This window comes from Adiantum capillus-veneris, chromosome 5 (genome assembly GCF_014529385.1).
Source record: "Adiantum capillus-veneris isolate H3 chromosome 5, ASM1452938v2, whole genome shotgun sequence".
Classification (NCBI taxonomy): Eukaryota; Viridiplantae; Streptophyta; class Polypodiopsida; order Polypodiales; family Pteridaceae; genus Adiantum; species Adiantum capillus-veneris.
Genome location: NC_140935.1, coordinates 114126463 through 114198551, shown reverse-complemented (window position 1 = coordinate 114198551; position 72089 = coordinate 114126463). Strand labels below are relative to the sequence as shown.

General features: G+C 42.2%; 1 protein-coding gene across 3 annotated transcripts; it reads left to right on the top strand.

Annotated features, from left to right (window-relative positions):
- The first annotated feature begins 39477 nt into the window (after positions 1–39477).
- Positions 39478–55573, top strand: LOC147457945 (uncharacterized protein At4g18257-like). Of its 3 annotated transcripts, XM_086512711.1 has the most exons (6): positions 39478–39826; positions 39945–40268; positions 54613–54668; positions 54778–54806; positions 54932–54986; positions 55200–55573. In XM_086512711.1, exons 1-6 carry the CDS (start codon positions 39561–39563, stop codon positions 55223–55225), a joined length of 756 nt encoding a protein of 251 aa, XP_086368837.1. In that variant the 5' UTR covers positions 39478–39560; the 3' UTR covers positions 55226–55573. The 3 variants fall into 3 exon arrangements, 1 of the variants encoding a protein (XP_086368837.1); XR_015188163.1 differs by having other exon boundaries at positions 39485–39826; positions 54613–54806; XR_015188164.1 differs by having other exon boundaries at positions 39485–39826; positions 54613–54806; positions 55161–55573.
- The last annotated feature ends 16516 nt before the right edge of the window (positions 55574–72089 follow it).

Genomic DNA, 72089 nt, shown 5'->3' with positions numbered 1-72089 from the left:
TTTATTGTTCAAAGAATTAGTTTTAAGCTTTTCAAATGCCTGTGCATCTTTATGTTGATTTTCAACTTGCACTGCTTTTACTGATGCTTCTAATGGTAATGCATGAACATCCAATTGCACCAAAAGTGATGAGTTAGATGCACTTACATTGGGATTCGCATTTCCAGCTTGCTCTATGCTTTGCTTTGCAATGGCCATGTCCCCGTTGGCTGGGTTTCTTGGACAATCCTCCGGAAAATGTCCACCTTTTCTTCCACAATTTGAGCAATACACCATGACTGGTGGTATTTCAATTGATTCTGTCATCTCAAGCTTTTGTTGAGAAGTTTCGGCTTCTGTGCTTGCCAAGTTGTCAGCATCTTTCTTCAGAACACTTAGCATCAAACTGTAGACTGCTCCATCTTGACATTTGTATTGCCTTTGACTTGGTTCTCTGATTAGACTTGCTCCTAATGGTTGATCTGTTGGATCTTCCATTTCTGGCTCTCAACTGTAGATTCGACCATTATAATCCATGTAAAATGATCCTGATTGCATATCCATCAACTGGATGGTTTGTTGGCTTGGTCCAATTTTTGCATAAACATTTGGATCTATTTTTTGCACTTCTATCTACAATTCATCTTTGAGCTTGCAATACCTGGCTCCACTAAAATCTGTGAACATCTGCGAGCTCTATGTATCTGGCTTTACTTTGATCAATATGATCTTGGCTACTATGTTGCATTTGCTGCTCATCAGGTACCTATGACCTTCTCAATTTGTATACAAAACCTTATCTCCATTGTAGCCATAGAGCTATAAAATTTGCTATGTTGTACTTGTGTTTGTGTTGCAACCGCTACTAGCTAGCTTCGCCGTACTTGAACTCCCGACTCGGTTTGAGTCCATGTCGGTCGGTTCTGTAAAAACTATCTCTTAGCAGATCCTGGTGTTGATTAGAAGAATTTGTCATACTCAAGTTTGATAAAACTGCTTTTGCCAAAGCACTTTTGGTAGTTTATTGCTCTTTGAACTCACAAGAGTTGATTAACTCTAGCTCGAATATGTCAGACTTGACTGTAGTCCTTTAAAACGATGAAAATTTGGGCCTTGAATAGCGTAACCTGCAATCCAATGTGATTTGTGCTCTTGTTCCGTCCGACTGGAAGCTCAATTTGCAATGCAGTTACTTGCACTAGCTCGTTTCTCGTCGATATGATCAATTCTATCTCCTTGAATGAATCACGGCAACTCTTTCAAAAATTAGCTAAAACAATGATATTTTTGGCCAAAATAATTTAGTCCCAATTCCCAAGGATTTTCCCTGATTCTAAGTTAAATTTTAGGTTTTAGCAAGACTTACGACTCAAATTTTTGCCAACTTTTACCAAAGTCTGTTAATCTCAGCCTTGATTTGATGCCCTAACGACCAAATTTTAGCAAAATTTCAATTTCAAATTGAGTTTCATGTGAACTTATCCTAGCCGATCGGCTCTCGACGCAAACCCAATTTCTTGATTACACTCGGTTCGTTTTCTGTTCTTTTCTTTTTTACAATTTCGGACATTTGCGGGTCACGGCTCGCTTTGGTCTTTTTTCTTGCTTTTTTTTTTTAAGGCGGCTCTGCTCGACTTACTCGCTTTTGCAGTGTGTGACTCTCTCAACCATGTTTTTTTCCTATTTTGCCTTTTTTTCTTTTTCAACTTCTCCCCAATATTTTTATTATTTTCTTGTGAAATTTTTACAATTTTTAATTTCTATATATATTTTTATGAATTTTACAATTTTTTGTGATTTTTTTATTTTTTATGATTTTTTTGTGAGTTTTTATGAATTTGGTACATCTTTTGTGATTCATCTATGTAATTTTCGATTTTTTAATGAATTTTTGTAACATTTTCTTTTTAATTTTATTTATTTATTGTGCTTTTTTAAAGTTCTTTGTATTTTTTTATGAATTTTGGTTGAATTTCTATTTTTTATAGTTTTTAAAACATTTCTTCTTATTTTTTGTGTGATTTTTTTAAATTAGATATATGAATTTTAAAACCCCTTTTTTTAATGGATTCTTTTTCTTTATTATTTTATTTTATTTGTTTTTTGAAAATTTATTCTAATTTTTATGAAGTTTTGGATTTTAAGGATTTTCTTTTATTTTCAAAACTTTTTTTGAAATTTTTATTGTTTTTTGTGTTTTTTTTTAATCCAAATTTTTGTGATTTTTTAATTGATTTTTTTCTTTTTCTTATTTAAATTTTTCTCTTTTAAAAAAATTGAAATTAAATGAAATTAAAGAATAAAAATAAAAAAGAGAAAACAAAATAAATAAAATTTAAAGTTATAAGGTATATATATATATATACCCTTATTTGCTTACTTGGCTGTGGCGAGACGAGGGCGGATTGGCACGCAGCAAGAATGAATAAGAGAGAGAGAGAGAGAGAGAGAGAGAGAGAGAGAGAGAGAGAGAGAGAGAGAGAGAGAGAGAGAGAGAGAGAGAGAGAGAGAGAGAGAGCGGGTTCACCGGCCACGCAATATATGCAGAGAGGGAGAGAGAGAGAGAGACTTGAGAGCCGGCTCAGAGCCCACGTGCGCAGAGAGTGGGACAGGCTCGACATAGAAGTGGTTATGTTGGAGTGTGTCTATAGTGTTATGCACACACACACACACACACACACACACACACACACACACACACACACACACACACACACACACAGATGGCAGCGCGCAGAGTTAAGGCCTAGAGGGCGCGTGTGTATGGGTGTGTGGGTACTGTAGGGTCCAGCTGGAGCCTGCAGGTGGTGGGCGCTCAAAGGTGGGAGCAGAGGGAGAGGAAAACGCCACGCACTACAGTCGGTTGCCAGCGAATGAGACACACACACACACACACACACACACACACACACAGGGGGGGGGGAGAAGACTACGCCTGCACTGAAAGGCCTTTTTTTTTAGTGGGTGTGTGTATGTTTATTAAACGGCTAAAAGGCACACACACACACACACACACACACACACACACACACACACACACACACACACACACACACACAGAGAGTAAGGAAGAAAGAGACTATCTTCGGCGCTCAGAAGCAACAAAGAGAGACAAAGTGAGAGAGAGGGATTATATCTTATGTGTTTGGAGCTTTGGACCAAGAGGAGAGAGAGAGTGAGTGGGGTGGGGATGGGTGGAATTGGAGCTGATCTCTTTAGATAGCTGATTCAAGTGTTAGAATTTAAAGCTACTGGTAGGTCGTCAGTTCAGTTAGTGAAACTGGAATACAGAACTGAGACTGGAGTGAAATAATTAATCGAACTGAAATAGTATACTGAGATAAGAGACATATTGAACTACTGGAGAAGTATTTGCAGATTCAGATTAATAGTTCAAGGACAACTAGTATAGTGTGTAATGGATTTAAGCTCAAATGATTACAGTAGTAATGATTACAGAGTGAAGCTAGAGGCGAAGAGCTCGTAACTCAAGAATGCTTGGAGAGCTAAAGCCGAAAGACAAACAGCTAAGCCAAGAACTAAGAAGTAAGAAGCAAGAAGCCCAATTACAATGTAATAGGTCCTATTTATAGCTCCCAGGAGTTACTATAGTAACTGCCTGTGATAATCACTGATGTGTGACTGATCCACTATTCGGCCTTCCAAGGGACAGTTCCCGCGTTGGGACTGTCTTCGCCTTCTACATCCTTCCCTCCTTTCTTGAATTTTGGTATAACTCCAAAAATTCTGAAAAAAAATCCACCGCCTGATTCTGAGTTGGTGTTGAGGAACCCATCTGGGTTTCTAGTTTTGGTCCAAACCCTAAACCATAAACCCATCTGTCTGTTTGCTGAGTTGGTCGATGTTCCTCATGAGTAGGCTGATGTTCCTCATGATAATACTCTTTCGGAGTTGCTAGCTCTTTTGGTATTACTAGCTTTATACAATACTTCATGCTTGTTGAGTGCTTGACACCCCTATAGTTGTAATTCCAAGGGTGCCCAACCAAAGGAATTCCAATGCCTCACTGGGAAAATCCACCGTCTGATTCTAAGATGGAACTACCCAGTATCCTTCCACTGAACCCGCTTCCTCTTGTCCTTCTTCTGTGATGGTGCCTCAGAAGTCCCAGTGCCAACATTGTCCTTCTGGATAATTCTGTAAATGGCCTCCTGCTCAAGCTAATCCTGCCTTTCAGTGGACATCTCTAATTCATAAGGCGTGAGAGGATTGTAGGTTTTGGTGTCGGGATCATACAACATGCATCTGCCCTTTGTCAGATGGGTCCTAGCCAACTTATGACAATGCAAGGCTGTGTGGATCCATCCCTGCGGAAGAGGCTGATTTGTTTTAATCCTAGCTTCAAAGAGAATCTCAACCATTTCTTTGTATTGTGGCCCCAATCCTGGTTTAGCCGTGATATCCTTTTCAGGGATCTAAGAGGACTCCACAGTCAGTTGAAGCAACTGATTTGTGATCTTTGTGAGACCTCTTAGTTGGATCTTCCATTGTCCCATACAGAGTTTGATCCTCTGCATTTCTCCTTGCGGTTACATCACATCATTCAGTTGGAGAGCATCATTGATCAGTGTTTGCCAGGTTTTCCATCCTATAGTGGCTCGCTCATACCAATCCTGAAGGTCATTAGTGATATTAAAGTATGTGAGCCGATCCACCGATTCTTGATGCTGAGGATACATTCTTGGGAAAAATCTGGGCAGTTCAGCTTCCTTAGCAGGCAATGCATACAGGAGAACTGGTGAATTAGGCACAAATTTCAGGAAATTAATGTTAAGTATGGAGCCTGATTTACCCCTTGTAATTTTTTGTGTTAAAAATGCACATTTGTAAGGCCCCCATTATGAGGAGAAGCCATCGTGCGTGATGAAAAATAACTCGCCGGAAAATAAAATCACTCGCCAGAAACCAAAATCTTAACGCCCAGTCTCGAGCCTAAGCTCGAGACTGGCTTCGTCGGAATATTATGGCCAGACGGCGGCCAGAAAGTGATCGGAAAACGACCGATCGGTTGGCCAGTTGGCCGGTGGCCGGTGGTCGGAAGTCAATGGCCGGTGACCAGTGGCCGAATTCAAAAGCGGACTTGTCTTCTCAAGGGCGGCCACACATGGGCGGATTGGAGGGTCCGATTTGGACTTATGTACACAAGGGCGGCTACACATGGCTGCCTCTTAAGAGAGAGGGTAGCCCTTTTGGCCTATAAAAAGAGTCCATTTCTACACACATTTCATAGTGTGAAGTTGATGCAACAAGGTGGGTGTGAGGTGGTGATGTTAAGTATGGAGCCTGATTTACCCTTGTAATTTTCTGTCGTAAAAGCGCACATTTGTAAGGCCCCCATTATGAGGAGAAGCCATCGTGTGTGAAGGAAGCCGGAATATTCTTTTTCGTCGGAATATTATGGCCGGACGGCGGCCGGAAAGTGGTCGGAAAACAACCGGTCGGTTGGCCGGTGGCCGGTAGTCAATGGCCGATGGCCGGTGGTCGGAAGTCAATGGCCGGTGGTCGGTGGTCGGAAGTCAATGGCCAGTGGCCGGTGGCCGAATTCAAAAGCAGACTTGTCTTCTCAAGGGCGGCCACACATGGGCGGATTGGAGGGTCCGATTTGGACTTATTCGCACAAGGGCGGCTACACATGGCTGTCTCTCATAAGAGAGGGCAGCCCTTTTGGCCTATAAAAGGAGGCCATTTCTACACACATTTCATAGTGTGAAGTTGATGCAACAAGGTGAGTGTGAGGTGGTGAGAGTGAAGCAAGGCGGGAGCTCCATTAAGGGTATAATCCCTTTGTAAACTACTTCTTGTTTTGAAGTACTAAATCCATTGAGTGACTGCTTTCCTGTGGACGTAGCCCACATTGGGTGAACCACGTATATCGTGTGTACTCTCTCTCGCTCTCTCTCTACTAATCTCGTGTATATAAATCTGTCTCTCTCCATTAAGTAATCTACTCAATTATCTATTTAGCTACGTCTTATTTCCTAACAACTGGTATCAGAGCAAGGTTTGCTCGTAGCTAAATTATCGCAAGGAAATGATTCCTTGAATTGAGTGGGAGTTATGGCGGAGGAAGGGAAGCTCAAGATTGAGAATTTCAACGGCAAAAACTACCAACATTGGAAGATGCAGATTGAAGACTATCTCTACCAGAAGGACCTCTATTTGCCACTAGGCGGTCTTGCGAAGAAGCCCGCAACAATGGCAGATGAAGCATGGATTGTCCTTGATCGAAAGGCACTGGGAACAATCCGGTTAAGCTTGGCGTCAACGGTGGCCTTCAATGTTTCGGAGATAAAGACCACGGAGGACTTGATGAAGTCACTTGACGACTTCTACGAGAAACCATCGGCATCCAATAAGGTATTTCTTATGAAGCACTTGTTCAATTTAAAGATGGCAGAGAATGGTTCAGTTGCAGAACACCTAAATGACTTTAACACAAACATAAGTCAACTTCGATCAGTGAAAATCGATTTGGATGATGAAGTGCGAGCTCTCCTTATACTATCATCTCTACTGGATAGTTGGGACAGCCTTGTGATGGCTGTAAGTAATTCTATCTCTGGCACAAATACTCTTAAGTTTGATGATGTTGTGGGTGTTCTCCTAAGCGAGCAAATGCGAAGGAGAAGCACAGGAGAATCATCAAGTGCTGCACTATCAGTGGAAACAAGAGGAAGGCTTAAGGAGAGGTTCAAAAACCAAAAGGGTCGTGATCGCTCAAGGCAGAGCAAGTCACGCACAAAGTCAGTTCTTGAATGTTGGAACTGCGGCAAGAAGGGCCACGTCAAGAAGGATTGCTGGTCCAAGAAGAAGAAGGAGACAGAGTCTCAAGACAACAAGCCAACATCGGAGGCCAATGTGGCAGGTAAAGTAGAGCAAGATGCTCTAATTCTCTCATTAGACAATGTGTCTAATTCCTGGATAGTAGATTCCGGGGCTTCATTCCATGCGACACCACACAAGCAACATTTCCAAGACTACACCAAAGGTAATTTTGGGTATGTATACTTGGGAGATAATGAAGCTTGTGAGATTGTCGGCAAAGGTACAGTTTCTGTCAAAACTGCTAATGGAAATGAATGGAAGCTTAAAGATGTTAGGCATGTTCCTTCTCTTCGCAAAAAATTGATCTCTACAGGACAATTGGACGATGAAGGTCACAACATTGCATTCAGAAACAAACGGTGGAAGATCTCAAAGGGATCTTTGGTGGTTGCCAAGGGTGAAAAAGTCGGTACACTTTACTTGTGTACTGTTAGCACGCAACCTTCAGCTTGTGCAGCAACTACAGAAGTTGACAGTGCGGTGTGGCACTACCGACTTGGGCATATGAGTGCCAAAGGAATGCAAATCCTTCAAACAAAGAAGCTTCTACCAGGTTTGAAAGAAGTGGACTTAGAGTTCTGTGAAGATTGTGTTTATGGTAAACAAAAGAGGGTAAAATTTCAAAAATCAGGAAATGAAAGAAAAAATAAAAAACTTGAGTTGGTTCATTCTGATGTTTGGGGTCCTGCAAGTACACCATCACTTGGTGGCTCATTGTACTATGTAACATTCATAGACGATGCGACTAGAAAAACATGGGTTTATGTCATGAAGAATAAATCCGATGTATTTTCCATATTTCAAAGGTGGAAAGCCTTTGTGGAGAATGAAACAGGTACCAAGGTTAAATGCCTCAGATCCGACAATGGAGGCGAATATTGCAGCCAAGCTTTTGTGCTAGCAATGGCATTCGGAGGCAAAGGACAACCCCAAGGACACCTCAACAAAATGGGATTTTGGAAAGGATGAACAGGACAATCATGGAACGAGCACGAAGCATCCGGCTACATGCAGGCCTACCGCTTGAGCTTTGGGCGGAAGCTGTAAGTACGTCTGTGTACTTAATCAATCGGTCACCCTCAACGGCATTGGATAGGGGAGTTCCAGAAGAGGCATGGACAGGTAAACCGGTGAATTATGCATTTCTCAAAGTGTTTGGGTGTGAGGCTTTCATGCACATAGATAGAAGCCTAAGATCAAAGTTAGATGCAAAGTCCAAAAAGTGTTTCTTCATTGGCTATGGAGAAGGAGACTTTGGGTATCGCCTATGGAATCCTGAAGATGGTAAAATCTTAAGGAGTAGGGATGTAATTTTTAACGAACAAAATATGTACAAAGATTACTTGGAAAGAAAACAAATAAAAGAAACAGGTGATGAGTACATGGAGCTTGAGGACGGTGAAGACTCAAGGACTGCAAACGGTGACAATGTGCAACAACGTCAACCAAATGAGGAGCCTCAACCTATTTCCCGAAGATCTACAAGAGCAAGTAGACCTCCAGAAAGGTTTGTTCCTTCCTTCAACCATCTCTTGATCTTAGATTCTGGAGAGCCGGAATCATATGAAGAAGCTATGCAACATGAATCCAAAGAAGAATGGACGAAGAGCATGCAAGTGGAGATGGACTCACTACATCGCAACCAAACATGGGAGTTGGTTGAGTTGCCTAAAGGTAAGCGGGCACTTCAAAACAAATGGGTGTACAAGCTAAAGGAAGAAGAAGGTGGGAAGAAAAGGTACAAGTCTAGGCTTGTGGTAAAAGGTTTTTCTCAAAAGAAAGGTATTGACTTGAATGAAATATTTTCTCCTGTTATAAAAATGAACTCAATTAAGCTTGTCTTAAGCCTTGTGGCCGCTCATGATCTAAATCTCGAGCAAATGGATGTAAATACGGCATTCCCTCACGGTGACTTAGAGGAGGAAATCTACATGCTTCAACCAAAGGGGTATGAAGTAAAAGGCAAGGAGAAAATGGTTTGCAGATTAAAGAAGAGCTTGTATGGTTTAAAGCAAACATCAAGAAAATGGTACTTGAAGTTTGATCGATGGATGTTGGATCACTGATTCACAAGATGCAACTCGGATCACTGCGTCTACACGAAGAATTTGGGAGATGGGAAATTCATCATCCTAATGTTGTATGTTGATGACATGTTGATTGCAAGTGCTAACATGCAAGACATCAAAGACCTAAAAGAGGAGTTGTCCAAATCTTTTTCAATGAAAGATTTAGGTGCTGCAAAGAGGATACTTGGTATGAAAATATCAAGGGACAAGACGAAGAAGACAATAAAGCTATCTCAAGAAGATTACATCAAGAAGGTACTAGAAAGGTTTGCAATGCAAAATGCAAAACCAGTTTCTACACCTTTGGCTGGTCATTTTAAACTAACGAAGGGTATGTGTCCAAAGACACAAGAGGAGATAGCCTATATGTCTAAAGTTCCATATGCTGCAGCGGTAGGTTCTCTAATGTATGCTATGGTCTGGACAAGGCCAGACATTGCACATGCAGTGGGAGTTGTGAGTAGGTTCATGGACCCCAGGTAAAGAGCATTGGCAAGCTGTAAAGTGGATACTTAGGTATCTAAAAAGGACAACAACAAATGCTTTGTATTTTGGAGGAACTGATATTTTTCTAGAAGGGTATGCTGATGCAGATATGGCAGGTGACAAAGATACTCGAAGGAGCACTACTGGCTATGTGTTCACGGTTGGAGGCACAGCAGTAAGCTGGGCTTCAAAGCTGCAGAAAGTGGTTTCACTTTCTACCACGGAAGCAGAGTATGTAGCAATGACGGAGGCAAGCAAAGAAATTCTGTGGCTTCACAGATTCTTAGAAGAGCTTGGATTCAAACAAGACAATTGTCTCTTGTACAGTGATAGCCAAAGCGCTATCCATCTTGCGAAGAACTCAGCCTTTCATTCAAGGACAAAGCACATTGAGGTGAGATATCACTTCATACGCACTCTTTTGGAAGAGGGATAACTAAAGCTAGGAAAGGTGCATACAAGTGAAAATCCTGCAGACATGTTTACAAAGGTGGTCAACAAGGAGAAGTTGAGCTTTTGTTCATCTTCAATCGGCATTCAAGGATAAGAAGCCATAATGGAAAGCAGTCACAGGTTTGGTTTGGAGATCACTCTCCAAGTGGGAGATTGTTAAGTATGGAGCCAGATTTCTCCTTGTAATTTTCTGTGGTAAAAGCGCACATTTGTAAGTCCCCCATTTTGAGGAGAAGCCATCGTGCGTGAAGGAAAATCCCTCACCGAAAACCAAAATTTTCACATACAAGAATCAGAGGCAACTTTAAAGGCCTCGGGGATGGAGGCCCCCGAGACTTTTTTTCGCCGGAATATTATGGCCGGACGGCGGCCAGAAAGTGGTCGAAAACAACCGGTCGGTTGTCCGGTGGCCGGTAGTCAATGGCCGATGGCCGGTGGTCGGAAGTCAATGGCCGGTGGTCGGTGGTCGGAAGTCAATGGCCAGTGGCCGGTGGCCGAATTCAAAAGCAGACTTGTCTTCTCAAGGGCGGCCACACATGGGCGGATTGGAGGGTCCGATTTGGACTTATTCGCACAAGGGCGGCTACACATGGCTGTCTCTCATAAGAGAGGGCAGCCCTTTTGGCCTATAAAAGGAGGCCATTTCTACACACATTTCATATTGTGAAGTTGATGCAACAAGGTGAGTGTGAGGTGGTGAGAGTGAAGCAAGGCGGGAGCTCCATTAAGGGTATAATCCCTTTGTAAACTACTTCTTGTTTTGAAGTACTAAAGCCATTGAGTGGCTGCTTTCCCGTGGACGTAGCCCACATTGGGTGAACCACGTATATCGTGTGTACTCTCTCTCTCTCTCTACTCTATAATCTCGTGTACATAAATCTGTCTCTCTCCATTAAGTAATCTACTCAATTATCTATTTAGCTATGTCTTATTTCCTAACAGGTTTATCCAACCCAGTTCTTCACCATGGGCTTGTCCTACCCTATTAGTGAAGAAAAAAGACGGCAGTATGCGTGTGTGCATAGACTATCGTGACTTAAATGCGGTTACTGTTAAGAACAAGTACCCATTGCCACGAGTGGATGAGTTGTTCCACAAACTCACTCATGCTCGTATTTTTACGAAAATAGACTTGCGGTGAGGTTATCACCAAGTCCGTATTTGACTTGCTGATATACCCAAAACTGCATTCCGAACAAGGTTTGGACACTACGAGTTTTTGGTTATGTCCTTTGGGTTAACCAATGCGGCCGCAACATTCATGACACTTATGGATAGTGTCTTGAAGCCGTATTTGGGAAAATTTGTCATCGTTTTTCTCAATGACATTCTAGTCTACATGCTTCTGAAGAAGAAGACTTACAACATCTGAGGCAAGTGTTCGAATTGTTACAAACAAATCAATTATATGCCAAGGAATCTAAGTGTGATTTTCTAAAAGAAGAAATTCACTATCTTGGGCATGTTATTTCAGCTAATGGGCTACATATGGATCAATCCAAAGTGGATACAATCGGGGAGTGGTCTTTTGCTAAAAATCTGGAATAGTTACATATTTTTTTAGGATTTGCAAGTTGTGGAGATCAAGGCAAAAAGACCACTTACTATATTGGAATATTCTTTTTCGCCGGAATATTATGGCCGAACGGCGGCCGGAAAGTGGTCGGAAAACAACCGGTCGGTTGGCTGGTGGCCGGTAGTCAATGGCCGGTGGCCGGAAGTCAATGGCCGATGGCCGGTGGCCGGTGGCCGAATTCAAAAGCAGACTTGTCTTCTCAAGGGCGGCCACACATGAGCGGATTGGAGGGTCCGATTTGGACTTATTCGCACAAGGGCGGCTACACATGGCTGTCTCTCATAAGAGAGGGCAGCCCTTTTGGCCTATAAAAGGAGGCCATTTCTACACACATTTCATAGTGTGAAGTTGATGCAACAAGGTGAGTGTGAGGTGGTGAGAGTGAAGCAAGGCGGGAGCTCCATTAAGGGTATAATCCCTTTGTAAACTACTTCTTGTTTTGAACTACTAAAGCCATTGAGTGGCTGCTTTCCCGTGGACGTAGCCCACATTGGGTGAACCACGTATATCGTGTGTACTCTCTCTCTCTCTCTACTCTATAATCTCGTGTATATAAATCTATCTCTCTCCATTAAGTAATCTACTCAATTATCTATTTAGCTACGTCTTATTTCCTAACAGGTGAGAGTGAAGCAAGGTGCGAGCTCCAAAAGGGTTTAATCCCTTTGTAACCTACTTCTTGTTTTGAAGTACTAAAGCCATTGAGTGGCTGCTTTCCCGTGGATGTAACCCACATTGGGTGAACCACGTATATTGTGTGTACTCTCTCTCTCGCTCTCGCTCTCTACTCTATAATCTCTTGTGTGTGTAAATTATCTCTCTCCATTAAATAATCTACTCAATTATCTACTTAGCTACGTCATATTTCCTAACAAATGGTATCAGAGCAGGGTTTGCTTGTAGCTAAAGTATCTCAAGGAAGGGATTCCTTGAATTGAGTGGGAGTTATGGCGGAGGAAGGGAAGCTCAAGATTGAGAAGTTCAATGGCAAAAGCTACTAGCATTGGAAGATGCAGATTGAAGACTATCTCTACCAGAAGGACCTCTATTTGCCACTAGGCGGTCTTGCGAAGAAGCCCGCAACAATGGCAGATGAAGCATGGATTGTCCTTGATCGAAAGGTTCTGGGAACAATTTGATTAAGCTTGGCGTCAATGGTGGCCTTCAATGTTTCGGAGATAAAGACCATGGAGGACTTGATAAAGTCACTTGACGACTTCTACGAGAAACCATCGGCATCCAATAAGGTATTTCTTATGAAGCGCTTGTTCAATCTAAAGATGGTAGAGAATGGGTCAGTTGCAGAACACCTAAATGAATTTAACACAAACATAAGTCAACTTCAATCGTTGAAAATCAAATTTCGATGACAAAGTGCGAGCTCTTCTTATACTATCATCTCTACTGGATAGTTGGGACAGCCTTGTGATGGCTGTAAGTAATTCTATTTCTGGCACAAATACTAGTTTGATGATGGTGTGGGTGTTCTCCTAAGCAAGGAAATACGAAGGAACACACACAGAGAAACACACACAGCTTGGAGAAGACGAAGGAAGCTCAAGGCACACAATAGAGAGTGTATTACTTAGTGTGCAATGGAAAGATAGATAGCCCTAGAGTGATGGGCGTATATACAATGCACGGGGGAAAAAAACCTCCTAAAGAGGGAAAAAATGCCCCGACGGTCCTAGTGTGTTCACACACATCACTACCACATGTATATGGTAACAAATCCCCCCTGGAGTGATGCGGTGAACGAGAGCTGGCACATGAGTAAAGGGAAGTGCCATGCCCTGAGGACAGGATCAGTCCACAAAGGGGAGTAAGCCCAAAGCTTTGCGGAAAACTTCAAGCTTCTCACGAGACAATGCCTTTGTGAAAATATCTGCAAGGTTGTCCTGTGTTGGCACATAAGCCAAGCTGATCTCTCCTGCTGAGAGTCTCTCCCTGACATAGTGGTAATGCACCTCAATGTGCTTTGTGCGAGCATGAAAAACTGGGTTCCTCGCAACTTCCAATGCGCTCTGACTGTCACTGTAGATAGTGTTGGCAATGTCATGTCCAACACCCAAATCAGCCATAAGGCGTCTGAGCCATACACACTCAACCTTAGCTGTGAAGACTGCCCTGTACTCAGCCTCACAACTCGAAGTGGCCACAGTAGGTTGCTTCTTGCTCAACCATGATATACATGAACTGCCAAGCATGAAATAAAAACCACTTGTGGACACTCACGTGTCAAAACAACCAGCCCAATCTGAGTCCGAAAAAGCATGTAAGTCTGGCGGCAATGATCCCCCCTTGGGATAAAACAAGCCAAGATGTAAAGTGCCACTAAGGTAGCAGAAAATCCTCTTGACAGCCTGCCAATGCTTAGATCCTGGGCTATGCATAAATCTTTTGACCTGTGAGACTGCAAACTGAATATCCGGCCTCGTGTTGCATACATAAATGAGGCAGCCAACAACACTTTGGTAAAGAGTGACATCAGCAGGATCACCAGCATCATGTAGACTCAACTTCAAACCTGTTTCCATGGGAGTGGCAATAGGTTTGCAATCCTCAAGTCCAAACTTACATATCAATGTCTCTATGTAACTTTCCTGACACAAGGCAATACCACCATCACACTGCTTAAACTGTATACCCAAATAATGATGCAACAGCCCCAAATCTTTCATCTTGAAAGTAGCATTCAAATCAGCCTTAAATTCAGCAATGTGTCTCTCATTTGGTCCAGTGATCAGCAAATCATCAACATAAAGAACCACAATGAGAAGTACATCACCCTCACGCTTTACATACAATGTGCTTTCTGTTGGACTGTTACGAAAGCCTTGTTTGACCACATGAGTGTCAGCTTTCTCATACCAAGCAGGAGGAGATTGCTTCAACCCATACAAAGCCTTGTTACATTTGCACACTTTGTCCTCTTGTCCTTTTATGACAAAACCGCGAGGCTGCGTTACATAAACTTCCTCAAATATGTCACCATTCAAGAAAGCAGTAACAATGTCTGATTGATGTACATCCCAACCAAAATGAGCTACCAATGCACATAGAAAACGCACAATAGTCATACGACAAGTGGGAGCAAAAGTCTCTTCATAATCTATGCCTTTTTACTGTGCATGACCCTTTGCAACAAGTCGAGCCTTATGGCGATCGATCTCACCATCCGGCTTGCGTTTCAACTTGTAAACCCACTTCATACCAATGGCCTTTTTTCCAGGAGGCAAATCACATAAAGTCCATGTGTCATTTTCTATAAGTGCATCATATTCTGATTGCATGGCAGCCATCCAATTTTTTGAATTTTGTGCTTCATCAAAAGTCAGAGGCTCCTCAACATCATGTAAGCTAGACACAGCCAAAGCATAACAATCTGATGCATAAGATGCATGGCGAGAGCCTGAACGAGTACGACTAGACAAAGGTGCATCCAATTTACTGTCACGCAAAGTGTGCACCAGCCATTTTGGCATACCCTTTCCTCATCAAGTGCATCATGTACATCTGCATCAGTAATAGGCTGATCTAGAACATTTTCAGAAACCCCCATAGGCTGTACATTTGCCTCATTGGAACTTACATTCGTATTTCCACCACTGAAAAGAGGCAACAAAGTGTCATAAATGTCCTGTGAGCTTACATTACTGTCTCTAGTACATGACAGCAAGGGCTGAACAGAATCTTCCACAAACACAACATCCCGTGAAACCAGAATACGTTTTGTTTGCGGATGATACAACATGTAACCTTTGCTTTCAGCACTATAACCAACAAAAATACATTTGACAGCCTTATCATCCAATTTTCTGCGCTGCACTTGTGGCACCAAAGCATATGCCAAACAGCCAAAAACACGGATGTACTCAATAGAAGGCTTTCTATCATGCCATGCTTCATATGGAGTAGTAGACTGCAAAGCTTTCGTAGGACACCTGTTAAGTACATAAGTGGCACACATAATGGCCTCAAGCCAAAAAGAATTCGGCAAAGCTTGACTTTTGACCATACATCGTGCCATTTCTGTCAGTGACCTGTTTTTCCTCTCAGCAACACCATTTTGCTGAGGTGTATAAGGCACTGTACATTGGTGTTTTATCCCACGACTAGCCAGAAATGCATTAAATTCATGAGACATATACTCCCCCCCTCGATCAGAACGGAGGGTGCCCATAGTACATTTCGAGACATTTTCAGCCATAGCCAAAAATTGTTTGAAGCACATAAAAACTTCGGACTTCGCTTTAAGCGGAAATACCCATGCATGCCTGGAGTAATCATCGATGAAAGTCACGAAGTATAGGTAATTGCCCAAGGAAGGAGTTTGCATGGGCCCACAAACATCACTATGCACAAGCTGCAACCTGCATGTGGCCCGAACTGAACCATCCTTTGGAAACTTAGAATGTTGCATCTTACCCAAAATACAGCCTTCACAAACATGTTTGACAGGTGCTTCAAGAGGCAGCAAAGAAGCAACCATATCAGATTTCTGCAAACGCAGCAAACTAGAAAAATTCAGATGACCAAAACGTGCATGCCAAAGTTTTGCATCTGAAATAGCCCTTGAATCTGCAACAGCATTTGCAAAATTTTGTCCACACTTGTCATACAAAGTGAGCTTATACAGCCCACGGCACAAAAGGCCAGATGCAACAATTTCATCACCAAAACTAAGATCATGAACTGTACATCTGTCATCCACAAATTTGACTACAAGTCCAAGTCTAGCAAGTGCGGATACAGACAAGAGATTCTTCTTGATCCCAGGTACATAAAGTGCATCAACAAGTGTGAAGGAACTGCCATTAGCAGCAGTGAGCACAATCTTTCCAACTCCCTGAACTAGATAAGAGGCGTTGTTGGCACAAGTGACTGAATTCCCATGAGGGACAGACTCAAGAGAGGTAAACAATTCACGATGTGAGGTAATGTGCTTTGTAGCACCACTGCCAAAATACCACACATGTGAATCTGCAGCAACTGACAAGCATGCATCATGGACAGCAGGATTGTAAGTGCACTCTGCGCTAAAAGCCCATTCTGCATCAACATCAGCAACAAAGTCTCCTTTCACAGAAGACTCAACAATGGCTGCATTTGTAGTGGAACCAGCATTTGCAGTGGAACCACCCTCTTTCTTCTTAGCCTCTTTGGCCTTCAACTTAGGACACGACTTGATCAAGTGATCATTGGCTTTACAATAATGGCAACGCATCTTCATTTTGCCCTTATCACCAGAACTGCCAGACGAAGTGCTGCCAGCAACAAAAGCATTAGGAACAGAATTTTTTCCACTTGCAGCAGAACCATAAGAAGTGGCTCCATTATTGTTACCACCCTTTCTTTGAGAAGCAATAAAAGCCTGTTCAACTACACGCTGTCTAGTCCTGTTTTTTCTGGAAAGTGACTCTTGCAACAGCAATGTACATAATGCATCAAACTTGACAACTTCAGGATTTCCTTGGGTCATAAGTCTCCAAGTACTAGCAAGAGTCTGGTAGGAATCTGGTAAGGCATCAAGAACAGTCTACACAAGGGAACTGTCTGAAATGACTTCACCTGCAGAAATAAGCGGCTCATTGATATCCTTGACACTAGCAAGGAAAGTGTCCATATCATCTTCCTCATGCATAATCTTCGACTCTAGCTCTTTACGCAGCAAAGCAATTTTAGCCTCATTGCGGCTTGCATAAAGACCTGCTAAAATATCCCAAGCCTGTTTTGCAGATTTTGATGAACCGATGTGAGGAACAATGGTGCGCTTCATAGACAACGCAATCAATGCATGAGCATGCGCATCCTTAACATCCCAACGAGCTTGTTCTGCCGTAGGCAAAACAACTCTAACAGTTGCAATCCTTGCAGCAAGACCTGCAACATCCTCAACATCGCCTACATCCTCAGAACCAGGACGTACATCAATGCCCTGCACAATGTTCCAGACACCCTTTGACACAAGAACATGTAGCATCATATAAGCCCACATAGGGTAGCTGTCCCCATCCAGCCTATCCTCAGCAACAAACATCTTGAACACATCTGTGTTGTTGTGGTCAGCCATGGTAAATGCTGCACCTGATGTGAAAACTGCCTGAAAATAGGAGAAACGGAGCGGGAACAACCTGTGCTATATAGCACAAACCGTAGAAGACTATAAGGCACTTGTTATGCAGAAAACGGCACTGATAGAAATTTTGCACAAAATGACGAAATAGCCTGTGTAGTACTGCCTGTAGTGGAAACGGAGACCGAAATGAGCCCAAATCAAAATTCTGAGCAGACGAAGCTCTTTGAGCCTGCCCAAAAATTTTGTCAACCTACGAACGCTCGCCAAAGCTCACTGAAATCGGAGAAAGTGAGCAGGCGTGTGCTGGAGCAGCTGACGACTAAGCCCGAGAGGACGTGACCTGCTCTGATACCAATTATTGGAATTAGGGTTGCAGAGAAACACACACAGCTTGGAGAAGACGAAGGAAGCTCAAGGCACACAATAGAGAGTGTATTACTTAGTGTGCAATGGAAAGATAGATAGCCCTAGAGTGATGGGCGTATATACAATGCACGGGGGGAAAAACCTCCTAAAGAGGGAAAAAATGCCCCGGCGGTCCTAGTGTGTTCACACACATCACTACCACATGTATATGGTAACAAATGGAGGATTACATCAAGAAGGTACTAGAAAGGTTTGCAATGCAAAATGCAAAAACGGTTTCTACACCTTTGATTGGTCACTTTAAACTAACTAAGGATATGTATCCAAAGACACAAGAGGAGATAGCCTATATGTCTAGAATTCCATATGTTGCAGCGGTAGGTTCTTTTATGTATGCTATCGTCTAGACAAGGCCAGACATTGCACATGCAGTGGGAGTTGTAAGTAGGTTCTATTTTGGAGGAACTGATATTTTTCTAGAAGGGTATGCTGATGCAGATATGGCAGGTGACAAAGATACTCGAAGGAGCACTACTGGCTATGTGTTCACGGTTGGAGGCACAGCAGTAAGCTGGGCTTCAAAGCTGCAGAAAGTGGTTTCACTTTCTACCACGGAAGCAGAGTATGTAGCAATGACGGAGGCAAGCAAAGAAATTCTGTGGCTTCACAGATTCTTAGAAGAGCTTGGATTCAAACAAGACAATTGTCTCTTGTACAGTGATAGCCAAAGCGCTATCCATCTTGCGAAGAACTCGGCCTTTCATTCAAGGACAAAGCACATTGAGGTGAGATATCACTTCATACGCACTCTTTTGGAAGAGGGACAGCTAAAGCTAGGAAAGGTGCATACAAGTGAAAATCCTGCAGACATGTTTACAAAGGTGGTCAACAAGGAGAAGTTGAGCTTTTGTTCATCTTCAATCGGCATTCAAGGATAAGAAGCCATAATGGAAAGCAGTCACAGGTTTGGTTTGGAGATCACTCTCCAAGTGGGAGATTGTTAAGTATGGAGCCTGATTTACCCCTTGTAATTTTTTGTGTTAAAAACACACATTTGTAAGGCCTCCATTATGAGGTGAAGCCATCGTGAGTGAAGAAAAATAACTCGCCGAAAATCAAAATTGTAACGCTCAGTCTCAAGCCTAAGCTCAAGACTGGCTTCGCCGGAATATTCCTTTTCGCCAAAATATTATGGCTGGACGGCAATCGAAAAGTGGTCAGAAAATGATGACCGGTCAGTTGGCCGGTTGGCCGATGGCTAGTGGTGAGAGGTCAATGGCCAGTGGGCCGGTGGCCGAATTCAAAAGCGGACTTGTCTTCTCAAGGGCGGCCACACATGGGCGGATTGGAGGGTCCGATTTGGACTTATCTACACAAGGGTGGCTACACATGGCTCCCTCTCATGAGAGAGGGAAACCCTTTTGGCCTATAAAAGGAGGCCATTTCTACACACATTTCATAGTGTGAAGTTGATGCAACAAGGTGGGTGTGAGGTGGTGAGAGTGAAGCAAGGTGGGAGCTATAATCCCTTTGTAACCTACTTCTTGTTTTGAAGTACCAAAGCCATTGAGTGGCTGTTTTCCCGTAGATGTAGCCCAGATTGGGTGAACCACGTATATCGTGTGTACTCTCTCTCTCTCTCTCTCTCTCTCTCTCTCTCTCTCTCTCTCTCTCTCTCTCTCTCTCTCTCTCTCTCTCTCTCTCTCTCTACTCTATAATCTCTTGTGTGTGTAAATTATCTCTCTCCATTAAGTAATCTACTCAATTATCTACTTAGCTACGTCATGTTTCCTAACAACTAAGTACAGCCTGGTTCTCTTCTGCATCATCTTTCGAGTCAGGCGGACTAGCTGAAAGAGTCTTCGGAGAGCAGTTGCATGTTCCCTCACTGTCATTTGAGTCCGAGGTCCTTTACTGCTAAAATTATGATCTTCAATAATAGCCTGCACCCTCTGGTCCAAAACTCCTCTAGCAATTTGCATCTGAAGTAGAACTTCTTTCAGTTGATTCCTAACTTCCTTCATGCACTTGTATGAAGGCCTATTCCCAAGCAGTAGATCTAATTCAAGGGCTAGAGAATGTCGGTCTGCAGTAGGTTGTCGCTTCCAGTGTGGATTGACTATCTTGTCATCAGAAGTCAGCGGCCACTCAGGTCCCTTTCCAGCAGTTGGATATTGCTAGGATGTACAGGCAGTTGACACAATTCTTAATCATGGAAGGCAGCTGATTTCCAATGCTGGATCATCTCTGCGCCGACATATAGCCTTTGAAAGCATTCCAGATCAGAGAGAAGAACATCATCTTCCAAATACATCCCAGTAAGAGGAGCTTGTTGATGTCTCAATCTCTTGTTCAGTGTGATGAGCTATAATGAATGTTGCTCGTCACCCTTTAAGGTCTTCAGCTTTTCCTTTCACATCTGAACTGTGTTGTGACTGGTGTACTGGAGAGTCTTTAGTGTTGTTTGTCTATTCATTGCCTGGTTGCTGATCATCAGCCCTCCGGTCTCCCAACTGTTGGTCTGGCTGGCCCTTGTGTTGGTCTGGTTGGTCTGTGTTAGGCCGTCGACTGCCCCCTGTGATAGTTGATCCACCAGCACCAGATCCTGAAGGTGGAGAAGGTGGAAAGTCATTATCATCATCAGGTTTATCTGTTGGTTCGTCCTCCCTTTCCTCATCCTTCTCTTCTGCTTTCTCAAAATCCTCATCAAGGTTATTCTACTTATCAATGTAGTCGAGGATAGCTTGATTTGCCAGAGCACTGTTATATTCAAAAAGCTTATCTTACAAATCACTTTGCATGGTCTCCATAAGTGCCTTCAGATTATCCATATTGAAAGTGGCGTTGCCTTCTGGATTCAAAATATCAACCAAGTTACTATATATATATATCTCTGTTAAAGAGGCTTTTAATGCAATGTGGCTATTCTCAGCAAAGTCTCAAATCTGTCAGCATTTCTCAGAGCCTCTGCCTTGTCATCAGTTAACTACCTATTCTCTGATTCAAGCTTTAACAGCTTACCTTCCAATGTGTGAATTGTCCTGGTGCCTGACTGATTTTCAAGAATACTACACCGCAAAGATTGTGCTCCTATATCCTGCTTCAATTTTTGAACTTTCTGCTGATTGTTTTCCAGTTCTTCTTTTAGCTTATTGCTTCATCAGTGGAAGCTGAGGCATCCATTATTTGTCCTAGAGCATTGACAATTGTATTCCATGATGATTGAATAAGCACTAAGCAACCATCCATTACAGATGGAATTGGCTCATAAACCGTAACAGTAGCCATATATGGTAATGTTGCAAAGTCGGGTTTCTGAAGAATTAGTCGTTCTTTGAGAGGGTGCTTTTGTAATTGCTGCATTCTATCCTTTTTGGCTAAAGATAAAGTCAATTCACTGAAAGAAATTGGAATTTTGATGGCTGAACTGGCAGGTTCTGGACCCTTTCTCTTATCAGTATGAACCGCCAGTTGATCAACATTGGTCCTCTCAGGCTACTCTTTTCCAACAATGGTGTCTGCTGGAACCTGTTCTTGTTGCTGGTTGGTTCCAACAGTAATCCTGGCTGGAGGTTTTTCTTCAGCTGTTGTTGAAGCCTAGCCTACTGAAGTGTGGCATGCTGAAGGTTTTGCAGTAGGTAAAGTCTTAACCTAACTCTCTAGTTGCTTTAAGAAAGCGCTGCTTTTGGCCGATGTAGCCTTCGGTTCTTTGAACTACTCCACCTGCGTGGCCTTCCTCTTCTGTCCAGTTAGAGCCAACTGAGTGCCTGGAGCTTCTTCATCTGAAGATAAGTCAACATTTTTAGTCTCTAGGATGGGTTTCTGACTCTAAGCCATCTGTACCTGATAATGAGCATCTGGCGAAGTTGCCCAGTAAAGAAATTTCCAGACATACCAAGCTTTGAAAACATTCTGAGATTTCAACTTGGCAGTATGTTGGAGCACATTATGAGATAATATCTGACATAAGTTGATTGGAGCTATAATATCTATTCTTTTTGCAAGCAACATAGAAAACAGCTTCTCTAACACATATGTGGGGTTGTTTTTCAGACTAATAACTTCAGCCACAAACCAGTAAGCAGCGGGGATGTCCATACCTACTACTGGAACCCCTTGTGCACTAGCCTTGCATTTTTTCTTGGCTGCTTCATCTTCCTTACGAGCTGCACTTACCTGTGTAGTTGTTGTGGTCGGCTTTGGTTCATTTGGCATTTTGAAAGCATAAGCAATGCTGTCAGGAATTGCTAACACTTTCATACCATTCACTACAGCACTGCCCTCTTTGACATTGAAGGAATCAAGAACCTGCTTGATTATAGCCGTGTCAAAATCTATTCTTGTGGCTTGTACCACTACATGAAAATCCCACAGTCGAAGCAACGCTTCAACTTGCTCAGTAAACACATATCGTTGTATCTTGCTATGGGGAATAAGTGGTAGAGAAGCTTTAATAGAGGTGATGAGAGCCGAAGTTTCATCTATGGTATCCTGCATCTTTTCCGACATTTTTCTTCTACCCATGCACTATGAAGACGATAAGTTTGTAGAGAAAGAAGACTTACTTGGATAGTCAAAGTCGGAGCCAGGTGTATCTGATAGTAGTGATCGACAGATTCTTCAGATGAGGAGGTTTGTGGTTGTAGTGAAGAAACCTCAAAGCTTGGCGATGGCGAGTGTGTAATAGTAGGCAGGCGTCGCGCAGGAGATTTATGAGGAAGAATGCCCACTTGCCTTACTGTTATACGCATTCGCGCCATAAAAGCTCCACTACTTATCGTTTCTAGAGTTTTGTGCATCGTTGACGATGTGGCACACATGCATTGGCTAATACTCCCCATGTTCCTTTTAATTGATTGTCACATGCAATCTTACTAGCCCTTTTCCCCATAAAAACTAATACTAGCTTTGACACTATACTGACTCTACCACTGGCACTGTTTTAACACGCTGAAACTCTTCTCACACCGTGACTGGTTCTGGTACTGGTTGTGTATAAAAAAAGATTTAGAATAGCTGGCCCGGAAATTTCCTCAGTACCCAGAATGCCAGTATCTTCTTCTTTGGAAGTATCTTTTTCCTTAGAGTAATATAGCTCGATCTTGGCCCCATTATAAACTCCTGGCAACAGCAATCTAGATAAATCCTTTAACCTTACTGTGCCATTAGAAAACACCCAATCAATCTCATACGGACCGGCCCAAGCTATCTTCAAATTTGGTTTCTTAGGCCCCAGTTTGAATTGATAGAGCAGAACCAAGTCGCCCTTCTAGAACTCCCTAACTTTGATTCGTCTGTCATGCCAGTGTTTTCTTCTCTGCTGAGAACAATTTCCTGTTCCAGCATAGCACATTGCCTTAACTCATCCAACTGCGCTAATTCCTCTAGTATTTCTTTAAGATCGTGATTGAAATCCAATCCATATTCTAATGCCATTCTGAGACTGGGAATCACAAATTCCATAGGCACGATAGCTTCGGTCCCATACACCATTCTGAAAGGTGTCATTCCCGTAGTGACTTTATAAGCTGTCCTATAGGCCCATAAAGCAGTTTGGAGCTTCAGATCCCACTGATGTGGTTCCTTCTGAACAATCTTAGCGAGAATATTCTTGATGGTTTTGTTGCTGCTCTCTGCTTGACCATTGCATCGTGGATAATAAGGAGTTGAATTCATGTGCTTCACTGAGAGCATCTCCATCAGAATCTCCATAATATCATTGATAAAATGTGTCCCCTGATCAGACACAATCTCAATAGGGCAACCATAGCAGCAAATAATATTTTCAAAAAGGAAGACAACAGTGGACTTTGCAATATTATCTGGAAGAGCCTTGGCTTCAACCCATTTACTGATAGAACAGGTAGCCATCAGAATATACCGGTTCTTCCTTGGAGTGACCTTCTTGAATGGTCCCATAAAGTCCAGACCCCGTTTCATAAAGACACCCAGTGGTTGGACTGGAGTAAGTGGAGTCATATCGGCTGAAGTTGGTCTGCCCATTCCCTGACATATGTCACAAGTTTTACAAAAACTTTGAACATCAGAAATCAGAGTTTGCCGCCATAGTCCAGCCTGGAGAATTTTCTTTTAAGTAATATCAGCAGAGAAATGTCCTCCAGAATCCCCATCATGCGCCTCCGAAATAACGTGCATTCTGCCTTCCATAGGAACGCACCTTTGAAGAACCCCATCTACTCCCATTCGATAGAGTAATCCGCCTATGATGGTGAACTTCAGACTCTTAATAATCAAAGCCTTCTTCTGATTCTGACTCTAGTTTTATGGGAATCCCTCTTTAGAAAGGAACTGATAAACTTCATACCATTCTGGATATGTGCTTTCCTCAGCTGTTACTTGAAACAGCTCTGCATCCATTGGCTCGTCTCTCAAAGGCATATCAGAGTACCCTTTCATGCTTCTAGAAAATAAATCAGCACCACAATGTGATTTACCGGGCTTATGAAAAATGCGAAACTCAAATTCCATCAGGAACATTATCCATCGGATTAGCCTTCCTTGAATAATAACTTTGTTAATCAGAAATAATAATTCCTGATGATCCACATAAAATTGAAATAGATTGCCCAGCAAATAGAGTCGAAATTTAGTAGCACTGAAAACCATTCCTAAGGCTTCTCTCTCCGTAGTGGTATATCCTTGAGCCTGACTGATTCTCCTACTGGCGAAATATATTGGGTAATCAGTCCTTCCTTCTGGTGGAGCCAATATTGCTCCCATTGCCAGTCATGAAGCATCGACATGCACATGAAAAATAACATCCCAATTCGGTTGTCGAAGGACTAGCTTACTAATAATGGCTTTCTTCAAATCTTGAAAACTCTCCTCACATTCAGCAGTCCAAATGAACTTGTTGTTCTTCTTTGTGAGCTCATACAAAGGTAATGCCTTGGAAGCAAACATATGAATACATATTCTATAAAAGTTGATGTATCCCAAAAATGAACTTAAATTTGATGCCATTTGTGGTGCCTTAGCCTGCTGGACACACTAGATTTTGTCGTTGGCCATCTCAATGCCATTCCTAGACACTGTGTGTCCAAGTAGTTGTCCTTTCCAGACCAAGAAAACAGATTTAAACGGGTTTAGATAGATTTGCTTTTCCTTACAACGTTGGAAAACCATTTCCAGAAAGAGCAAATGCTTCTTTTCAGTTGAATAGACAGTGAAGTTGTCCATGAATATGGCGAGAAATAGGTGAAGAAATTCACTGAATATTTGCGTCATACATCTCTGGAAGGTCGTTGGAGCATTGCAAAGACCAAACGGCATAACCAGATACATGAATGCTCCCCATTCAGTAATAAAAAGTAGTTTTACTCCAGTCTTCAGGAGCAATCTCAAGCTGATTATAGTAGCCACTATAGCCATCCATAAAGCTATATATCTCGTGGCCTACAATCTCATCTAGAAGCATGTCCATAAAAGGTAATGGAAAAGGATCCTTGATGGTTTGAGCATTCAACTTTCGATAATCCACACAAACTCTAAGCTTTCCATTTTTCTTGGGCACTACTACAATAGGAAATAACCAATCACTATTGGCGACCTCAGTGATAAATCCAGCCTTTAGAGGTTATCGATTTCTTCTTTGACCTTCTTAGCGTAATTTGGATTCATTCAATACCATTGCAGTCACACTTGCCTGGCATCCGGTTTCAAAGGTATTCTATGTTGACAGACTTCAGGATCTACCCCTTTTAGATCAGTATGTTCCCATGCAAATACATCCTTGTACTTCTAGAACATGTCTCGGGCTTTTTCTTTCATTCTTGGGTCTAGATGCTTGTTGACTTTGGTCAATCTAGGATTTCCCTCATAACCCAGGTTCCATTCTTCGATTTCCTGATCGCCTGGAAGCAACCAGTTAGGCCCACCTCCCTTCCTTTTGGTTGACTCCTCAGCATAATCCCAGGATGGACCCCTTAATTCTGATCCATCATTCTGAACTTCAATAATTTCCTTAGTGTGTACTTGTTCAGAGGTCATTGGCGCACTGGAATCTGAGAATTTTTCTGTAGAGTCAACTGGTTTCTTTGGCCTTCCAGTTAGCTAAAGTGGTCGTTCTCTAGAATTCAGCTCGCTGAACTGACCTAGAAATTACTTCCTTTGCTTTTCAGCTTGATCTTTGTCAAATAATACTGCATTTTTAGTCAATGGAAAAATATTCATTGCTGCCAGCATCCTCTCAATTTTCTTTACTCCATACTTCTGGCAAAGCTCTTCTGGTCGCAGTGCTTTTCTCTAGCTTCTAGTGTTGTTCGTCTGGATCTGAATTCTTCTACTGGCACCACGTATTGTCAGAGTCTGATAGGCATAGTCGTGAACAGCCTGTGTCGTTCACAACCATGGGCGCCCCAATAGCATCCCATATGCGCCTTGCACATCTAGTACCAAGAAACTGGTCTTGAACTTTTTCCCACCCTTATTTGCATACTTTCTATCATCCCTGGTGCCTGCACAACTCGATGATCGGCCATTCGAACTTTGAAAGGTGTTGGTTTCAAGTTCGTATACCCATCCTTTGTTGAAGGTGTGCCCCCAAGATGTTTATTCGTGGCCCTCCATCCAGTATGACACCAGATAGTGGCTCCCACTGTTTTCTAACCTTGTAATCTACCTGGATCACCGGCACTTCATCATCTCTGAAAGCAGCCAAGTTAACTGCTCTGGCTTCCGCTTCAGCCTTTCTTCGCTGTCTGACGAATTTCGCTACTTCAGGCAAAGTTTTGCTAACGGCATCTAGTTCTAATCATGTCAGTCAGCATCATCTTTGCTTCTTCTGACCTTGGGAGCATGGCTTCGTCGTGAAGAATTCTTGTAGTGGTCTGTATCAGCATCCCATCCAATCTCTTCTTCAATCTCAGTTTCTGTCTCTTCTTTGGCTTTTCTGCTGGAACTGTGACGACTATCCTTACTGCCCTTGGCCCCAACATCCCTGTGTGTGGATCGAGAACTCATGGTCTTGCATTCTTCCCGCTCAGCCCTTTTGCTCTGGGAATGACTGGAGTGCTGGAGTCCTTGGCCTCATCAGCATGACTGTGCTCCTCTCCTGAGCCTTAGTCTCAATCACCGGGTCCTTCTTAGGATCAAACTCTCTTTCTAATTCCTCAAGAATAGGGTCGACGCGGTTGGAATCAGTGCCTAACCGTGTGGATGGTTTACGACCACGACTGGTTTTGAGCGCCATCAGTACAACTGAAAATTCTAACTAGGAGAAGAGTTTTCTGTTCAAAGAGCGAACAGCTCTAACCACCGTGATTGCCAAAATGGAATTGGAGCTGATCTCTTCAGATAGTTGATTCCACTGTTAGAATTTAAAGCTACTGGTAGTTCGTCAGTTCAGTTAGTGAAACTGGAATACAGAACTGAGACTGGACTGAAATAATTAACTGAACTGAAATAGTATACTACGATGAGAGACATACTGAACGACTGGAGAAGTATTTGCAGATTCAAATTAATAGTTCAAGGACAACCAATACCTCTCTATAGCTCAGGGCATTCATAACACCCCTATCCTCTCGGAAAGCACCTTTAGAAACTCACAATTCACCTAGTAGCACATTGCATGCACACACACCACACACACAAACGTGCTCCCCATAGCTACCCACACACATTTCACAGCTTTCGTCAAACCACACACCATTGTTGCACACAAAACCACTCTCTCACTTCCATTATGCACATAAAAAGAGGCCCATGATGGCGCACACACATTCACATCGGCACTACACACAAGCAATAGAAGTAGAGAAGGGGAGCAAGGGCAACAATGTTGCAGAACTGCTATCAAAGCTTCATCATGCTCAAAACACCATATACAACTCACTTACATCAGATGGTGCATCAACATGGTCATCGGGCAAGAAAAACACACAGTTGGGGCTTTGCAGGCACACACCCTTACACAAGAATCCGACCCAAAAACTCACACACTCCTCTCTTGGCTCTTTGCAGGCTCAACGGCTCAAGGGCCTAGCAAAAAAGCATTAAAAATGTACAAAATTTGGCTTATATAGAGGGCCCTCTTTCATTTTTGGGAACTACACTCCTATTGGTCCATTTGGCACCTCAATTTGGAATTTGTTGAAGGGCGGTCTCTTGCTTGATCTCCCATTTGCTATCATGTCGCTAGTGCCCCTAGAATTTTTCAGTTCTTTATTTTTTATTATTTTTCTTCTCTCTTTATGACACCTTTGGAAATTGCCTCTTGGAGTCCACTTTGTCCGGCTCTTTGACCACTCCCTTTGACGGGTTGGCTCGGATTTACTGCCCACCTCACTCTAATCCTCACCATTTTCTTTCTCTCATACCTCTTTCCTCCCAAGCATATGACGCCTCCTTTGAATGCCCTTGATTGGCCTTGAAACTTGTCTTTTACACCCCACTCTCCCTTGCCTCATCTCCAACTCCCCTCACGTGTGGCCTCCCCAAGCACTAGTGAGGTCGCTCGGGGGGGGGGGGGGGGGGTCTCTCCTTCCTCTCTCTTAAAATTTTGGGCCTTGAGTGGCCGTGGGACACCGCCCTTGAAGCCTGCCACCTCACCAATTGCGTCGCCCACCAACATGCCATTGAAGCCAGCCAACTGCCGCGCCACCACCTCAGCATAAAATTGTCAAGTGCTACACCTGCTAGGCTACCCAGCTACGCGCGAGCAGAACCAAGGGTGCCACCGCCTGCAAGCGTTATGACTACAAGATGGGAGCTCACTCTCCCAAGCTTCTCATGCCCAATTCTTATCACACCTCAGCTCTTATAGACCACCCTCACTACTAGTGCCTTCACATGTGGGTCTTCTCCTTTGCCATGTGGCATGCCCAAAACTATCCAGCATTTCAAACTTCCAAAGACCACCAAATTTGCAAAAAAAAACCCTTTTTTCAACCAACTTTACATGGTGGTCATTTATTGCTCACAAGTCGAATTCCTGAGCTGTCAAAACTCAGTAGAAGCTCACATCCTTGACTATGATCCGCTTGGTCCTTGCTGCATTCCAAGATTCCTAGGGCGAACCGAGGCCGCGAACATGGGAAAAAGCATATGTCCGCTCTCCATCGCCAACTGCATCAATCTTTATTGGGCTGTAACTTGGCAACCACGTTTCTGACCATCGAGTTGTCAATTATTGCTGACTCCACATGATATGTACTACCTTCTAGAACCCTGTCAAGGCCCAAAAAACACCAGATGGCATGTCCATCGATGCGACCAAGTTGGCACACACCTAGCCCTTGGCAAACTCTCAACTCACCATAACTTGCACTATAGAGCTCCGATTGACAATCCAAAAAGATCGGCATGCTCCACAACTTGAGCTCTTTACATCTATCCACTCCAATCAGCTTTAGCCACCTCTCCCTACCTGCCCTATCCATCAAGGATCTACAAATTCTTCCAAGTTTGGATTCGAATATTTTTCACACCGGGACTCCATTTGAGGAGCCGTCAAACCCGCTCGTAGCAGATCATGAACACAACATTCTAGGGCATATTCCTAGCACAAAACATGTATCGTTCTACCCGCCACCTTGCTCAACCGGGCTGCCCAACCCCCTACTTCACAGCATTTCTTCCACATGGGTCAAACACTTGGCATTGATATGCCCATCCACTTGTAACCGCTTCCCATAGTGCTGTAGCCCAACACCTAGCCAATCATCCACATAACCTGCCCATAGCATATCCCCACCTCCCAAGCACTCACTTGCATCCAAGAATCTTCAAATAGAGCACTATTGTGCTCACCACCCTATTCACCAAACACTACTGACATATCTGACCCACCCTCCCATCCATGTAAAGTGAGATCCTCCTTAAGTGAAACTTGTATCTACTTGACAACCCATCGCTTAGCTGCACCTACCAAAGTAGCCTTCAACCACCACACATATACCTCTTTGGAAAGCTCAAACTAAACGTGGAAATCTCCATCATCTACTACGGAACATGCCAGCTACACTAGAAGCTCCACCGTCTTTGGCTGGTATTTGAGCAGGTCTTCAAAATATAAACTTTAGGGTTGGAAACTCTGAAAAAGGTATTAACCCGGTCCCCAACCGCACAAAATATTGAAACGATGCATTAGGTTGGGTTCAAAAGAGGCCGATGGAAGAAAAGCTTCGTGCAGGTCTGTTGTCGCCTCTTCTGAACGATGTTGGAGGAAGAAGAGCGAAAAAGACAGGGAGGCTGAGAGAGGCCATCAACTTCTTCTTCTTTTTTTTTGGGGGGGGGGGGGAGGGGGGTCAGAAGAAAATTGGCAGGCCCAAAGGAAGACCTCCTCAACTGTAGTAGCGAATGATTTCTTGCCACGTTGCATTGATGCCCATGTGCAAGTATCTTCCACCGCATTGTCTGAATCAAGCCTTAGCACGTCCTCATCACTAGTAAACACGCCCTTAAAGAGGTGGGATTAATGGTCAGGGATTTAATATTTACGTAATTACCAAAAAATTTGTGTGATCACAAGGTCTTGTTGACATATTTACATAATCACAGCTAACATGATCACAAAGAAGCCGGTTTAGGGTAACCTAGAAACCCACAAAAAGCCCACCGCGGGCTTCTTGTTTTTCAGTGCGGGCCCGCCGAGTTTTTTAATTTTCCCTGCAGGCCCACCGAGAAAACCAAGAAGCCTGATGAGGCGGTAGAATTATATATATAGGGTCCCGGTCGGGCCCGATGGGTGTTTTATTTTGAGCCATCTTTTGTGTGTGTGTGTGTGTGTGTGTGTGTGTGTGTGTGTGTGTGTGTGTGTGTGTGTGTGTGTGTGTGTGTGTGTGTGTGAGAGAGAGAGAGAGAGAGAGAGAGAGAGAGAGGTTACTAGGAAGTTACAAGATCAAGACACCACTTTAACCATTAAAACACAGAGTTAGGGAATACTAAAAAAAAAACTCTTATTGGAAGCCATTATTATGAAAATGCTTGTTTACAAAAAATGGAGAGAGAAAAGATTAAACTTTGGGAGCTTGAGCTAAATTGCAATGTTTTAGCCAAAGGAAGACCCTATTACCTGTCACCATCACCATCAAAACAAACATGAAAAGGTTAGTAGAAAATGGTGGAAGGCAGGTGTCATGGGATTATCCTACATGTCATAGATGTCAAGCTAAAAAAGAACAATCAAAAGCAAGGGTAGGCTACAAACCTGACAGGAAGATCCCATTTGAGCAGAGTGGTGAGAGGGTGTGGTGAGATTTCTCTTTTTTGACAGCTTGTTTGTGAAATAAAAATGTCACCTTGAAAAGGACAACCAAGCCTCCATATTTATAGGCTAGAGAGAAAGAAGGGGAAAACTTCAAAAAGAGAGGGAAGCCTAAAGAGTGCACGGTTAGGGAGGGGTGGAGTGGGGGTAGTGGAGTCTTGATGTTTTTTATTTAAAAATTGGGGGGTGAGGTTGAAGTAAAGGGTAAGTCCATCCAAAATCTTGTTACCCTATGAGCATCTTGGTCTAGGCTCTAAGGGTGCACTAGATTAGCCTTTAGAGGTGGTTTTTGTGTGTGTGTGTGTGTGTGTGTGTGTGTGTGTGAGTGAGTGAGTGAGAGAGAGAGAGAGAGAGAGAGAGAGAGAGAGAGAGAGAGAGAGATGATCGCCTTTGTAGGTACATCGAGAGGAGAGAGGGAGAGAGGGGGTCGTGTGGGAGCGTGCTCTGTATTGCAGTGCACGGCAAAAGCGCAGTACCTAACCACACGACCCGGGTATGTGTTGTGTGTGGTAGCGTGCCTTTTGTCATATTGCACGGCAGTCTATAAGGTACCTTACCACACAATGGGAGTGTGTACGTAAGTTGTTCTATGGAATAGTGCTTACTACGGGGGCATCACCTCGGTGACGCGGGAAAGATGGTGTCCTTGTGGTAAGTATTGGCTTACTGCTTGGGTACTACGGTAACGCGGCGAATCTAGTATCCTTATGATGAGTCAACTTCCCTTCCCCTTTCCAAAAAAACATATGGGCATCAATTGGTAACGCGGCTATATGATGGCGCTTGTTAGAAGCATCTGTTTTTGCATAAATGTGGCGTTCAGGTCGTTAACTCGGCCATATCAATGCCATATAATTTGTATGTGCATGTGCAGTTTATTTTTGTAAGTATTAAGTGTATGAAACACTTGGTCGGTAACGAGGCCGTGAAGAGTATTTTATATACAAATGTTTGAATTGTTTGATATTGTTGTTTTTAAGTGTTGTCATGAAAATTTATACTAGCTAATCATATTCAAAAGAATGATTTATTCATCAATCATCATCACTATTTTAAATGTTGCATTCAAATAAGTTCTATGTAAGAAAGTATATGCACACAATTTGCATGGTGAATATTCATTTTTATCTTTTTAAAGAGCAAGACGAACTTCTTTGCAATTTCCTAGCCTGGTTTGTATATTTTCAATGTTTTAAATGAGCTAAAATAAAAGTGACAATATGTACATCAGGATGCATGTGTCTTCCACGAGGCTTTATTTTTAAAGTGAATCGAAATTTTTGAATTGTTTTGGATTTTTAACATGTTTAGTTAGATCTGGAAAATTTTATTAGGAGTGGCTTATTTTTATTGCATTTTACACGAGTAAACATACCATTTTAACGTCAAAATGGGTATCAATCTGAATAAATATAATCTTGCACAAATTTTTGAAGTCTTTAAGTCAGTGTATGCTTTGTTTGAACTAGTGTAAGAGTGCACGGTGAAAAATACAAGTTAAAAATTCTTAGATGGAATGTTTATAAACTACTTGTTTGCTTTGCATTTTACACTCTAAACATTGCATTTTAAAGTGAAAATTATTTCCAATGTTTATCGATATATTCGTGCACATTTCTTAAAGTCTTCAAGTCATGGTTGTGGTTTGTTTGAATTAGTGTAAGAGTGTTAGTGCAATGTGCAGCCATGAATTTGTATTTGATATGGCTTTTCTTATTGTCCAGTGCTAAAATGACGCCAGATCAAAAGAAAATTATTATGCGTGCCATTCGAAAAGAATGTATTTTGACAATATCATCATGTGCAGATGGTCGCATACAGTAGATTAGTGAAAGCGACGTTTTCATCAAAGACTTCACTAGCGATATAGGAGAACAAGAACGGAGGTTGCGAGGTGAAGGCCAATATGAGTTATTGATACCAGCAAGGATTTGAGAATTTGACCCCCACCACAAGGTTAGGACAGTGTTGGGAAATATGAAAGTCTGTTGAAGAGATTTAAAGGAAGATATCCCTCCTACGTGCGATATGACAAAATTAGAGCTCTGGGACAAATTATGGGAGGAGTAGAAGGTCAAGATGAAGCATGTGAAAGCTCAAGACCAAGCCTCCTTACCCAAGAGATTGAGGATGGCCCAAAGGCATCTCTTTATTTCCAGACCACATTACATACGTGGAAAAATGCTACAAGGGAGGGAGTGAGGCAAAATTTGAATGCTTCCAGATAGGAGCAAGGAATACAAATGCTTCACCCCTCCATTGTAAGATGCATTGGCTTTACCACCTAAGCCCCGTGGATCACAATATTTCCATACTACAATGGGGGAACCTTGGGCGACATGATGTGCCACTTGCCATTTGCCCACGGAGCATTCAAACGCCACATGCATATGCTACAACATGGCTGGAGATCGTTGCCACCAGCAAATCTGCGCTTACCAGAGATAGAGACAACGCGGATCAAAGCATATGCTTGCAATTTGTCACGCCTTAATTGATGGCGTTGCGGCTGCTCACTCAACTGGTATAGTGCACAACGACCTACACCCATTCAACATAATGTTGGACTTTACTCGCACAAATAAACCCCGTGTTGGCATCATTGATTGGGGAATGATTCTCTGAACACCAGCTAAGTGCGTGTCAATTAATTATCTGCATCCAAGGGGACAGTCGGACCCTGTAGTTTTGGAGGCACAGAAAGCAAGGGAAGCAGAGATTGCAAAGCGATCATGGATTGCTTCAGAACTATACGATCCATGGTGCATAGATGCGTACACAAAATCGAGCAATATTTATGCATTGGGTTATCTATTCGACATGTTGATAGATTTTTGGAGTGCAAGTAGGAAAGTTTATTTTCCAGAAGAAGTATTTTACCATCCCGACCAAGATATTATGAGGACCATTCATATTAAAGTAGACTAATAGATGAAGTTAAGAGAGCGGAAAAATAGAAGAAACGCTTATGATGTTCTGATATTTTTCAAAGAATATTTAAAGACGGACCCTAATCCTGTCCAACGATCACTTTTTGAACTTGCGTTATCTTTTTACCCGACCTAAACATTTTTGTGATATACATTTGTCTTGTTCGAGGTATTTCATTTGTATTGATGTGTATTATTTGGTGTGGTATGGTTCACCTCATTGAGTCATGTCTTGTATTTCAAACAGATCAATTGTATTATATTTTAATCGGATCAATTATGTTCAGTCATTTCAAATTTGTCTTGTACTTCAATTGGGTTTGTCAGTTGTGGTTTTGTTTGATTGCATTAGTAGTAGGCGAGACGGATCTACTTTGTGTACTTGTGAGACCGTTGAATCGTGAGAATATATTTTTGTCAATGATATTGAATATTTGTCTATTTGTCCATTGCAGCTCTAAGATAAAATGGCCGATGAAAAACAAGTTTGTGGCACCCAATCAATGCCTGATGATCAGCAACAAGTGGCTGTTAATGCATTTCAGCGCCTGAAGTCTCTAGTGCACGGTATGACGGCACAACAAGCGATGCGCACTGCTGACGACTTTCAAAATGGGCGAATCCAAACCACATGCAATGGAAAGAGATCAATAAAGAAGTGACCAAGGACATGATCAAAACAATATGGCCATGCGAGGACGCGGAGATAAAAAGAGGAAGGTGAAAGGTATCGAAGTGCATTCATGAAGCGATCAAAGAAAATGCTGAAAGGATCTACTTGGAAGTTTATGGTACACAATGCAGATTGTGCGTTATATTTTGCAAAAATATTTTATATTCATTTTTTGCAACAGAGACCAGTAGACTTTTTGTCAAAGAAGACAACTGCTACCACCCATGATATCACGAAAAGTTGTGTCACTTTCACCCGAGATGAGCTGGCATTGATAGTTGAAGGCACCGACCTACATGGAGAGAAAGATAATTTACATGACCCAGCTGGTAGAGAAAGATGCATAAATAACACGGCTTTATATAGCCACCCAAACACCCCAACCCTCACTGGTCTGGATGGAGAAAAGTATTCACCACTTAAGACAAGACGTTCAGAATTTGATACAGTGAGTGAATCCTCCGCCTGTACAAGGGACACACATCAACCACCTTGTCCTGCATCCAGATTTGGTCCCCTCGTCTACTTTGGATGCATCTTCATCATCTCAATCTCCAAAGAATTTTGATGGATGGAGTGGATACTATACTTTGACATATAGTCATTATTAACACTTTGTCTGCCTTATTCATTTGATGCAAAATAGTAGCCGATGCGCCATCTATTCACAATATATTCCGCAAGGAATATATGTTATGTTTGGGATTGCAAATGAGTATAAATTTAAGCAAGCCTACCAAGATACCCCTAGCACATAGAAATCTTTTTAGTGACCAAGATGTTGTTTCTGAGGATAACAATTAAGATCGAAAAACTATGTATAATTGCAAATATGAAGCATTGTATATGATCAAAATGCATTGAATACAAGCTCTTTCATAATGGTTTTTGACACAATCTTCATTCTATTCTCAAGCTATATTGAATCTGTGAAGTTGTTATCTGGTTCTAAGTTTGAGTGTTGTGGGTCTCCTTGTAAGTCTGTTTCCTCATCTATTACCAGGTTCTCTTCTATTTTGTCTATAGTGCATTGAGATACATCGACATTGAACTCTTCTTCATCTTCCTTTTGACAATCATACAACCAGGTTGACATTTCCTCCTCGTAGCCAGTACTTTCAATGTGATGCAATATCTTTTCATTACAAAACATATACACTAATTTTTTCACTCTGTCTGCTAATAGTCTGTTGCAAATAGTGCTATGAACATACTTGTACATACTCCAGTTTCTCTCTGAACTTGAGTTTGCTGCACATTGGCCAATACTTTCATTGCAAGGAGACGTAAGATCGAGTAATGCTCTCCACCATTCATCATCCACCACTTCCATGCAGGTTGCCCTTTTGCCATTGACTGTACAAAATCATTTGCAAAAGGACCCTCTTTTAATCTAAATGCACTCATTTCTTTGATACAATCAATTCGGTCCTGAACGATGGAGTAGAACGTGTTGACCACATGATAGAAATCGCTGACCACCTCTGAATTGGACATCAGATCTAAATTCCAATAATCCAGATCAAGCATGTAAGCCACACTATGGAGTGGACTATGAGCGCTCTTTCATCTTGCATAAAAATACTTCGCCAAAATTCTTTGCTATTTGCCAAAGAATGGTAGTCGCCACTCCTTCTCTACTACAGACTCTTTCAGCTCCTCGAGATTTTCAAGACTGTTGGACTGACCACCATGTCATCCACACTTTATCCATATTTGGCATCTTTTGATCAAGGTTGCGAATTGCGAACATAACGGGCATCATTACATGGTATGCATCTATTACACACCTCCACTAAGCAGCCTTGTTTATGTTGCCACGTAGACATGTAATTTTCTTCATCACTTTTTCTTTCTGCTCAAGCTGCCATTCATCAAAGGCCGTGCAATTGAAAGTGTCAATCACAACGCACTTATTGTGGAGAAGTGATTCAAATGTATAAAAATGCGTGTAAAAGCGAGTTTAGCAGGAAGTTTTCAACATCACTGCCATGCACATTCTGTACAAATCGAGCACTCTTTATCGTTTCAAGATAAATTTCAAAACCTAACGTTCTGTGTCAATTATCTTGGCAAACCATGTGGTTTCTTCACTAGTGTATCAATCCTTCAGCACCAAGTTTAAGTTGTGCGTATTATAGCCATTGTCAAAAATGTATGGAAAGCACTTCTTTATTAATTTACGAGCGTTTTTAAAATTCTTTGCGTTGTCCATGACTACTTGAACGACATGTTCATCACCAATTTTTTTAATTACATTAATCAAGACTTCAAAAATGTATTTGCCACTTTTAATTACACCAAAATTGTTAATCACCTTTATAAACGTTTCTTCCCTTGGACAAACTAGTGTTACATTAATCAGTGGTCTTCTTTGAACATTTGACCAACCATCACTCACAATTGTGCATCCTGAAAGCGAAATATTTTCAAGTAGTATTTTGCCAACACGCTCTTTGACTTCGATGTAACATTTGTCCAAGAGAACATTTCGTATTGTGTGATAAGAGGGAGCTGAAAATCCTGGGCCAAATTCATCGATTTTCTTCCAAGTGGCCTTTAAATGATTGTTGTCTACCATGACCAGAGCACTTCCAGTGAGAAGAATATTGCTTTGGTGAGCGTAATTTGTGGTTCTTCTAGAAACTGCATCCGGAAGCTTTGATGCAATGATTTTAGACGCATTTGACCAAGTCCACCTTCATTGTGACGCTTAAAAGGAATGCTGCTTGACATTTCCTCTCCTTGCGTAGGCTGTTCTCCAAGGTTAGTTGGTGTCACCACAGGATCAACATAGTTGATATTTGGCTTTGTTTGCTCTCAACTTGCATCCATAACAGAGCTATATATCTGCTGTCTCTTGCCACCTTTTTTGGCAAGATCTTCTCTCAAACGCTTTGCAATTGCACACATAATTACAACTCTTTTTAATGCTACCCAGAAAATGGTCCCTGATAAGAGGTGCACCGCTTGATTTTGTTGTGAGACAAAATTTACATTGCCACTCCATATATCGACCGCATATGTTATGAGTATAATCCCACTTTTTGCCAGGCGCTTTTATTCTTTGGCTTCTTTGTACCACTTGTGCCGACATTTTGCTCCATTGCATTTAAATTAAAACCGAAGACAAAAGAACTAAATGTTCAATTTTTAAAACATTTTTCTTCTTTTCAATATATATTAAATTTTTCATTCACTAGGAAAGAAATCAAATCTGCACGATATGAGATTTGCAATGCACGTTAATCAATCCACATATCGATCAGTTATATTGTGAGCAAACATACACATTGCAATGCACTCTCTACACGGCACAATAAATACAACAATGCTATGAATTTCTCAATGCAACTATTATTATGATGATTATTTATACGTCCGCTTTGATTTGCAAACAATAAGAAACATCTAACTTCAAATGCTACAAAGAATAATCAACTTCTAAACTGAACGATGTCAGTTGTTTGCAAAACACACACGAAAGCAATAAAATCTATGATTAGTCATGTCATACATTAATAATTTTCATAATACATAATGCACTTTTTGTATAAACCTATGCATGAAATCACAAAGAAATCTTCAATATAATCACACAATTGAGGACTACTTGTACCCAGTTAAGGATTGTAGTCCTTTATGCAACCAATTCAATATATAAAAGCTATTTTCACCCAATTAAAGATTATAGCTCTTATATTGTGCAGTGACAATGTATATCAACTCAAATCTATGATGGTAAAAAATGCAAGACTTCAAGGATCTTTATATGCCGAGTACACTAGTACAGGACATCCAACCCTTGACTATCGACTCAACATTTGCATATGCTCATCTTCTAAAGCCAATTACAACCCTCATTCGGACCAATGGCTTCGTCGCAATGATTCGTACCTTTTTGTTCGATAAAGGAATTAAATATTTTTAGAAGTGGTTACCGATTTAAGAATCACGTTCAGCCCAAAAAAGGACTTGTGACTTTGTAACCTTAGGTCAATTCACAAGGAGATGACAATACTCGGCACTTGTATACACTCCCTAGGGATTTGTTTAGTCAAAGCACAACGTTAAGTACCCTGTTTACTTTATATAATTAAGCTCGCCAGGTTTTTTTATTCTCGACGGATCCGCCAAGCATTCACCGACTGCCGAAAAAATAAACAAACCTGCGGGCACCACAAGGAATATTCTTTTACCCGACGGGCCAACCAGCTCTATGGATTTTTGCAGGTTATCATCAAAGTCACGTTTACAATTAACGTGATCACGGGCTTTTCTTGTGTAATTACTAGATTTATTAACGTAATCACACGATTTTGATCACGTCAATGAAATCCTTGTTAATGGTCGACAATAGGCATCGTGAGGCGGGTGCAATCCTTACCGTCCGATCGCTTTTTGAACTAGGTGTGAACTCACAAGATATGTGTACGACACCAAATTTGGTGTGAACTAAGTGCGAGCTTGGTGTAAACTTGGGAGGGTCTGTACACCACACCAAATTCGGTGTGAACTCGATGTGAGCTTGGTGTAAACTTGGGAGGGTCTGTACACCACACCAAATTTGATGTGAACTCGATGTGAACTTATCCGCAATGATCCGATCTATAAACTTAACACACACCTTTCAATTAGTACGTGATAGCTTTAGCAGTTAGAGTTAATCCCAAGACGGAGAGCAGAAACGAGAATCTTTTGCATTCCATAGGCAATCCAATGGTCACGATCAAGTGGCCATCGTGAGCCGTTGATACCACCTACCTCCCAAAGTGACACAACAAAAACAACGTCGATGGCCTTGTTGTAAAATAACACAGGCCTTCTGCTCAAAACGGATCTTCTGCTGTCACGTGCGTGTGCAAAACGCAGGCAATGGAGGAACAGGCTGTAGCAGGCAAGGACAGGCGCGTCGAATCGTTGGGATGGCTTACAGAGTCATCTATAATGCCCAAGAAGAAGAAGGCCATCGAAGGTGTTGGCGCTTCCTCCATCGTCGAGCTCCGCGCCCAGCTCTACCGTACCCAAGAGGACGCCAAGCGTATCAAGACTGGAGACGCAGATGCTGTTCTCCATCGCTCCCTCAAGAAAACGGACACATTCTACAAGAAAAATACAGGAGTTGAAGAGCGAGCTAACAGGTGAGAGAGAGAGAGAGAGAGAGAGAGAGAGAGAGAGAGAGAGAGAGAGAGGGGGGGTAATGTCATGTATGAATTCCCAAAACATATTGTAAAGAGCTTTTTGCCATCTCTTTGGCAGAGACAAACTCCAGTTGAAAGCTGAAACTGATGGTTCTGCCAGCTATGCTGCATTGGAAAAGAAGGCCCAGCTGTATGAAAAACTTGCAAGAGGTGAACTGTCGGATGAGGATGAAAGAGAAAAATATAGTGTTGATTTTCTAAGAAAGGGATTGCTTGAAGATGAGTTTAGAAGCTTGGAGGCAGAGGGGGCTGGAGAAGTTGCTCCAATGCAGAGTAATGAGGGTCCAACACAAGATTCGTCTTCGATAGAAAGACGTAGTGGCATTGGATGGAGTTCTGATAAGGCAGTAGGAATTTCTCAAGAACACAAGATTTTAGTGAGGTAAAAATGCCCTTATTTGCCTCGATTGCATGATATTTTGTTGATTTTATGCATCTTATGTTAAGATTTTATGGTTATTTATTTGTTTTTTGTAAGTTGGATAAGGAAAATATGCTAGAGGATTGTGTAAAAGCCCTAGAGTTACCACTTTGTATTCATCCAGTTGGGTTTATTGGGGCAAGTTTTGCTTGCGAGACCGCACTATTTCTTCTAGCTTGATTCGCTTGTCTACCTCATGTGGTGAAATCAAGTGTGTTGCAAATACGCATGGTATTTTATGTTGACGGATCTTGATCTTGGCAAAGAGTAGAAGACAAGGTGATGAAAATCAAGGCTTAGAGATTACTCTTTTTCCTGCGACCAAGGATTGGTGGGGCGATAATAAGAAGTGACATATGCGGTGGGATGGAAGGCTTGGATCGCGTAGGCTTTTGGTGCAAAAGCAAGCTTGAGAACTAGCGTGGTTGTGCGTTTAGTTTTGGTCTTGGCAGCGGTTCTAGTTAGGGGTTGGTTGTGGATGTGTGGCAAGTGCGGTTAAGCTTGCTTTCATGAGTCTTGCCTTGTCCACCAAAGGATTCTCTATTAAAGATGAAGGCCAAATCAATCTCTCTTCTCCCTTCTCTCTCGTGATTCGTCATGAAGTCAAGTGACTGGTGTATAAGTTTCTGTATTTGAATGATTGTGTGTAGGGTATGCATATCATACATGCTGCATCACCTATTAGAGGGAGAAAATCAAGGAGTTGAGAGGGAGGAGCACAAGGCAGAGAGTGTCACGTGTATATTGGCACTGTGTGCCACGTGGACGTGGTAAACCTACCCAAAACGTTGTCTGAGGATTTAGTTCGGCAATTTTGTGAGCATTATTGCAAGACCTGTATGCTATGACAAGTTCATTGGATTAGGTGATTAGATTAGGTGTTGTTGGTCACAACCCTCTTGCATAATCGACTTTGTACCCGTGTTTGATGGGTGTTGTTATACTTCAATGGGCATCCAACAACGCGAGCATGTAGCGAAGCTCGAGGGAGGTGCACTAAACTCAAGGCTTGCATTTCCCTCTCACTTTGTGTCCTCATGACCTACGGAATTCGAGATCTGGTTGTCACGTGCACATGGCTTTGTGTGCCACATGGACATACTTCATCGACTTCTAGAGCCAGTTTTCACCTTCCTAGATAGGAGTGTCCAGAATCCTAGGAGGATTAGTACCGGCAATTTCGTGAGCCTGTTCGTAGGTCCTGCATGTCCGAACAAGTCCATTTTGGAACCCTCTTGCATAAATGGTTTGCACACGTGTTTTGACAGATGTTATTACACTACGGTGAGAATCTAGCATGATGTGGATATTGTTTTAGGTTAGAGGAATTCAATGAGCCATTCCCCGTGTCGATCGGATTCCCGGCTAGGCAGATTTGCGACAATTTCACTCAGAAACTATCCTCCCGTCCAAACTTATTTTTATTTTGTTGGGTCTGGTGGACAGTTTGCCCTACCTAAGCCTAAGGGAGTTTATAACTAAAAATTCAGCCCTATAAAGGGAACTAGACAGCCAAGCACTGGAGCAAGTTGCAGATCATCTAGTGCTAGTAGAAGAGTAGCCTAGTGTTTCCAATTTTCAGATCAACCTCAGCGTATTGCTGGAAATCGCTAATTCAACACCAACGTTTTCAGATCAGCACATCGTTTTCAGATCAGTGCCAACGCTTTCAGATCAGCAGCAAGCGTATTCAAATTTCAGCCCCTTTTTATCATTGGAAATCGCTTGGATTTGCCTTTGTGATCTCCCCGTTGCGGTCCGATATTTCAGTAGCCTATTGAGTGAAACGAACATGCAGAGAGGATCTCCCAGCTAACGGACCGCCTATAGACACTTGTCGGACGAACCACCCGACCATAGCCACCATTCAGCACCCGTGTGCTAGGGCCAGTGTCCGAGGACGTAGGCATGTAGCTGTAAGCCCGAGCGTCCCATACCACTCGGCTTCAACTGCTCTAGGTTACCTCGTGCACTCTTAGCCTCATGGGCTAACCATTGGCACAGTGCAAGTGGGGATCGATAAATACAAATGAGGCCTTTGCCTCCCTTTTATAATAGTGGCCGGCCACACTACCCGTGTTCCCCACTACGTCCGCGTGGACGTCCATCCCGACGGTGTCTTAAGACACAGATCCTCTCTCTTGTGAGTGGGACATAACTTACTTCCCCCCTTAAGAACCATTGATGTCCTCATCAATGAAGTGGGAATACTGAGCTTTCAAGGCTCTAACTGATTCTTAAGTAGCAAACCTTTCAGATTGACCCTTCCATTTAATTAAGTACTCATCATAAGCTTTTTGGCACGAATGACGGGTACGATGAAACTTAGTACACTGAACTTTGTGTTGATGTATGCTCATGTGTGTGTGCATGTGGTGTGTTGTTGTGTTGGGGAGCATATGTTAGTACCTAGTTCTACACCCACTAAGGGGCACTGACGACGTTAGTGGGGATGTTGTGGTATTTAGTCAATACTATGCATGATGGAGCTGATGGTTACATTATCTTGTGGGTGACTACCATGGGTCTATACCTTGCACTTTCCTTCAAGGGTGTACTCAGTTTGTGTCACAAACTTTAGTTTGTGTCACAAGCTGCTGACATGTCAAGCCATTGAAGAACGGAGCCAACCTTCAGATCTCGGCCAAGGGGCCAAAACCCTAAGAAGAAGCAGCAAAAGGAGATGTACAAACTTGGACACTCCAAGTCAAGATTCTACTGTGACACAACAGAGATTAACTTCAAAACAGTTCACAATTCACAATTGATTCGACACGGCTCGACGGAGTTCTGTGCCTAGAGATATTGACCCCAAAGATTGGCGCCCCTTTCGGTATTTTTCTAGATCAGACATATTTGTCCTATGATCATGATTCAACTCTTTTAAAAAGATCGAGTAAACAAACAGACTGGATTTCATTAATTTTGAAATGGCCGAAGCCGATACAAGAGGGACAGACTCGCCCTTAAGTTTCACATCAAGTACAATGGTTCGGCCCTTTTTTGTAGTCAAAGTCGCTTTTCTTGCCTGATAGTTGACCACGGCGTTGTTCTTATGGTACAAGGGAATTCCCAGGAGGACATCACAACCTTCCAAGGGCGTTATATAGAAGTCCTTGTGCCCCAAATACCCCTGACAATGCAACCGAAGTTTGCCAATGACAGGTGTAATGGCTACGTTCTTGCCGTGTGCCGCTAGAATTGCTTCTGCTTGTGGTCCCATCTGATCAGGAGTAATCTCGAGCCACGCTGCCAATTCAGGTGAAATGAAGTTGGCCTTGGCTCCTCATCAAAGAAAATCAGGGCTTCTTGATCTTTCACTTTGCCCCAAGCTCGGCAAAGTTCTGTACTCTCATCAATCTTGCTTGGGTTAGTACCCATGCAATTTGGAACCAGTCCTGTATTCATCTTGCCTTTTTGGTCCACGTTCCTCAACTGCTTTTGAACTCTTTGGCCTTTCTTCGTCAGTTTCTTTCTGTGCCTTTTTAGGGCACTTCGCGGAGATATGCCCAGGTTCCCCGCATGTAAAACACTCCCCCTCTTTGATGTAGTTGGCTCTCCCCCGAAGAGTGAGCCGGGGTCGTGCATCCTTATCTTTCTGATCTTGGGGGCTCGTCTTCTTTCTACTTTCATTTTTAGAAGTCTGTTCGGTTTTCTGCGTCATGATCTCATCTGTGGGGTAAGTCAAACTGCCTGAATGTATGGCCAAGCCCCGTTTCGCATGACTCATCAGTTCTTGAATAGAATCAGACTTTTGCTCTAAGTAGTGATCTCGGAACTCCGTAGGAAGTCCGCAGCTAAACTGCTCAATCTGTTCTTTAAACGAGATCTTCTTATGAAGAAGCGGGTAGAAAAGAGCTCCAAAATCTCTCGCAATATGGGTCCAAGGACCAAAGTATCTTTCTTGGTTATCCGGAGATGGTTCCAAGCAGTTCATATGACACGTTCGTACTCCCGAGTCAACCAAGAAGAATTAAAAAGCCTTTTATATTTCAGCCATTTAACTGGCGCTTTCTTGTTTAATAGAAGAGTGGACCACCATGTTCGAGCATTTCCCTTGAAGTAAGAGGTAGCCCTCCGAATCTTGGAGTGCTCTTAGTAATGCCCTCCAGAGAAAGCTATATCAAACTGCTGTATGAAGGCCAAAGCCCTCGAAGCATCTCAAAATTCAGAAAAGTGTCAAATTTAATTGATTGTCCACCTTCTTTAAATTCTCCAATCTTCTTGCTTTTATCCTCCAGAGAATCATGCTGGTTGGCTTATAGAAATTCTTCTTCTTTGCTTAAAATCTGTGGTCATCGAGTCCGAACTATCTGAAGACGAGTCCTCTGTAGAATTGTCAGAAACTGGGCAAAACTTAGGCTTCTTTGCCTTTTTCTTGCCCTTTCCGAAGCTTTGCTTTTTGCTTCGCTTTTTGCTTCGCTTTTTCCCTTTTCTGTCTTCTTCGCTCGAGCCAGAAGAGCTAGAAGAACTGTCAGAAGAAGAAGAAGAACTCCTTCAAATAGCACATGCTTCTTCTACTTTCGTGCCGAGGCAAAAGTAGATTGAAGACCCAAATAACCCGGGAAGTCAGTTCCTTTCTTCTGCTTTTTGTCATGCTTTTTGGCTTTGTTGGTTGCGTCAAAAAGTTGGGTAATCCGTGTATCGATCACCTCTTCTAATTCTTGCTCTGTAAACATTCTTGGAGTAGGAGGTTTCTTGAGTGCCGGTTTGAGCCTTCGAACACAATGGTCAAGTGATGCCTATGCTCCTCTTCATTCTTCGAATACAGTATCATGTCATCGAAGAACGTCCCAACAAACTGTTGATGCGAGCGGAAAATCCGGTCCATCATTCTGTTGAACGTGGCAGGAGCATTTGTTAGCCGAAACGGCATCGCTAGAAACTCATAAAGACCAAATGTTGTTCTAAAAGCAGTCTTGTGCACATCCTTTGGCCTTACACGAATCTGATGGTACCCACTCTTAAGGTCTATCCTACTGAAAATTGCAGCACCCTCTAAACGGTCGAGAATATCATCAATTCGAGGAATAGGAAACCTATTCTTGATGGTATTCTTATTCAAGGCACGGTAATCAATACACATGCGCCATGAGCCATCCTTCTTCTGCACTAGGAGCAATGGGGAGCAAAAGGGTGAAGAACTAGGCTGAGTTAGCCCCTTCTCTAATAACTCCTCAACCTGGCTCATAATCTCTTTCTGTTGCGCCGCACTAACCCTGTAGGGAGGTCTATTTGGTGCACTACACCCAGGCACCAAATCTATCCGATGGTCCTCAGGTCTCTCTGGTGGCAATTGCGACGGTAATGAATCAGAAGAACAATCACTAAACTTTTGCAAAAATGCTGACCTTTCTTTATCTAACACAGATAAATTTGATTGATCACTATCTGAGACATCATGTGCAAAAATCAAGTACACAGAAAGATGATTCTTTATTACAGAAGTGATAGTAGAAGCAAATAAAATAGGGACTGACTCTCCTTTTAGCTTTACATCCAAGATGTGAGTTTTGCCCCTATGATGTACAATGATCTTTTTGTTGTAGGCATCCAAGACTCCATGCACTCGGAACATCCACGGGATCCCCAACACATCCTTCTAGCGGGATGATGTAGAACTCTTTTGTGTTCACATACGACTGAATATGCTGACGTAGCTTTCCAATGATGGGAGTAACACACTTTGAGTGGCCAGGACATGCCGACCCTGCCTGTGCTGTGTACCCCATCTCTTCAGCTTTGTGCCCAGCTTTCCAATGATGGTAACACACTCTGGATCAAAGAAGATGAGTGCCGTATGATCCCTAACTTTACCCCAAGTCTTGCATAACTCATTGGCATCTGTACTGGGCTTGTCACCCACCATGTCTGGCACCAAACCTGCCGTGGGTTTAGGCTTCTTGCCTTTCTGGTCTTCTTTATCATCTGAGTCAGCTGGTCTTTTCCTTTGTGGACAATCGATAGCAAAGTGACTAGGCTGCTCGCATATAAAGCATTTGTTTTCAGCCATTAGGACCTTCTTTTCCTCGAGCGACTTGCGCACAAAAGGCTTCCTTTTCTGTTTCTTTGCCTGTGCTCCAGAAGTCTCGGCTGAATCCTTGTCCTTGGTGGCCTTTTCCGACCCCTGTGACGCTTCAGGAGCCGTTTTCACAAAGGGCTTCTTCGCTGAATTTTTCTTTTGCTGCCCTCCTTTCTCGTTGCTTGGAAACCCACTATCCTCTCCTTTCAACAAGGCAAGACTAGTGTTCGCAACTTCCATAAGCTGAGTGAGGGTAGCCACTCTGTTCTTGGTACAATAATCGCGAAGCCCTTTAGGCAGCTCACAACAATACTTCTCTGTCTGCTTTGTCAATGGCACAAATCTGTAGGAGGTCACTGAGAGTAACGCTTTACAAAACCTCCTATTGTACTCCAGCAAGCTCTTGCATGTAGCCGAAGTAAGCTGGTGCTAATCTGTCATGACATCGGCTTCAAATTCATTTGAAAGCCAAGCAGATGCAAACATTTTCTTGAAGTAAACCCAAGTGGCGGGTGCCTGCCTTTGCATTAACAATGTCGTCCACCATGTAAGCACATTGTCCTTTAAGAAAATGGCAGCTTTCCTGACTTTCGAGGCCTCTGTAAAATTCCCTCATGATAAGCTGTATCAAGCTGCTGGAGGAAAGTGAGCCTTTGCTTTATCCTCAAAGCCACTGAAAGTATTGAACTTTACAGCTACACCACCTTCTTTGTAAGCTTTCGGCTTCTCCAGCGCCCCCAAGTTGTCATAAGGAATGGTCTGCAACATGGGCACTGTAGTAGGCATGATTGGCACATCTTGGCCATTCACATTTTGCGTCAGAGGTGCGATATCTGGCCATGCCAAAATGACCCTGTGGCACCCCAAACTGGCCCTGGTTGCATTGAAAACCTTGCTGCATGCCTACACTATCATACATGGGGTTTGGCATCATGCCTTGCATACCCCCAAACACTGTTTTTGGCATGTACGGCTGACTTCCAAGCACATAATCAGCCATACTTTGGAACACCGATCCACCCCCGAAATACCCAGGATGTACCGTGGGTGGTGGAAAAACTGGGTGCATTGCTTGGTATCCAGTTCCCTGTCCATTGAAGACAGCATGCGGGCTCTGAAAGGTGGCAGGCTGAACTGGCATAACCTGTGGAATAGGTGTTCTAGCCACCTGTTCAAGCACGGGAAGAACCTGTTTTGGAGCCCTCGACTCCGCAACATGCGGATGTTCCCTTTCCTGCTGAGTCGCATGAAGTACTTGGGCTTGAGCCTCAACAAGCTCCGTACGCGGTGTAGGTTGCCTGTTTTGCTGTTGCACTGGTGGCGCTTGCAAGAACTCCATAAACCTTGGATTCTGCACTAGTTGCGAAAAGGTATTCACTGCGGCAACTAACTGAGTCTTGAACGCATCATCCTCAAGTTGCCCAGTCATAAAGCCCTGTACTACTGGAGGGACATTCACATTAACAGGAGGTACAGACTGACGTGGTCGTAAGCTCTTGCCAATCTCAAAGACCATAGGGATTTCTTGTCTGTCCTTTGAAGAGGAACTCTGTAACAGACTTGGACACTCCAAGTCAAGAATCAATCACGACAGCACCAAATAACCACTTCAAAACAATTCACAGATCACAATAGACTTGCACTGGCCCGGCGGAGTTCCGTGCCTAGAGATATTGGCCCCAAAGATTGGCGCCCCTTTCGGTTTTTCTTTATGTATTAATTAATGTCAAAGTATAAGAGAGCGGTTAGGGTTTCACTCTCAGACTCTACGTCTAGATGCACTGCAGAGTGAGCCCTCACCGCTTATTTAAAGTTTACAAGGGATGCCCAAAAGCAGAGCCCCAAAAGCTTCTAAATCAAAAGCTAAAAATTCTCTCTCTCTCTCTCTCTCTCTCTCTCTCTCTCTCTCTCTCTCTCTCTCTCTCTCTCTCTCTCTCTCTCTCTCTCTCTCTCTCTCTCTCTCTCCCTTGCCAAAAGCGTAGAGAAAAAGCAGCCAAATCCGTCGTTGGAGGGCTGAAAATCCTGCTTTTTTTCCGTACGTAGACACGCCAGCATGGCAGCGCATTTTTTGGAAATCTGCTTTTCTGCTGCTAGGGTTAGGGTTTGGGTTTAGGAAGATTTTAGGGTTAGGGTTAGGGTTTTTGGCAGATTTTAGGGTTTGCAGGTTTTAGGGTTAGGATTTGCAGAATTAGGGTTTTCAGCAACAATCAGGGTTAGGGTTTCCCGCATGCTCTCGGGCAGACACGTCATCACTTTGTGATATACCCCCTCTTGAAAACATTGTAATCGCCCTTGATTACGCTTGCAAAATAGACAGAAGCCATAAACCATTTTAGCAGACATTGACTGTTAGTACCTACGTACTAGGAACACACATCTAGCACATGTACCAAATTGACAATCACATCACATGACATCACTAGACATCACAAGACATCACATGACGTTCAACATTCATTCGGATCTTAGACCATGATTTATCGGCAATGTAGCTAGCAATCGCATCTAGATCCAATCGGGACCTCATCGATGCTCGATTGACTAACCCCTATTGCAACCATGTCTATTCGAGATCAATCAGCCCAAAATGCTGCAGTCATTTCGTCTATCAGTTCCTGCACTTAAAAGAAGTCAAGAACAAATCAATAATGAGGAATTCCATTTCGTAAAGTCATACAACAGAATACTGTCAGCTTTCAGTATCCTTGAAGTTCAAAGAGACATCAGTGATTGTAGTATCTAAATCAAGGCATCTATTGACAAAGGAGCGGAGTGACTCCCCTCTTGTGCATCCCACTGCACCATATCTCCGGCCAAGCTGAATTCTGGGTTCCATTTGGAGTAGACTATGCTTAACCAAAAGCATCGAGGTAAAGTTTCACAATCTGAGGAGTATCTGCTAGGTCCTCCTTCTCCATCCACTTCGCATCCAATGCAGGATAGTTCTTGAACTTAACCAAGAACCGCCTTCGGACTTTACCTTTATTCTTCGTATCCTTATGTGCCAAAATCTGTTCAGGAACAAGGATCTCCTCGTTTTCTTCCACTTCGGGTTGTTTATCAGGCTCTCCATCATCAGACACATCACCCTTAAAAGGTTTCAAGAGACTCACATGAAATGCATTGTGAATCCTCCAAGTATATGGCAGTTTCAGTCGGAAGGAGACATCATTTATCTTTTCAGTGATCTGGAAAAGTCCGTAGTATCGCATACTAAGCTTTGGAAAAAGCCTCTCCTTTCCCTTTTTCTTTCTTAGGCGTGCCTTCTCAAAACGTAAGAGCACCCAATCATCCTCCTTCAATTTCAAGTCGCGACGATGGAGATCCACTGCCTTTTTCTGTCGTTCTTGAGACTTCTGCAAAGTCTCGCGAACCTTGGCAAAAGCCGTATCTAAGTCTCGCGTATATTCATCTGCTTCAAAAATCTTATTTTTTGTGCTTAGGAAGGGTGGAACCTTCGCAGCACCTTCAACAATCTCAAATGGCGCCTTCCCCGTCGAAGAGTGTATCGTGTTATTGTAGGCAAATTCCACCAAAGGTAGGTACTTTTCCCATTGAGTCTTCTGATCCGAGATATAAGACTTCAATAAATCTAGAACCACTGAATTTGCAATCTCAGATTGCCCATCAGTTTGCGGGTGGAACGATGACGAGAACTGCAACCGCATGCCAATGTTCTTCCAAATTTCCTTCCAAAGCAAACTCGTAATGCTGGGGTCTCTGTCGGAGACAATCGTCTCAGGCATGCCATGTAATCTGAAGATCTGGGCCACAAACAATCTCGCTAAGTGATCCGGCTTGACTGTTTTCTTCACTGGAATGAAATGAGCCTGTTTGCTAAATCTGTCAATAACAGTCCAGATACCATCGTAACCACTCTGTGTTCTCGGGAGATCAAAAATGAAATCCATTGCAATACTTTCCCAGGGACGGGTGGTGTGGGTAAAGGCTGTAACAATCCCTGTGCCTTATGCCTGTCAAACTTGACCTTCTGACATACTAAGCAATTGCGCACAAACTCTTCCACATCCTTTTTGAGTCTCCGCCAAAAGAAATATCTCTCTACCCCTTTCATGGTGGTAGCAATGCCGTGGTGACCCGTAAAAGGTGGACAGTGGCATTCGGTCATAACCTTTTCCCTCAACGGCTGTGTAACGCACAACATGGTTTTTCTCATCAAGTAGCCTTCCCTAATGGAGTATCCTGCTACTACTGTCTCCCCATCTCGTATCCGTGTGAGAATATCTGCAAAATCTGTATCTGTGGCATATTGTTCGACCATATCCTCGAAGCTCCTATGATGTATCGCGGAAATAGCCAGAACCAACGGCTTTCGAGACAAAGCATCTGCCACCACATTCTTCTGTCCCTGCACATCTTCCTTTGTGAGGCAAGTGCACAGAAATGTGCCACTTGGTGCATTTACAAGCATTTTCCTGTTTTGGGTTTGCCGCCTAAAAATCTCCGGACTGGTTGCTCGGTTGACTTCGCGGCAGAGTTGTAAAATGTTCCCCTAGTCATACCGGAGGTAATGACGCGAACACATTTTACGGCCCAAAATAGCAGTTCCCTAAATTTTAGGAGATGCTTCCGTTGGGCTCCCACTCATCTTGACCATCTATCCTCATTGGGACCGCATCCAAAAGTGCAATGTGGCCCAACTGTCGGATACTTTCTGTTGGTAGTCCCACCTTGACTTTTTGCCTTTATTGAGTTCACTTCCTAGTATCCACCAACTTGCTAAGTGCGACCGGGGGGACCTACATGATCTTGCTCTGAGCCTAGACATCCTCTTACTATACGAGTTCCAGTGTCGACCACTTTCCGTCTGCGGGTGAGACTACCGTTCACATTGGCGATACAATGTCCGACCGTTTGCTACTTCAAAAAGAGGGTCTCAAAAATAAAAGAAAAATCATTGGAAAGAAACCAACAACTAAGGTTAGCAGTTTCCACATCCTCGTGACACTTCGCATCCAATGCGGGATAGTTCTTGAATTTAACCAAGAACCGCCTTATCACTTCACGTCTTTATGTGCCAATATCGGTTTTGGAACGAGTATCTTTTCATTTTCCTCCACTTCGGGTTCTGGCTCCCCATCATCGGGCACATCGCCTTTAAAAGGCTTCAGGAGACTCACATGAAAAGCATTATGAATCCTCCAAGTATCGGGCAGCTTCAATCTAAAGGAGACATCATTTATCTTTTCTTTTATTTGGAAAGGTCCATAGTATCTCATGCTAAGCATTGGAAAAAGCCGCTCCTTTCCCTTTTTCGTTCTTAGGCGTGCCTTCTCAAAACGTAAGAGCACCCAATCGTTCTCCTTTAATTTCAAATCGCGACAGTGTCGATCTGTTGCCTTTTTGTGTCTTTCCTGAGATTTCTCTAAAGCCTCCCGAACAATAACACTATCCCTGTGCTTTATGCTCGTTAAACTTGACCTTCTGGCATACAAGCAACTGCGTACAAAATCGTCCACGTCCTTCTCGAGTCTCGGCCAAAGGGTGGACAGTGGCATTCAATTAAAACCTTTTCCCTCAACGACTGTATAATGCACAACATCGTTTTCTTCATCAAGTAGCCATCCTGAATGGAATATCCCGCTACTACCTCCCCATTCTGTTTTCGATCGAATACATCTGCAAAATTTGGATCTGTGGCATACTGATCGACCATATCCTCGAAGCTTCTATGGTGTATCGTGGAAATAGCCAGAACTAACGGCTTCCGGGACAAAGCATCTGCCACCAAATTCTTCTGTCCCTCCACATGGACAATCTGGAAGTGAAACTGTGACAAGATGTTTGCCCACCACATCTGGTTTTCCTATAGCTGCTTCTGTGACAAGAAGTAGCGTAGACTCTGGTGATCTGTGAAGATCGTAAAATCGGCTCTGAGTAGGTAATGTCGCCATTGAGTAAGAGCATGGATAACCGCCAAAAGCTCTTTCTCATATATCTGTGCTGTCTTGAAAACAATCGGCTTTCGTAGGCAATGACATGGCTTTCTTGCATTAAGACCGCACGCAGACTACGACCACAAGCATCACAATATACTTCGAATAACTTTTGCAAATCCGGCAAAGTTAAAACTGATCCTGTAGTCAATTTCTCTTTCAATGTTTGAAAGGCAGTCACCTCTGTGGGTCCCCACGAGAAAGGGACTCCTTTCTATGTCAAAATATGCAAAGGGGAAGCAACCTCTGCAAACTTTCTAATAAACCGCCGGCAGTAAGAACATAAGCCCAAGAAGCTTCTAACTTCACGGACATTCTTCAAATCTGGCCAATCATGGATAGTCTCAATCTTGGCCGGGTCCATCTGCACTCCTGCTGCTGAGACGATGTGTCCCAAAAAGTGTATCTCTGGTAGGAAAAATTCTCTCTCTCTCTCTCTCTCTCTCTCTCTCTCTCTCTCTCTCTCTCTCTCTCTCTCTCTCGCTCACAGTTCAGTTGTTATTGAAGTACTAAAAGTCTGTTCAGTCTGTTCTTTTCTATTGGCACGTGGTGTCGGTCTTGTGACAAACGGAGGCTTGAAAAATGGACATTTCCTGTAACGGTTCATCCTCTTCAAGAATCTCCTTTTGGGGATTTACTTGAAACAACTTCAACCAAGAAATATGGAAAACATCATGCATTGACCTTTTAACTTTCTAGTGAGAAATGCAACTGGAGGGGGTGTCCTATTCCTTTTCACAAAATGAGAGATTAGAGGCAAAGAAGGAATGCTCTACTCAAAGTGAATGACCATGGGAGAGGCACTTTCGTGAGGGATTGAGCGTATTATCTTTCTAACAAACGTGTGGATCAAGCTCACAAAACCACTCAATGCCTAAAATCATATCACATCCAGCTAGAGGACGCACAACAAACTTGCAATGAAAAGATACGTTTTGAATAGAGACTTGCACGTCAGGACATTCATGCGTGATTGAAGAGTCTAAGCCAAGAGCGAATCCAGAGATCGCAATGAGAGTTGCTGGAATAGCTTCTAAGCATGCCCTCTTCACAAGAGAATTGCTAATCACATCGTGCACATTGCTAGAATCAAACAAGATCACAATGCGTTGACCATTCACATGATCATAACTCTTCAGAGAGAAACTTAGGACGCACTACTTTGCTCATGTATGACACTAATAGAAGATGTGGGTTCTTCCTTAGGTGATTCCTTAGAACAACCTCTTTTCATGTGATTGTTAGTGTGACACTTAAAACGTTGTCTTCCTTTTCCATACTCGGTTCTTTCTTCAAAACTTAAGCATCCTCCAACTATTCCCTCATCAGATTTTTCATCAGGAGTCAACATAGAGATTGCCTGCCTTTTCTTTATTGCCTCTTTTAGGCGAAGAGTTTGGTGCTTTAGGTGTAGGGGCAGATTGAGAAGAAGAGTTACTACTGTTCTTACCATTGTTCTTACTATTTTACTGATTTTGTGGCTTCTACGGGGTATTGGAAGGTGACTTGTTCTGCTCCTTAGGCTTACCTTTTTGTGCTTCAATTCTTGCTCTAAGGCGATCATGACGGTGTCATCGTAGTCAGTAGGCAGTAAGAACTTCACATCATATTTGATGTTCTCTTCAAACCAAAAAGAAAAGTGTCCTTGCGATCCTTGTCCGACTGATGCAATTGAACACCAATCTGCAAAATACAGTTAAAAAAGACATAACAGGAGTCCCATTTTGCTTGAGACCTCACCAATCCTCTTTCAACCAGTCAAGGTATTGCGGTGGCATGAAACGGTCCTTGAGCTTAGGTTGCTTAGCCTAGGAATCGACCTAACCGTAAGACAGTGGTTTGCCATCAATGGCATGCTCAAGGTGCGTAGACATCTGTGCCTCTTGCCAGGCTTGATACCAATTTATGGCATCACCCGACAAATACATGACAGCTGTCAAAACTTTACTGTTAGCGCTTTTCTTGCTAGTAGCAAAGTAAGCGTTAAAGTGATGAAACCAAGAATAAATCATAGCGGCACCATCATACTTATTGAAAGTCAACTTTTCAGTGACTGGATTGTTGGAGTCGTTGTCTCTATCCGGGTTGCCAAAGCCTGACCTTGAGTTCAACTATGGGCAGAGAATTGTAACACCTCAAAATCAGTGCACGTAGTATGAGTACATTACATATGTATAAACTGAGCCTGTCATAGTGAAAGAGAAAGGAAAATAGTACATAATCGTCCATCGAGAAGAATCCTTGTATCAGAATTAGCTGTGCTTTTTTCTTCATGTTGTGACAATTACTGGACTATGCATTTCTGATAGCTTGGTTGTCCTCTCAGGGAGGTGAACCAGGAAACCATAGAGGCAAGAGAGCAGGCAACGCTTCTCAAGCAACGTCGGCAGATGCAAGCTCAGAAGAATAGAGAAAAGCTCAAACAAGCATTTCTTAAGAAGAAGGTGGAAAATCTGAAAGCTGCTGAAAAGAAACAAGCGGAAGAACACAGTCAGCAACCCTCTTAAGCACATTCTCAAGGTATATGTTGGGTTAATTTTCTTGTTTCCATGGTTCAGAGGTTGCAACAGGCTGATGAATGATGCCATGCACAAAATGGTACTTCTCAGTTCTAATTATTTGACACTTGGTTTCTGTTTGTTTAGGGGTGCAAGTGCTTTCATTGGCGAATTGATCGGAAGTTACAAGGGCTGAGTTTAGGTTAGTAACTTAACTTACTCTGTAATGATGATAGTGCCTGGCTGTTTACAGTTTTTAATGCACTGCCATATATGTAGCACAAGTCCCCCCCTCACCCCCCAAAAAAGAAAACACACACACACACACACACACTCACACACACATACATACATACTCTCTCTTACGTTTTTGTAGTCGCAAGCGTGATGGTTTAGCAATTGGCGCTATGTGCAGAATTGAGATTGACAGCTCAATTTTAGAAGATACCTGAGGTGGTTATTCAAGAAAGGTTAATGGGGGACCTGTATATGAGGATGTGGTGCACATGTTAAATTGATGCGGTGGCGACGTCTGAGGTGGTCAGTCAAAGAAGGTTAATGGAGGATCTCATGTGGTGGGCATGTTAAATTGATCCGCTGGCAATGTTTCTGTTGTATTAAGCAGGTGAAAGTTATTGTGCATTACTAGTGTGGAGCTAACCCCTTGAAACCTCAGTGGCGGGCTTCAATACAGGTCCTTTTTATGGTGCCTAGAGATGGCATATAAGGAATGTTATTGTAAAACTTGCCCTGCAAAAGCCGTTGAAAGAATAATACATAATTTTTTCACCTGTTGTGTCATGATTATGTACCTTATGTTTTGCTACATTTTAAAGATGTCTTTTTTTCAGTAGTATGGTTAACCTGCACTATCTTTTGGTGTGTTTTGTTGGTAAGCTTAAGAGTGCAATCTGGCATTTTGTTTTGTATGATGGGCCATCATAGTTGTGTTTTCAGGTAAGAATGGTTGCATCTTTTTGGCATGTTAGAACATGCCTTAGAGAAGAACGGAGAAAGGCGTACATTTTTATTTTAGTCGATGAGTGGACCCCTTCATTTAAGCTCACATTGACTTCCTTCACATTTTGTTTTAAATTGCATACGTGCCTTGGGGTGCTGGCCTAGTGGTAAAGGTGAGGGGCTCTAAGCGCACCCACTATGGTTCAACCCCTGAGGCATGCAGGTGTGGGTGAGTGGGCGCAATCCCGTAAAACAACGGCTAAAATAAAAATGAAAAAAATGCCTACTATTTTTTCACCTTGTTTATTTGCACAAAACCTATCCAGTATGACTAATTTTTTATCCAACTCTAAAATGGCCAAACAAATGACATATATTCTTCGGGTGGGAGTGTAGTGTTCTATGAATTCTTCATCTAGTCTGAGTCACCGAACTTGTGCTTACTGCCTTGCTCACAGTTTTAAGGATCCCTTAATTGTTTGTCTTCGAGTTTTGCCTCAGCACAGAGTGAATGGGAATGATTGAGCCAAAGTAACAAGTGGTTATGGTCGCTTACGGGCAAGCTTGATACAAAGGATAGGCATGTAATGAATCAGGCAAATTTGGGTACCAAAGAAGGTGCTTCAAGTAAATTGGTAGTATGCCGAAGTATACTTAATCAAGGCTAACTGCTCAAAGGATGTGTGTGCGCATGCATGCGCACACACGAGTGACTGGTGTGTTGCCATTCAATTATTGTCACTCTGGGCAATATTCTGATCCGAGGGAGGACTCTTGACTGTACAGCTTGAGGTGCTTTCTTGAATATGGCTTAAACATTTTTTCCGATACGGTCTACATCATAGCATTCAAAATAGGGGACACTTCACCATTATATCCTTAGTGAAAAGCCCATCTTGCATAACATAAAGAAGTTCATGCTTTTGAAAGTGTGATACTTTCGAAGCTAAAAAATGTGCAAGGATGTATCAAACATATAATAGCATAATTAATAGCCCCTAGATGTAGTAGGAGATGAAATTACGACTTTCTTGTGACCCACAACACTCAAATAGTTAAGAGGACACATGCTATTGCTTGTGTGTTGGTGTGGGTACATACATGATTTGTACAGCTCAAAGCTCTCTCCTGTTGTCTAGTGTTCAAGCTTTGGTAGTGTTGAGGGGCGGTGGGCATCATGCAAGAGAAGTGGTATGATTGTAACTGATTTATTACTTTCTTCTTTCATTTGTTGTGTTAGATACTTTTCGAAGAGTGTAGATTTGACTTTTTGTATGGTATTTTGGATTGGCCCATGCATCCTCTTTGTAATGTCAGGATCATTGTGGGCTCTTTTGTATCCACATTGTTGTCACGATAGTTTGGTCCTTTTTTATATCATTTTGCAAGTGTTTGCAGTTTTTTTTCAAATAAAATAAATGTCTAAAAGAAATGAAATCACTTTGTTATCAAGACATATTAGATGTATTTTTTTTTAGTTTTTGCTTGGAGGTTGAGAATGACCAACATCTTGAAGGGCAACGACACTCGCAAAAATATAATCAATATCCCAAAAATTGGAAGGATTTTGTTGGTCCTTCAAGGCATTTTGAGGAGTGTAACCCAACTCATGGAACCATGGAGTTTGGAAGGCTATGTTTTGGTTTTATGTGAGTGCAACACACCATGTAAGATATACATAGAATTAAATTTTTCGAGAGAGATGTTGAGTAGTATGGTGACATTGAGTGGGATCAATGCATAGGCAAAGAAGTTGCAATTGGAGATTGAGATATATACAATGGAGAAAAAAGCATGCCTATCAATGATCGCACACTCAAGATATTAAAGCATATGGGAATCTTTTGCATCTATTGTGTTATAAATGATGATGATGATGACAGAGTCAGGTTATAATTCCATGGTCTAAGCCTAGCTTATATTTCATTTTGAACATGTATATATCCTTGTGAGTTAATCCAAAATATTTGAGAGCTCACTTCCATGCTGACCATTGAGGAAAACCTTGGTGAGAAGGTTTTCAACTTAAAGAGAGGTTGGGCTAGCGGATGCGGTCCTAAGGAGGGGTCGTGGTGGTGGGAACAAAAAATGAAGCTCTACAAAAACGACATTCATACAATTTGTGAAGGCTATCTATAGGGGGAAGAGAATCATCCAAAGGAGGGAAAGCTAGAAATATTTATCAAACAAATGATTTTGAGAATGATAGTAGGGCTTAATCGTGAGGATAAGAAGAATGGTAGTCCATGACAACATTCATTTTATTCATTGAGAAACAATATAGATGGACGAGGACAAGCTTGGGAGCCATAGAAGTCATTCAAATTGTAAAAAAGAACTGACTTTGAGGATGATAGTTAGGGGATGCTAAAATTTAGGCAAACAAGGCAACTTTTAGCATAGTTGATAAGAATGGTATGAATGCCATTTCTGAAAAAATGGTGCAACATGCACATTTGTTTCCCCAAACCTAAACATTTTCCACTAGCTTCAAAAGCTGCTCAAACCAAATTTGGATAGGTGCATTTGCTTTTCATCCATAAAATGATATTTTGAGGCTTAACCAATATGACACAGCATTTGTAGTTTTTTTGTCATTAGGCCCATTTTGACACCAGTGTCTAAGTTTGGAGCTGTGACTCTTGGGATGCTTGATTTCCAACTTAGTACTCACAACATTTCCTTCACTTAATCAATTCCACAACCTCTAGCACCTCGACCACAATTGTAGTCTTGGACACGACCCCAAGGACCAAGGCTTCTTTTCTAGCCAGAGAGAAAAAGGGCACACGATTTTTAGGTTGAAATTTGAAGGAATTTTTAGTTTTCACACTATAATTCACAAAAAGCTTTTTGCGAGCCTTGCTAAGGCTATGGTCAGGCGAGCACTAGTTGAATGTTATATATAACTATTGCAACTATGCCAAAACCGGCATAGTTGCAAAATACTTAACATAGTTATATATGAAAAATAATTGGTGCATGTGTGACTATGGAGAAGGCATAGTTATCGTAATTATAGTAACTGATAGCTATGCCTCGTGTGACCATTGCCAAGGAGCATTGAAAACTGCAATCAAAGAACTCACCACTTGGACAATTGCCACTTCAAGATAGAACTTCGGGATCTACGACCTCATGCATTGTGATTACCACTCTGTATGTTTGAATACTAGAGATACAAATAGCACACCATTCCTTATTCAATTGTAGTAGGTAGATGTCCCACATTTGGACATAGATTAGACCTCAAAAGCGCCTTTTAATATTAGAGCTGAGTCCCCCTATACCTATAAAGAATTTGTGTTCTTAAGTGGTTGGAATAGTTTCCAAGTAGTCCCACCAGCAAGGAAAAGAAAAGCCCCAATTCTAAAAATAAGGAAAAAATTTGACTACAAAAGTGGAGACCCAACTCTTAATTCTTATTGGCTAATCTTGTTGAATTCCCTTAATACCAAGGAAAAAGAGAGTATTAGGAAGGTCTTTACTATTTAGGATCTTGTTCCCAAGCACCACTAAATTGATTGACATGGTATGGAACTTGATTATATGGATATTATATTGATCCCAATTCTACTAAAGCATAGGGGGACCTGACTCTTAGTGATGATTTAGTAACACAAGCTACACCCTCTATAAAAGTTGTCCACAAAGAGGGAAGCACTTGGGAAAAATCACTTCTTAAAAATGCTTTCTATCCAAAAGTAAAAATCGCATGTCATCCTAGATGTAGCCTTGTCGAGAAATTCAAAATTTTCAAGTTTTTACAAAACAGAGTCCCCCTTCTTCCCAATTGTGGGGGTACCTACTATTGGGTCACTTTTAAGAAGATGATTTGCTTAATGCCCATAACTCAAGTACTTGGACATTGAAACATTATTATGTCATGTTCAAAAATACATTTCCTTGGGTATGCAATTAGCCTCGCATGTGAAAGAATCATAATTTTCCAAAAACATGGACAACACTGTAAAGTGTCAAGTCTCCTTATTGGAGTAGAAAGAAACAATTTTTGAAGTTCTAGAGAATGAAGGACATACCCATACTCACTCGCATATGTGAATTCCTTGCAAGAGTGAAATGGCCATTCGATATGTTTTTCCTAGAAAGTATGTCCATGGGCTATATCACAACCTTAAGCACTTCAAAGGTTTTTTCAATGGTTTGGCTACAATAGAATTTTGAAAATAACTTGAAAAGGGACACTACAACATTTAGTTGTGGTACCAAAAATCATCTATCCATAGACCTTCATAGTCATGCATCTAGAAAGAAAGCATGAAAGATACACCATGCAACAATCTGCATTTGACCCTGATGTTTAGATGCCTTACTGGCCACCTCTTCCCACTCAACAAGCTACATTATTCATTGGATGTCTTATGAATAGTTTCGGAAATAATTTAGTACATGTTGTTTAGGATGTACTTATCTTTCTTTCTTTGAGTTTTAAAAAGGGACCTCACGTCTTTGCATCCTCAACTGCCTAGCTCCACTTTAATGGTTGAAACTACATCAAGCTCAAGGTGGAAATCATTGAGCTTCCATTGGCAATTGTGTTGGAGTTTTTTACCCTTTTTATCAGAGTTCCTGCATGTTACACTTTTGATCTATTGGAGTTGTTCTTGTAATTAAAACCTAGATACTTCTAAGAGGAATCCTTTTGGTAAGACCTTTCCCACACCCCTTCTCTCATTCACTAACCATGGGCAAAGAGAAATTTGATAGATTTTTAGAGGCTTAAATCAAGGTTAGCTCATGAAGAAAAACCTTGGAGATTTGTGAAAACTCAACCTCTTGTAGTCAAGAGAGAAGAAGTCCAACATAGGGTTGCTAGTGCTCAAGCTCAAGCCAAAGATTATTGATCACTTGCTTGATGATCTTTGTCCTTTACATTGATCGTCCCAAATCATCCCTTTGATGCCTAGGAAACCCATGGGTCGAGAAGATTAGAGCATAAACTTGGAGCCCCTTCTTGATCATAGTGTTGTGTGTATTCACCACAATTACAATTTTTTGTTGCCCAACAAGGTAATTTAGTTATGTTTTTTCACACAAGAGACTCTTTAGTTGAAAGCACAAGCCATTAGCACACTAATTTTCATATCTTGGAGCACCTTTTTTTGGATGAATAGGAGGCCATTGCACAACTTCACCTTGTGATTTGTGCTAACAACAACCACTTGCACCGTGCTCTCATGGACCAACATGCAAAGAACACGTAAGTATACTTAAGTTTTGTGAAGTGTTGTTTGTTTTGTTAGAGTAGCCACATTACATTGGGTGCATATCTAGGAATCCTATCTAGATACAAAGGTGTTCGGGATCACTTACCTTGATAGGGAGGAAGGGTCTAGCAAAACCTAATGGAGGGAGTACGCATGGTTTTCCAGCTCCATGGAAAGACTACAATAGGCTTATGAGTAATTGACAAGGTGGAATGTAACTACACATGACGTAGCATACATATGCAACAATGAATTTAGCCTCAGAGTATCTACTCCCAAATGCCACAATCGTCACATTATGTAAAGCAAAGCACTTTGAATTCATGATGATGGAGGCCCAAGCGTTATGATTCCACCTAGTCCGTAGCTTGTTCATTCATCTCCCATGGCATATGCACATGACTAGTGATGATTGCACAAAGAAGGTAAATTATCTATTTTTTTCTCATCAATGATCATCTTTTGATGACGCATGTCTCCATAGCCATTTGAAATTTCATTCGGTTTTGTTAGGATTTGGTATGGCTATTTGAAATTTCATTTGGTTTTGTTAGGATTTGGTATGGCTATTATCTCATTTGTACATCAAAATTTTATATGTAGCACACTCTACAAGATCATATTTGTATTAGGCTACTATGGCATTACGTACAATCTAACTAAAAAATTTGGCATAGCATGGAACCTTTACTGAAATTTGCAAACTTTGAGGTACTATGCTGGTTTCAAATTAGGCTAAGGCACTTGGAGTTGTAAGTACATATAGATTTTTAAATTTATGGATTGGATTACAAAATTTCATTTCAAATACTTTCATGCATAGCAATTAGTACTTTCATTTCAAATACTTTCATGCATAGCAATTAGTATATAATGATTTTCTATGGCATCTCCCAAACGAAGAAATAACCGTGTTGTTCAATATACTTCATGCTTCAAATTAGAAAAGAGAATTGTGCTGCCTATAAACGTTCTTCATGAAATCATGATATGCTTAAAATTTACAGGTAAATTATCAGCAAAATGAGTACCATCAATAGTTGGAAGAGACTAGAATGTACTGTTTATAGTTCCACAGAGAATGTATCATCTTGCATCTACATTTGCCAAAGTTTACATGGATGTAATTAGGTATGGATAAGTACTAATCATCACAACATAAAGGTAGAAAATTTTCACTAATTAGTTATTGTGCAAAAACAGTCTTGGAAACTTTCACCAAGTGTTTACAAAAATGTAGAAAAATTAAATGGATGGTGATAATATCCTGAAGTCATAATGAGGACATCCCTCAACATTATGTGCGGATTTGGAGAGAGCCATATACTCTGTCGCAATTTGGCTTGACTGAATGTTTTGTTGTGATGCTATAATGCTAGTGTTTTTATATGCCTTTCATATTACATGATACATAGTTGTGCCTCTATAACTGGTAGTTTTGGCATTCTATAGGAGATGCTGAGCATATTATATTGTCCTTGATGGACAATAGATGGACAACGTGGTATGAAAATATTAGATTAATAACAATTTTTTTTAGTTTTGATAGTGATTATACAAAATTTGGATTGACACTCTAATGAACTAATATGAAAATTTTGGTCGTACTTTGGTCTCTATTTTGATCCTTTAATCATGTCATTGTCCCTACAGAGAGAGAGAGAAGAGAGAGAGGGAGAGAGGGTGTTGGGCTACCATGATTGAGAGAGACCATTTGAGGGAGAAGGACCCACCCTAAATTCTAAAAAATTCTCCAGTGACATTTTTTCCCTCTCAACCCCCCCCCCCCCCCCCCCCCCCCCCCCCCCCAAAACTATCTTAATATCAAAAAAGATTTTTTTTCTCCCTTCCCTCTCTTCTTCACACTACTCAATCCTTTCACTCTCTCTCTACCATCTTCTCTCTACAAAGCCAAGGTCTCCATTGTTTCATAGCAAAGATGGCTAGTTCCATCATGCATAGAAGACCCAAATAGGAACAAGGGGGTGTCAACAAAGCAACTCACCGCCAGACCGATGTATTTTCTTCTAATCCCTCAACTATGTATACCCACTAGGACAAGGTTTCGTAAGCTTGAGGCCATTGATCCTCTACGTTAAAGTCGGCTGAGCCCTGATGTATGGTCATTGATTAGCTTCAAGCAAAAGACGGCGAATAATGTGCAAGGTTATTTTAAGCTTAGCAAAGCCTCAAAAGTGGCTGGATTGATTTGGTCCTATTCATGTGTTTGTGCATGCCTCTAGGGCCTTACCATTTTCTCAAACACTTACTTTGTTTTGTTGCTTGCAAAAGTATACAATTAAATTCTCTAAGGTTAGTGACATTATCAAGAGGATGTGACGTGCTATGTTACCAATTGTTGGAATTAGGGTTGTGGGGATGCACACAAATCTTGGAGAAGATGAGGAAGCTCAAGGCACGCAACAGAGAGTATATTGCTTAGTGCACAAATAGAAATATAAAATAGCCCTAGAGTGATTCACGGGGAAAAACCTCCTAGTGAGGGAAAAGGTGCCTTGATGGTCCTAAGTGTGTTCACACACATCATTACCACATACATGGTGAAAGAGTCATTTTCATTTTCTAGCAGGCAAGCCATAGAGGAGACCTTTGTTGCATTCTTGAAGGAGTCATGACAAGAGGATAAGGCAAGTGAGCTCAATGAGCTTCTCGCATTTCTCTGACCTTTACAAAATTATCACACTTCAATAAGACACCTTTTGCCACATCCATGATGACATCAACACATATCTGAAGAAGTTTGAAGTCGCACTTCACAATGACGATGGCTACCAGACACCATGTGACGTCCTCATCCACATTAGCAAGGGCTGAGTCGTTTCTAGGACGTTGTTGTAAGTGTTGGCCACTGCATCACCCTCGACCCCGTGAGTTATGATGGCCATTATGCGCAAGGGCAAGATTGGCCACAACTTCTCATCATGGCTAGCTACATTCATGTTCATGTTGGCCGAGGACAAAACTCCTCTCTAGGACATCGAGCTACCCCACATGAATGTGGGAGGATTGATCAAAGAGTCCCCGATGCTTAGGGAAGCATGATACACACACTGAGAAAGTGCAACTTTTGATATGGGCCTTGAAAGCACATTAGTACCACATGCCACTGCCGAGCCAAGCGGTATTGTGGATGTGGTTGAAGAAGCCACTAGCAAAGCGATCCAAGACGTGGAGATTGCAAGATTCACCAGTTTTCTTATTGATGATGACAAGTTCATGCTCATGCACAACATAGATAAGGCTTTCTTGGTGCGCATGGATGAGTGCTTTATCCTTTTTGACTAAGCGGGCCAAGTCCCCCCTAAACACAACACCTGATCTCATGGAGGAGCAACTCCTTCCTCTAGGCAAGGTAGTTTTGGAGACGGTCATAATTGCCAAAGCGACGACTGTCGCTTGTGTCAAGCAAGCAGAGATGACAAAGGAGGAGTCTATGCAAGTCCAAGCAACATTTCTAATGGGCCAATGGCCAATAACCCCCGACACAACTCCATCGTTGGATTTGCCCACCAATTTTGAAGAGGGAAAGTCATCAAATGATTTGGCCCCTACTAACGACATGGATGACAAAGGTCACACCCAAGAGATGAACCCAATATTGACACATTATTATGTAATTAGATTTGAATATGTATTTAAATCAGTTTTTGTTTGCAAGATGGTTTTGACTTGGATGACTTTGCACTATGGGGTAGTGATACCCATCAAGCATTTGGCCCTCGGTCGATGCTCATGTACTACATTGGCTCACTTTTGCCAAGCGATGTATAAGTTGTAATGGATCCCAAAGACTTGTCCAAGTTTTCATGTTTTTCCATTATTGCCAATAATCCCCACATGGTTGTTTTTGCAAAGAAGCCGTTTTACATATCTTCCTTCACAACACCTTTTAGGATTAAGCTGCTTGCACATGTTGCAATGCACCAAACGATGGGTAGTGAGACCCAAGAAATGACATAGAGTCTCTTGATAGGTGAAGAGCCACAATCATTCAAAGAGCAAAAAATTATTGTAAAGCATCTCTTGAAGGGAAAAAAGTGATGTACATTGGTCTTTCTATAAATGATAACTCACGATCATTCTTCGCTCCCTTGTCTCTTCAATTTCATCTCTTTGTTCTTGTCAATTCTCAAGTTTTTCAATGAATTGAAGATGGTGCACTAGTGTACTGATCACTTGTTGAATTTATGCTATATTGAGTTAACCCTCATAGGGTGCTAAGGTTCGATTACCACCCCAAGGTGCTAAGGTCCAATTAACCCTCCTAGGGTGCTAATTTCCAATTCGGGTGCTAAGTTGCAATTATTGCATAAAAATATCAATTGCAACATATTTCAAAAAGTCAATTATTGCTCACTACTACAAGGAACAACTCATATATTATGTACCTTGTGCATAGCATGATGGTGCATTTCAACATTGCTATGCAAATTTCACGTAAATTTCAATTTGAATATAGAGACACATGATTATTTTCCACTTGTTTTCTCTGATTACTTTTGATCATACTCATTCACATTAAGAGCACCAATGCTGGTTTTAAAACAAAATAGATATTTTCTCATGTATACAAGGCCAGAACCTCTAGTACCTTGACCACAACAATAATTTTGGGCACAACTCTTAGTAGTAAGGAGCATTGAATATTAGAAGGAAAGAGCTCACCTTTACATACTTTCTATATACTATATTAAAAAGACAGAAGGGAGCTCCACGTGGCTGCAAATGCTTGCAGCTACGAGCCTCCCCCTGCCTTTTAGGCTCCCCCTTGCCTTTCTTGGAGCATCATAGCACCCGCTTGCAAGGGTCTTCAACTGGCCAGGGATCGATTGTGGATGCCTTGACCAACGGACAGAGTTAGTGCAAGCACCGTCCCAGCCTTGAATAGCGGGATCATTGCATTGACTTGCGGGGACGCATTCATGCCTCTTAACCCTAGAGCTCCCACATTATTTCCCTCCTTGCGCTGTTATCTCCATCCGATCGTGACTCCTCACCTGCACAACGTGACCAGTACTGTGCCCTTAGCTGCTATGCCGATACTCTCGAGGTGCCGCAGTTGTCCGCATGTTCTCCTCTCCCAACGGCCCGCTGTAACTCTGGCTCCAGGCCCCTCTCGCTGCTGCTCTACCTCCACGCTCCTACTTTTGCTTCGGCCAGCCCTCACTTGCTCGCACCATGTCTTCTCTTGCTTTTAGGATACTGCATGGTCACCTCTCAAATAGTTTTCTGCAAGACGTGCACCTACCAATGGAATAGCTCGCTGTGCCCAGAACTTTCATCACCGCAGCCAATGGCCAATACTGCCCTGTAGCGTGATGGGAGAATGGTTTCCGGCTGTTCTATCTCGGCTTCAGTGGAAGCAGAGTTCAATTGGAAATGTCTGTAATTTAGTATAGTTTCATGTTTCTTCCTAAAATCTATGATTTTTTAACCGTCGGTGAAGGATTGCTTCACTCATTTGTAAATTTTAGTCTGCTGCATGTTGGTTCTCACATGTGCGTAATTGAAGACAATAGTGCATGTGAGCAAATGTATTCATTTGCGTATTTTGCAGGGTTCATTATTTGGCAATCACCTTCCTGCTTTTAGGCTTTTCAAGTTGTATGGGTTGGATTGACTACATATCTTAAGAACATAACTGCATCCCATGATATAATTCATATATATATATATATATATATGTGGGAGAATGGAGGAAACAAGGGCTTAATTGGGAGTGATGGAGTTGCAATTTGGCCATCATGCTCTACACTCACTTCATGCATATCATGCATATCAATGTCGTTGCGCTCATCAGAAGTGGGAGTCACAGCTTTTTTTTAGAGAGAGGTGCTGATACTGGCCGTGGTGTATATGGTAGAGAGAGTTCTAATTGCCTATGGACTCTGATCAGTGTAGAAGTAGGAGCCTTCTTTACTGCCAAAAGGCAGTTTTATCTTCACATGCGGTGAGTTAAGTGATCCCACCATGGAAACTTCAGTGGAGGTGAGGGGAGCTTGGAGAGGAGGTCGACCTGCTCACTGTCTCGACAGGTAGTTTTGAGAGTAGGGGTTTGATGATTTCACCAGAGAGAGAGAGAGAGAGAGAGAGAGAGAGAGAGAGAGAGAGAGAGAGAGAGAGAGAGAAGAGGATGACGATTTCGAGGTGGTCGCAGACGCTACTACAGCTCGATGGAATCACAACGTCACCGCCACCTTTGATCGCCCGCATTATCTTCTTGCCAACTGCGACAGGACGAGAGGAGGGTGAAGAAAAGATGGGCCTATTTAAGCAAAGATGCAGGCTTGCAGGTGCAAGCTTTAATTAGCTCGCAGGTGAGATTTACAGTTTCCTAATTGAGAGATCCAAATGCCTATTATTCGTGTGATATTGACGTGAGCCGGTGGTGTAAGACTATAGGTAAGGATCTCTCTCTCTCTCAAAACGCAGCTGTTTGTTGACCTAGTAGACAGCAGTCCACTCTTTTGATCATAACTTCTTCTTCCGAACTCCGATTTGGGTGATCTATAGCCTCAATCGAAGAGCACGAAGTCCTCTACGCATTGATGTAAAGACAGAAATTTTCAGAGTTATGGAAGGCATTTCTGTAGCAGCATTTCCGAAGTGAACAGGTTCAACAAAATTGATTCTCATCTCCTATTTTACATACAATGTCTTCCGGCACTCGCAAGGGTTCTTCTTCTTCAACAAGGTCCACAACCATTGTGGAAAATGATCCAAAATCTCCTAAGTGTGGAGATAGCAACCCAACCACCCAACCAACGACATCGGAAACCATGATCATGGCGTACTTGGTATCATTGCAAGAGACCGTAAACAAACAAGGCGAAGACTTACGAGCACTTGCAATGGAGAATGGCACACTAAGGGTACTTGTGGTTGAGAATGAGAATCTCAAGAGGACACTTGAGATGCAAACAACACGCTTGATGCAACTTGAAGAGGAAGTCAAGGAATGTAAACGCTCTCTTGTGGACTTGAATGCTTTGAAGGAGCGGATGAGCAAAGTAGAGCATGACCATGTATTGAAAGAGGAGAAATTTGACACTATGAGCCGGGATGAATGCGACATGAAAAATGTATGCACAAACAAGTCTTGGGCTGATGTATGTGGTAGCAATGTGGTTTCTAATTCCTCACTCATGCAAGCTATGGTTCAAACAAAGAATGTTGAGAATGTGGATGTGGAGGAGTTGAAGGAACGAGAGCGACGTTCCAAGAACATTGTTATTTGTGGAATTCCCGAAGAGAAGTTAGAAACACCTCCTTCTCTTGCCATTGTTATTGAAGATTTCTTCAAAACCCACTTTGGCATGTCCGGAGTTATGGTCTATGGAGCACATAGAGTGGGGAAGCAAGGAGCTCCTCGCTCGGGAGAACGGTCAATTGTATGCACCATGCCGGATGAGACCAAGCGAAAGATTATCCTTGATAATAGTTGGATCTATTTGAGGGATAAAAAATGTTTTGTATGTGAAGACCGCACTATTAAGCAACAAAATATGCGTCGCAAGGCATATGAGAAAAAGAATAATAAAAACAAGGAGATCTCTCATGAAGAAAATGTGCCCAAGGAGGAGGCAAGTCTCTCAAGCAAATAGGGATGCGTGACCTATGAGACCGAGTTACAATTGAAAATATGCTTTTGGAATTGTAATGGATACCCATGGAATGCGGGGGTTGGCATTGATGAACTAACAAGCAAAGCCGATGTTGTACTTCTTGTTGAAACTTGGGAGCATGATACACAAAGGATTAACGGCTTGGAGGATTACAATGTACATTCATTGATGTGGTCAAAGAATCTCAAGCAACGAAGAGGACAAGGAGGGTTAGCATGTATGGTTAAGAAAGGATTGGAAGATTTTGTATCAATTGTAAAAAATGACAAGTAAAAACGTTATGTATGGCTGAAAATTATGACACCAAAAAGAGCACCCATTTTTGTAGCCGGTTGCTACATTCCTCATCATGATTCTCCCTTTTATGCTTGCATGGATAGAGATCAACCATTTTCTGATTTGGAAGAGGACATTGCTTATTTCAAAGGTGAAGGTGATGTTATTGTATTTGGGGATATGAATGCTCGCACAAAAACATTGCAACATGATACTCAACAATTTGATATGCCATACATTTCAAGGGAGTTGGAGGAAGTTCACTTGTATGATCATACTTCAATGGATGAGAAAGAGCCGGATCACTATGGAAAGTTACTTTTACACATGTGTAATAGCACGGGTATGCTCATTGCCAATGGTGTATCTTTGTGGAGTGGAACCAATGGATTTACATGTAGGAGACATAATGGGGATAGTGTGATTGACTATATGCTACTCTCTGAAGCCATCATGTATCGCATAAAGAGTTTTATGTTTGGTCAATGGACCCCGGAATCCAACCATCGCACCTTATGTATTGACCTTGCATGTGGAGAAGCAACTAAGCATGATAATCTCAGCCAAAGGAAAGAGAAGTTATCACTATGTATGGATTTCAAACGGGCACCAATGTACATTGAAATGGTTGAGCAAAAATTATGGATGACAAAGCTTCAATGTGATGCACCATTGGAAACTAAATGGGAAGCTTTCAAGAAAGCTATTTGTTCTTGTGCGGAAGAATGCTTTGCCATAAAGCATCTCCATGGTATCAACAAAGATAGATCACGCAAAAGGTGGTTTGATAAAGAATGTCAAGATGCTCGAAAGTCCTTGATAAAGCTTGATGCAACTATGGACAAAGACAACTATCAAAGTCATTTGCATACATACAAGGCATTGATTCAAAAGAAGAGAAGAAGATGGGAAGTAAAGCAACAAGAATTTCAAGTCCAAGAAAAGGCACATGCATGTGGAAGATTTTGGAGAAACTTGAGAGGCAAGTGGGTTGAGAATTTTGGTAACTTGAGTCTAGTGGATATGTACACACATTGTAGGCAATTATATGAGCAAGCAAATACTGAAAAAATACCATTTTATGGTTCACTCCCATGTATGCCGTCTTTTTTTACTATTGAGGATGTATGCGGTGGGCTTGAAAAGTTGGTCACTCGCAAAGCGGGAGATCTTCAAGGTATCAAGCCGGAGATGATTAAATGGACGGGAGATTTTACCCATGAGTGGATGTGTGATATGTTCAACCTTGCACTTCAACATGGTATGCCTTATGATTGGAGTACTAATTGGGTTAAGCCTTTGCATAAAGAAGGGGATGTAAAGAATGTAAGCAACTACCGGACTATAATGATTGGGTCTCTTATGGCAAAGTTGTTTGGGTGCATAATGGAGATGAAATTGAGTGATTGGGCTGAAGAGAATGATAAGCGTGCAAAGGGACAAGCGGGTTTTCGTCGATGCCATAGCACCATTGATCATCTTGTCACTCTTCGTGTTCTCATGGAGGAAAGTCGGTTGAAAGGCAAGCGATTGTATTGTTGTTTTGTGGACTTTAAGAAAGCCTTTGATATGATTCCACATAACAATTTGTGGAGAAGGATGGAAGAACTCCAAGTGCCAAGTGAGTTTATGCTTGCGGTTTCTCGAATCTATGAGAAGGTGATTTGTCAATTGCTCATGGGAAGAGAAATTTCAGAAATTTTTGTGAGCACTATTGGGGTTAAACAAGGATGTCCATTGTCACCAACTCTCTTTGGTCTATGCATTGATCAATTGGAACAAATGGTACTTGACTTTATACAAGAAGAAGGCATTGAAGAGGTCACTATTTGCAATGCGGTAATCATGCTTTTGTTGTATGCGGATGATGTAGTGCTTCTAGCACACACTTTAGAAGATGCACAAAAGCTTATGGTTGTCCTTGAGAACTTTTGCTTGCATAGTGGGCTGATTGTAAATGAATCCAAAACAAAGGTTATGCTTGTGAAAACCAACCATAAGGAGAAGCCATGCATTGTGTACAACAACGAGACACTTGAAGTTGTTGAGAGCTTTAAGTACCTTGGCCTTGAGGTTCCATCCAATCACAAGTGGCATGAATGTGCTCGTTTGGAAGCGGGAAAGAGAGCATATTATGCATTTGAGAACATGTGTAATGCGGGAAACATCAAGTGTTGGGTTCTCAAGAAGTATCTTTTTGATGCATTGGTGACACCGGTTCTTCTTTATGGAGTTGAAGTGTGGGGCGGGAGCATCTCAAAGTCTACTTGGAAAGAGTTTGAGAATGTCCAAAAGCGTTTTCTTACTAACTTTCTCCAAGTTAAGACACAAACACCATATATTCTCCTACTTCTTGAGTCGAGATCTCTTCCAATTGAGGTTATGGGCATGGAAAGGGTTGTGGAGTACATGATAAAGATGCGTCAAAACCCCTCACATCGACTTCCTACAATTGCATGGGAAGCAAGCAAAAAAGTTCAAAAGATGCATAAAAGCAAGATGTTGAGCACGGGATGGATGCAAGACATAAAGAAGTGGTTTGAGAGATGGGATGCATTACACTTGCTACATGATGCTTCAATTGACTCTCAAGTGAATGAAACTTTTCTACAACGCCAATGTATTACGGCTTGGGAGAAATCCGGTGGGTCACGCTTCATACATTACACCACCTATATTGCCCCCAACTACAAAACCATGTTCTTCGCTGAGAGAGGAAACCGTACTCACACTTACATGCTTGAGCCTATTCCCTTGTCCGCGATACGCACTATCGCAGCAATTCGGCTTAGCTCCCATTTCCTTCGATGCGAGATAGGGCGTTGGGGCAATGGAGAAGAGTCAAATCGATTGTGCACATTATGCTCACTGCAAGTTCAAGAGTCTGAGTACCACACACTACTAGAGTGCTCAGCTTTTGATCACATCCGAACTTGCTTCTCTCACATTTTCAGCCATAACTTAGACCTACACACTTTCCTCTCCCAGCCAAAGTGTGGGCTCTCCATTTGCGACTCTCATCACTACAATTTTGGAGCATCGAGAGTCACTCATAAGCCATACACATACTACATCACATGTAACTTTGGTCCCATAGGTCATATTTGACCTCCGAGGACGATAATAAAATCTATCTCTCTCTCTCTCTCTCTCTCTCTCTCTTTCCTTCCTTCCTTCCTTTCTTCCTCAGCATGT

Excerpts from the sequence above, each read along its gene's own strand:
- LOC147457945 (XM_086512711.1), top strand. The coding sequence starts at position 39,561 with ATGGAGGAACAGGCTGTAGCAGGCAAGGACAGGCGCGTCGAATCGTTG. Across the intron at positions 54,669-54,777 it reads GGCAACGCTTCTCAAGCAAC|TCAGCAACCCTCTTAAGCAC; the intron begins GTCGGCAGATGC and ends GGAAGAACACAG. Across the intron at positions 54,987-55,199 it reads GTTACAAGGGCTGAGTTTAG|AATTGAGATTGACAGCTCAA; the intron begins GTTAGTAACTTA and ends CGCTATGTGCAG.